At 41.3% G+C, this 65,128-nt stretch overlaps 1 protein-coding gene and 1 long non-coding RNA gene across 2 annotated transcripts; one reads left to right on the forward strand and one right to left on the reverse strand.

Moving 5' to 3' along the window:
• The first annotated feature begins 20,115 nt into the window (after window positions 1–20,115).
• Window positions 20,116–25,292, forward strand: CXCR4 (C-X-C motif chemokine receptor 4). The gene is made up of 2 exons (XM_020779663.3): window positions 20,116–20,282; window positions 23,622–25,292. The coding sequence occupies exons 1-2, from the start codon at window positions 20,265–20,267 to the stop codon at window positions 24,681–24,683; spliced, it is 1,080 nt and encodes a 359-aa protein (XP_020635322.3). The 5' UTR covers window positions 20,116–20,264; the 3' UTR covers window positions 24,684–25,292.
• Window positions 25,293–33,314: 8,022 nt separating this feature from the next.
• LOC144583386 (uncharacterized) lies at window positions 33,315–57,016 on the reverse strand. The gene is made up of 2 exons (XR_013537136.1): window positions 56,951–57,016; window positions 33,315–33,869 (listed from the first exon to the last, which is right to left on the reverse strand). It is a non-coding gene; the product is annotated as an uncharacterized LOC144583386 (long non-coding RNA).
• Window positions 57,017–65,128: the final 8,112 nt, after the last annotated feature.

Genomic DNA, 65,128 nt, shown 5'->3' on the forward strand with positions numbered 1-65,128 from the left:
AGGGAACAGAGGCACATTGCATTAACACACACACACAAGTAATCAGCTGGAAAGGGTTTACATTTTTAGTTGAGAGAGTTCAGGCTAAACCCACTTCCAGGTGAACACAGCACATATTGTACTAATTATTGTTAATTACTGTGTTTAGAGTCTGGGTCTTTATCCTCAGTTTTATGTCATTGGTTCAAACAGCTGAAAAGCCATTTACACCAGAAGATAATTAGCAGACAGATGGCTGCTCCGTACCTGCTATGAATGGAGCTCCTGCCTTCCTTCTAATTTCGGCTAGACAGTTGTCAACTTCCTGCAACCCCCATAGTCATAGTGGTCCATCTTACAAAGGTCACAGGGAGTAAACACTTCTCCTATGACAAGGACTGCATGTAAGGATATAAGGGACTGCCTGTCAGGGAGTGGTAAGCCAGTCAGGATTTTTCCAAGCGTTGCTAGAAAAATGAAAGGCAAAGTCCACCGCAACGCAGTGGCCAAAATTGAAAAGTACAGTGGTTGAAGTTTGACTGCTGTGTCCAAAATGTCCCACTTACAGGACCTTTTATGTACGCACCAATCAGCCCAGCTGCTTGAGAATGACAAGCTCTCTGGTTTTTGAAGTCCCAGCCAAAGTGACAAGCAGGAAGTTCACTTAGTCTCTAAGAATCCTCCATATATGACTGGTGAGCTGCATCCAGCTTCATAGGTCACACCTTGTACAGTCCTGCCTTCCGAGTACTGTATTCTCCTGCCGTACTGAGAGGGGAGCACAACCCCCTTTTCCCTACTCTTCCAGACTTTGTCCGGCTCCATTATGTGCAGCAACTGGAGCAGAGTTTGGGTGAACAGAGATCAGAAGTGCCAGAAGCAGCGGTCAGGGGCCCTTTCTTTTGTCTTCTCTCTCTCTCTATCTTTCTCTTTCTCTCTCTCTCTCTCTCACACACACACACACACACACACACACACACTTCAAAACCTTTCCATGCATTACAATATGAGTACACAGGGACAGAAAGTCACCTGGTGAGTAGGGTAAATCTACTTACAAGCCCCTACAGCCACTCTGGTTAGAAACATGAAATAGCACCTCAACATTTGATAAAAGTCTACAATGAACTGTATATCCTTTGTGTCTTTCCCTTTGTTTCTTCTTGTGGATGGAACCATTCCTAATCCTGACGTAATCCCCCTTTCCAATCCTTGCCCTTCAGTAGCCTTGTTGCTTTCTGGCCAACTTTTGTTTGCTTACCGGGCTATTTTTCTCCCTTGGCTATAATTCCCCTCTTTATTTTTTTTCCAGTTTTCCTTATTGTGTTCTCATTAAAGCCTCCTCAAGACACCCATAATGTTGCCTTCATTTCAAGGTGACATTTGCATTCAGAGCAATGCTGAGAGCTAGTCTTCATTCATTTTTAAACCCTTTCCCCATATTTCTTAAAACATCCTTTTCTGGAGAGGCAGACGCAAAAGGCAGAAGGGTTTTCCTGAGAGACCTTCATTATGGTGCTATGATTTAGAAGTCGCTGTACCAATTATAATGGCCTTTTGTTCACACCAGCACTGTAGGAGATATATTTTACTGGTTTCTTCAACTGCAGTGCCTCCAAATATATTGTCATCGATACCATCAGCAAGGAAGTTACCATATCTCAGTGGCAAAACGCATGCTTTGCAGACAGGAGAAGCTCTTTCATGGCTAGCGGCCATGAGCCCAAAGGAGTCTGGGAACATCAAAAATGTAACACTTTGTAAGTTCTGTCAAAAGCCTTAGGTTTAGTACCAGGAAGCGGCTAAAAAGAATGGAAGACGACTATATCTGAGACAGTGCAAACCAGATGGAGTAAGATGGTAGGAAGCTTGTGGCTGTGAAGGCCTGTGTCCCCTCGCTCCCAAGGCTAATCAGTCAGGGCCATTGAGGCAGGACAAGGTTCTTCTGCTGCCAAAAGCAGGACTCAAAGCAATGCCTCTTTCCTCTGAGTGCTGCCACAGAATCACAGAATTATAGATTCATAGAATCATAGAACAAAATAGTTGAAAGGGCCATCCTGTCCAACTCTCTGTTCAATGCACGAATTCAAATCAAAACAGAGCTGACAGATGATTGTCCAATTTTCTCTTGAATGCTTCCAGCACTGAAGGGCTCATCACCCCACAAGGTAATTGGCTCCACTGTCGTATTACTCTAATAGTTAAGAAGTTTTTTTCCTGATATTCCGTCTAAATCGGGCTTCCTGTAGCTTGAGCCCAGTATTCCATGCCCTGCATGCTGGTATGATCACACCCCTTCCACTGCACTCCTCTCGTGCAGCAACATATGGCAATAGCAGCAACAACAGCAATGATAATTGCAAGATGCTGGCACCACCACCTCCCCCCCCCCCCCGCAGCACTGAAAACAACAATGAGGGGAAAGAGGAACCACTGCCCTAAAGAGAAAATTACTCTGCTGCTCCACCACAAGGTCATTTCAGTAATATCTGGCTGTTATTCGACTCGAAGCCAAGACTCTGAGGGAAAGAAGGGTCAGACATTGACTGTATGGGTGTTCTTTTGTATTTGTGTTTGTTTTTGTTTTGCAATATTCCACCAGTGTGTTGGTTCCAAAGACTTCACAGACAGGCACTATTGAAATATCTAACTAAATAACCTCTCCTTACCAACTGCATGAAATTCAGCCAAGGGTTGCTTCTGGCTCTTGGGTTGCGGGTTGCCATCACATAGCTAGAGGTACAAAAAGCCAAACATAAGACACCTTCCTCATTAATGCTCAGAACGTTCAATGAAAAGAATGTCTTGAAATGCCCCCCCTGCTTCCTTTTCTATCTTCTTTTCCCTTTCCTTCCAAACTGTTCTTCTGATGTTAGAGATCAGGTCAGCTATAGCATATTAAATTTTCTCTGTACAAGTAAGTTTTCTCTGTACAAGTGAACTCGAATCTAAATTTCTTAGATAATGCTGACGTGAAACTGTTCACTTTTGATCTTTTGTACTTTTGTGGTACTACTTGAGGAAGTGCTTACTGTACCACATTTGTTTATGTCTACACCTAAGAGGTTTCACTATAGTATAGTGATGAAAGCAGTGAGATAGTGAGATACATACAGTAGACAGTGTGCTTGAGGTGGAATAGGGAGACCAAGGTTCAGATCCTTGATGAAGAGTACAGCTTGGGCCAAATACTTTAGGTCCTTTCAGGAACCGACCTCCATGCATCAAAGGGAGCTGTGAGGTCCTACGCCCGAATGTCCCATTGCATCCTTGCCCTTGCCACAGATATCTATGCATTAAGTGTGAACCTCTTAGCAGACTTCACTTTCCATGGGAACGCCCACAGAAGTCTACACACATAGGTTGTGGAGCTGATAAAGGCATGCAGTGTGGAGAGTGAGGCTAGCAGCATTGACCATGTTGTATCTCTCAATGTGTCGGTTCCCTTCATGGATATACTTCTTCAGAAGGTCTTATGTTGGAGGACTGTTTACAAGGCTGAAAAGAAGAAAGATGGGAGGAAACCACACATAATACTTTGAGCTCTGTGAAGGAACAGCACGATACAAATATTTATTGCAATGATGATTTCGTAGAATATAAAACTTGGCCACTCCTTTCTCTGTCTTCAACTATGTTCCTTTCTTTCTTTTCTCCATATTCTTTTCTCTCCCCTTATGTTTTTTAAAACTCTAAGATATTAAACCTGTAGAGCACCTTGAGTGATTCTGCAGCAAGGCGGTACAAGAAGTATAATGAATATATTGCTACTTATATAAACTGAAAATTGCATCACCTCTAACCACCCAAATAGAAGATCAGGAAGCGCCGTCTCTTTGGGACTCAGAGGTTATTTACAGCTTTTGCAAGCTTTTGGTGAGTTGCCGGCTCATTTTATCATGCACAGGTGTTCACAGCAAAATGAAATAGATTTTGTTACAGCACCAGATTGCCAAGGGTGTTGAGCTCAGAGAACAAAGGAGATGAAAGTTCTTCAGAACTCCCTAAGCTGCTATATGTTGCGTGTTTTCACAATATAAATTTATATATTGAACTATTAAGCACCTATAATAGCACATATGTGGTTTCTTGGCTTGATTTTGATTTTAAGGTATGCCACACTTAATCTCACCCTAGGGATATTTTTTGATGGCATAATAGTTATCTGAACAAATTTGTCTCTACCATGTTTTTTTTGTCTTTGACCACAAAAAAACCGTTGAAAAGATTACACCCATAATATATGATTACCTAATACCTAGCCCAGTGTGGTTTTGATCTGGGAGTTATGCCAACTTTATAGAGCGGAACCCAGAGCAACAAATGAGTGACTGTGTCCATGGTTACACTGCATTCAGCCACAACAGAGGATCTTTCTAGAAAGAAAATGTATAGGAGGTAGACCTATCTTCAGGGTCCTCAGATGCACTCATGTTTCTTCCTGTTTTGAAAAAGGCACCAGTGTTTTACAGCACACCATGTCCTGACCATGTTGTGTACTTGAGATATTTTTAGCATATCTTCTACCATTTTTTTCAAACTTTGGTTTGGTTCTTAACCAACCTCTTCAGAAATGTATCTTAAATGTAATGCAGACTGAAATTCTACGAGTATTTGGTGATGCTAAATGCTACTGTCTTGGCTTGTTTCTTTCTTCTCCATGAACACAGGTAGGATGGTCCTGAAAGCTATTTGCTGAAGACAAGCAATGGCTAGTAGGTCTTATGGAATCATCTAACATTTCACTGTTTTAAACAGCATTGTATACAAAGCAGAACTTGTGCCTGTCTAGCTGTAGGAGCATTAGTCAGAGCTGACTGTGTTCAACAGCATTTGATGGACTACAGTTTTCCTATTCCAAACTAGGGATCCTTCATCTGATCTAGAAAGGCTGTTTTAAACATCTTGTGTTAAGCTCCTAGATCTACTCTGCTTCCTCATTTTGATGTGGAGGCTCATTTGATGTGGTGGTTAAAGCACCACCATTCTGTGGCATGTTCTACTAAGGCAGTATAGTTTTGAATATGACCTCTGGGACAGACTACGGACAGTGTCCTCTTGAGCTTCTGCTAAGTGGGAAGTCCCACCAATATAGTCACATGGAATCACGCCACTTGGACAAGTGTTGCCACTGTGTAAGCAGAGGGTGAGTTTTCTTCATAGAGATCACAAGTTGTACAACAGCAAGATTTGCACAAGTGGCACCATCTCATGTTACTACACTGGAATGGCATTCCTCTCAGGAGATGCTCAACAGGATAGTGGCGGAATATGGCTAACTACCAAGAAAAACCCTTACCATCAGAAATTTGGCAGCAGCAACTATGAATACAAGACTAATGTCAGTGGAGGAACTATTTCCACCAATGAAATCTCTGATCTTTATGGTACTCTAGGTAACTTCTAGATGATTTACCATTATGGTAACCATTGTTCCTATATGATATAATGACCTTCTTCAATACATTTAGAATCAAAGTATGTGCATGTAGCACTAAATAAATGTCAAATTTTAGCTTTTAGATCAGGTCTTTCCAGCTTGTAATAGACCATTCAGAATGGAGAGTTTTCAGGATTTTTTTTTTAAAATCCACATCCAAAAATGCATTTATTATTATTTACTGGTAAAACACATATACCACTCCTTCATCCCAAAGAGAATTTTTATGGCAATGTACATAAAATTACAAATTTCATGGAATTAAACCACCTACAAATAGCTTAAAACCATAGGTGCCCATGGGGGTGGGGGGACGGAGGGTGCCTTCCCCTGGAATCGAAGATGTGTTTTTTTAAAGGTACACATGTACATTAAACAAACACACATACTCCAGCTACACAGAAGGAAATGTAAGTGGAATGATCACTGAGATCAATGAGATCAGCAATAGAATAGCAGGTTCCAGCCATAAGAGCAGGACCCCCTGCCTTGTTCTTGAAGACTGGGCAAGCAGGCAACTTAGTTCTGATCTAATTATTCTGTTCCTTCTACAAGATTTATAAAATCCAGGCACCCTATAAATCTGGTTGTAAAATAATACTGTAAAAACTACAGGTCAAAAATCCATCAGCATCATCAAGAGTCTGTACCCCACCCTCCAAATTATTCTTGCAGATATCCTTGTTTAAAACTCTGTCAACACATTTTAAAAATACAAGTTTAAATATACAATTCTAAAACATATATTCCTGTGAGAATTAAAGGTTTTGACGGTGCCAGAAGGAAGACAGTGTTAGTTTCAGGGTAACCCCCAAGGAAGCCAGAGAATAGGGTAGCTAGGTTTCTTGTTCAAGGTGAACTAATTATGTACTTCAGGTAACAGCCCTCTCCATGTTGCTGTGTCTTCCTAATCCTGATCTGATGGCAGTCCTGAACAAATCCTGGCAAAAGGCAGCCTACAGTGTGTTGCTATGTAATCCTTAGAGATAAAACTGTCAGCTTGTCATGATGCACAAACGGAGACATGTTTGCTGGAAGGATTAACTGAGTTGCTCCAAAACATCTTGTCAGGGTCGCTTCGGCCTAAACAAGCAGTAAATTATTTCATAGGCCAGAATATTTTGCCCCTACTATAGGAAAACACTGCCCAAGGGGACAAAGTAAAGTTTTAAGTCCTGTTTTTTCCTCCAAGTTCCCCTTGGAGTTTGGCGGCATCCCCATTTGGGACTTGACAACACAGCTCTGTCCAATTTCAATGCGATTTTCAGACTGCGTATTAGTTCACATAACAACGCTCTGGAGCACTTAAAATAGCATTACCCCGTTTTACAGATGGATGCATTAAGGCATGGGGTTGAATGCTTTGCTGGAGGCCACAGGGGGTGCTGGCCACAGAGAAAATGGAAGTTTTTTCTGCTAGACCACACAGCACACAGCATGCCTTACACTGCATACCTTTCTTACACTGGCTGTTAGACGTAGAAAGGGCAGATTCAGTAATACAGAAGGACTTAGGGGAGCAGAAGGGAAGAGTCCAATCAAAAAGTGGGTCATAATATTCATAGACAACAGTGGGGTAGAGAAAATGCTGCTCTCAGTGTAGTGCCAGAATTGGCACAGAGGTGTTATTTCTATTCCATCTGGCCACAGAAGAGGGAGAATGAAACAAGATTATCTGCTAATATTTCTGTCTGAAGCATTTATACTCTGCCCTTCACAGCATTTCTCCCAGGGCCACTCATTGGCCAAGACCAAAAGACCAAGTGCCTTTTTAGCTTTTCCTTTGCTTCAGCTGTCATATATAAAAGTCATTCCATCAGGTTGTAACACTGGGAGATATGAAACAGAAGGGCCTACTCCTTTGGTTCAGTAAGACCAGCTGCATTTGGTTCCTCTTTTCCCCCAGCTGTCATCTACTAGCAGCCATTCCATCTGCCTAGCCACAGATTGGACAGCAGGATGTGTCGCATTGGCTAAGCTGAGAGACAGCTACCTCCTGGCTTCTCTCCTCCCTGAACTGTTTCCCTCCAAGATGGTCCTTATAAGAAGTGAAATAGGATCTGAGTTTGTTTCTCCTGCCACCACCCCACCACTTCCTTTCTCTTTCATTTTTCATTTTTCTGCCCAAATATTTAGATTCTAAGAATGCATCTAGAGTGCACAGTTATTGTTGTTTGATTCCGCTTCAACCGCCCATGTTCTCATCTAATGGAATCCTGGGGTCTACAATTAGATGCAGTACTTAAAATTCTCTGCCAGAAAGTTCTCCTGTCTTCCTGCGAATGAGAATAGAGGACTTTAAGTCCCTCGCCTTTCTACAGATCCCAGGATTCCACAGAACAGAACAGGGGCAGTTAAAGCAACATCACACTGCTCTAATAGTGCAGAGCAGACACAAGTCATTGTCTATAGGGAGCTTTTTATTTTGACAATGTACTGTAGTTAGTAAATTTTAGACACTATAAAGGGACATTGGTAGTGGCAGCGGTGATGATGAGGACTATAGTTTTATTATGCTCTCATGTCTCATAGTATCCATCCGGTGCAGTCTTATTATTCTTTTCCTTTACTCCTCTTGTGAATATCCCCCTTTAGAAGCTCTCCTATTGCTTCTCTTATGAATACCGAAACAGAGCTTTTGAGTCATCCACCTGCTCAATAAGAAATTTAGGAGCTAGACCAATCAGTAAAAACTGGTTGTCTGCCCTTGGCTTATCCAGCAAAGAAGAGCCCATTCTCTCCCCCCTCCCCCAAGATAAATGGTTTTCCTTTCAAACTACTGTAGAATGGTGCAAGGCGAAGTATGCAGAAATATTCAGAACAGGTGTCAGCTCACCAAAACCTACTAAGAGAATATTTGGAATGGATAACTTTTTCAGTGACATAAATCAAGTACTATTCCAATTCCAAATTCTCCATCACTTTAACTTGGCTAAAGCTACATCTGCAGTGGTTATATTTTGCACAGGCTGGAGTCACATTACAAAATCCATCACTAGTCTCCCCAACTCTTTCCTACACCTTCACATCTAATAAATGTCTTTTTAGTGACCAACCTCACCACCGCTTTCACTGCCAGACCTCTAACTGACACTCTGTGGATGCAGCATTTCTGTTTTCTTTTGTAATACCTCGTAGAAATTGTGCAATTGGCTTTTACAAGAGTGTTGGGATCGTGATACAACTTTGAATCAGGCTCTCTACTGAGTCTTCTTCGCTTCTTACATTTTTGCCTGGAGCATCTATGACTCCTGCAGTAGATCAGCCAGAAAATCCTTCACACAGACCACACAGACATTTTGAAACAAAAGGCTCATAATTGAGTCCTCTAGGCTCAAGCCGGCCAACAACTTACCACGTTATGATAATTGTTATTCTATTATCTATCTCTTGTTCATGTCCCATTCTTCTCTTTTTCTCTAACCATTACCTCATTTGTTAGGTCATTATACACAGAGATACACATTGGAGATGCTTACATTGCACCAAAAAAAGGCTCCTTAAATATATTTGTACACTGAAAAATGAAAATTTAAATATGAGGCTATTTACTCCTAATAACATTGGCTGACATCAAGAAAACTTTTGCCCGCCAGATATGTTAGGAAGTGGTGCTGGGGGATTCCTGTTCAACACCCTAGGCACTAACCTGTGGGGTCCCTCAGAGTTCTGTTTTGTCTCCTATGTTATTCAACATCTATATGAAACCACTGGGAGAGATTGTCCAGAGTTTTGGGGTTCGGTGTCATCAGTATGCCGATGACACTCAACTCTCTCTCTTTGCCACCTAAATCTGAGGAAGGTGCTTCGGCTCTAAATCAGTGTTTGGTTTCAGTGATGGACCGGATGAGGGCGAATAAACTGAAATTTAATCCAGAGGAGACAGAGCTACTCCTGGCCAGTTGAAAAGCAAATCAAGGGATGGGTTGCTGCCTGTGTCGGATGAGGTTATATTCCCCCTGAAAGCTTGAGGCTACTCCTGGATTCATCTCTGAGCCTGGATGCCCAGGTTTCGGTGGTGGACAAGAGTGCATTTGCACAATTAAAACTAGTACGCCAGCTACGTCCATTTCTGGAGAGATCTGATCTGATCATGGTGACACATGCCCTAGTTACTTCCCAGCTGAATTACTGTAACTTGCTCTATGTGGGGCTGCCAATGGAAAGTGTCAGGAAAATTCAGTGGGTCCCAAAAGCAGCAGCCAGATTGCTAACTGGGGCTGGTTACAAGGATCACATAACCCCCTTTTTACAGCAGCTCCACTGGCTGCCACTCCGTTTCTGGGCACAATTCAAAGTAGTGGTTTTCACTTATAAAGTCCTAAATGGTCTGGGTCCAAGGTATCTCAAAGACCATATCTCCCACTATTAGCTGGCTCGGGTGTTAAGATCATCAAGGGAGGCTTTCCCTCGGTCCCATCACCTTCACATGTGTGTCTGATGGGGACAAAGGAGAGAGCCTTCTATGTCACTGCTGCCAGACTGGCCATATCTTTGCTATCCTTCCAAAAAAAAGGCAAATATCTTTCTCTTCAGGCAGGCTTTCCCTCAGTGACTTGCCTACATGAGTGACTGGTTACATGGCTGGTTACATGAGCAATTTTTAGGTGGTTTGTTATGCATTACTGCTCTGACCGGGTCCTTAGTATTATTTGTGCTTACCATCTGTCAGAGCAGTATTTGTTTGTTCCTTTTTAAGATTTGCATACTTACTGTTTTGACTTTGACATTGTCTTTTAATGATGCAAGCTGCCTTTTTATACTCATGTTTTCAGCTTCAAATATTGTCTTTCAAGGATGTAAGCTGCCTTGGGTCCTTTTTAAGGAGAAAGGTGGGGTAAAACTTTTTAAAATAAAATAAAATAAATGTGTTAGACTTCAGAGCTCTAGAAGCTCTATAGCCAGCATGGCCAATAGGATGGGCGCCTGGAGCTGGAGGTGAAAATGAACTAAAGGGCCAAAGGTACTTCATAGATCCTGAGTTGACCCTCTTCTAAGCTGCTTCTCTCCATAGAAGTGACTATATTCTAAAGAAGGTTTCCACTGGCAGAAGGGACAGTGGTGGTGATTTTTGCCAACCGCAAAATTTACTCCTACATGCTGCCTCCTGTGTGTTTTAATGTAGAGGGTTTCCTCACCAGAACTTGGAAACGTATATTTTTCAAACACAACTTCCAAAGCAGGGCTTTGGCTGTTTTTTTTTTTTTAATAAAGTTTTAATCCACAGGGTAACATTTCCAAGCACCGCTACATCTAGAACGATTTTAGAGAGAATTTCAGGGAAAACAGAAGTAACAAAAGTCCCTTTCCCTTTCTGCTAGTGGAAATAGCCTGCAAATGGCATTCTGTTCATGGGAACTTAGGATCCAAACCTCTTTTTGCTCATTATTACTCCTAAAGACATTTATGTTTGTAATAGCAGTGCCGGTGCTCTGTATAGAATGTGGGGTGAGTTTTCCAATACCGAAAACAATGCCTTGCCTTTGTACTGATATAAGCTGCTGGCACACTAGCTGGATAGCTCAGTGGTTTAGATATCTGGCTGCAGAGCCAGAGGTTGGGAGTTTGCTTCCCCCCAAGGAGAAAAGTCAACCTGGGTGGCCTTGGGGAAAATGCACAGTGCCAAGGCACCCCCAGAAGAAAGGAAAGGGAAACCACTTTTGAGTACTCTCCCTCCTTAGAAAACCATGAAAAGGGTCACTATAAGTCAGAATTGACTAGATAGCACATAATTGTTCTTATTGATGATGATGATGATGATGATGATGATGATGATGATGATGATGATGATGATGATGATGATGATGATGGTGGTGGTGGTGGTGGTGGTGGTGGTGGTGGTGGTGGTGGTGGTGATGATGATGGGATTTTTAAATAATTTAAATATGAAATTTTTGACCTTCTAGAACAAATATACAATTTGAGAATGAAATCATCCTCTTTGCTAAAGGATTAGAAGACAGCAAAGAAAACACTATGGTTCTGTGGTGTGTGGGGTTTTTTTGTATCCTTTTCAAACTGATCCAGAAAGTAGCCAAGGAATTACAGATCAGTCAAAATGTCTGCCCCAAGAAATTCAATAGAAATTATTATTTTTAATTCCTTCATAATAATAATTACCTTATTATTATATCACAATCATATCATCATCGTTACTATCACATCACTCCTTTTATTTCTCAGCATTGCTGGTACATAGCGGCAGACCAAAGGATCAAGCCTAAAAACTAAGAGTCAAGTCCTAAGAATTTGCAGGTGAGATGATAGGTTTGCAAAATCAGAATTTTTTTTAATTTCAGGAATCAATTTAGCAGTTGTTGACCACTGTTTTAAATTGCTAACCAAATATTTCAGAATGCCTTTAGCTGTTGAAATTAGTATAGGGAGGAGGATGACCTGTTCTTGTTTCCATATTCTTTTAATTTCGTGTCTTAATGTATTATAATTTGCAATTTTTGTACTTTCTGTAAAGTTGAGGTTGTTTGTTGATGGAACTCCAATTTCTATGAGGCATGTTTTTCTTTACTGCTTGCCCTGAAGTACAATATTGAGCTTATTAAAATCAACTGTTTTATCCATGGTAACTTGCTTATCCCAGGGTAATATTACAGTTTCATTTTCTAAAACTGGGAATAGCTGGAATTTATAATATAGAGTAAAAGACATGAATAATCCCTAAGATTTAGGCAACCACTGAAAAATCTTGTAATTTGGGTTATGCCAACACATATAATCTGTTGGTGCTAGTTTAGGGCACCCACCTAGGATATGATGAAGTGTTTCTTTAGATTCGTGACATGTACTACATATTGGCTTCAAACATATCATCACAGATTCTTTGGAGCTGATTCTTAATTTTTAGACTTGACCCTTTGGTCTGCCCCCAATGCTGAGAAATAAAAAGTGTGATGTTGGTGGTGTTCCAATAACAACAAAACAATTATTAGTAATTAATAAAATGTAATCTTGCTTCATAAATATTTTCACATTATGTCTACTACAGACAACTTGGTCTTGAACTATGCATATGAATCCCTCAGTTTCAGCCTGAAGTCAACCTAATTTAAGCCATGGGTCCAATTGTTGCTTATCAACATTATAATCCAGGTGGTGACTGGAGTGCTGCCCATGAATCCCTGTGCTGCAGGGCTTTCATTAACGTAGGTTGGGTCTTCCTTGCAAGTTGTGATACTGTTATCACCTAATGAAGTATAACTGTGCTTCCACAGAAGCAGTTGACCCATATAGAGATTATTGAGGTCAAAAAGCTCTTGCACCCAGTCTAGAGATGTCCAGTCTTGTAGGCCCCCAGATGTTTGGCTGTCTTTTGATAAGGACTTAATCAGTGCTGGGCCTTCAGATTTTATTGCAATTTACAACTGTAGAAATTCAGAAATGCAATAATACAGTATTGTATGAAACGGCCCTGATTTCAAGCAGATTCTAGGACAAGTATATGGAAGTACAATGTCCAAGGAATCAATGGTTGAAACCTGTCATATTTTTATATGTTCCTGAGAATCAACACATGTATCTATAGCTTTGCCATTTTTGCTGTCACTCTCTCTCTAACACACATACAAAACCCAAAGTAGGCACTAGAATTTAAAGCACAATTAATCAGTTAAAGAACTGAAACTTTTTTAAAAGAACAACATGCCCAATAACTTTGTGGAAATGCTCTTATGCACATTAAAAATTCAGTGGATCATGACCAAATATTTATTGTGAGGATGAGGATACCAATCATTATAATCACAATCCATTTCAGTGTTAGTATTTATATTGCTTTCTACTTCTTTATAATGAGAGGTTACAATCTTTTGAATATCAGCTTCTTTAAAATGTCTTCTACTCAGGGGTGCAGAAGTCACCCAATGTGCTCTGTACCCAATTAAAGGACAAACAGTTTGAGATTAAACCTCCCTGTACCCTTTAGGAGATATTCTGACTACTACACCCCTGGATCTGTGATATTATCTTTGAATGCCCAAATCTCTCTTTAAAAAAAAAAAAGAGAGAGAGAGAGAGAGAGAGAGAGAGAGAGCATTCCTGTGATGGGGGGCACAAACAGCTATGATCTGAGTGTAGCTATGTAGTTACCTACCCACTAAAGCTCACACAAATTCTTTTCACAACCGCAGGCCCACTCAAACCACATAGTGTAATTGTATATTGATAACATTTAGGAAAATGAGCTGTTCCGTTCTCTCAGGTAAAACAATATTCCAGAATGCAAAAAGGCTACCTAAACAATCATACAGGTCTTTCTTTTTACCTCACAGCTCTGAGAAATGGCTGGAAGAGCTGCTGCAAGGAGAGTTATATACTGCTTGGTGTCCTCACTGTGCGTCCTCCATAGTGCCTCAGTAGTTGGAGTTTCCAGAGGAGTTACTGGATTTTATTGAGGGCTTCGGCTGTTGCTTACCTTCTCTTTCAGTGCCAACAGCTCATCCCATTGTGTTACTTTTGCTTTTCCCTTTCCTGAATTCAAATCATCCACCATCTTTTAAACTCCAATAATGCCAAATGAGATAGGAAGGATCCGTTGTGGTGTTCTTCTGTTCCAGAGGCAAATGGTGGCTCCTTGCTCCACCCCATAATCTGCTTGAAACTAAGGCCCCAGAATCACATAAATACCCAATTTGGTTTTGCTCAGTTGACTAAGACTGTGCACCTGCCCATGACACTTCTTGCATATTGCCCATAACACCAACTAGCATGTAATTACCTCTTCTAGCATGTACAAGATCTACATGAATTTCATCATTCCTCCACCATGTGGAAACTTGTCGTATAAATACACAGAATGTTCTAGGTAAGGACGAAATCCAATGCTCCTGTGCTTATCTGCCTGTCTTTTGCTCTTCCTCTCTAAAATAGGAGATCTGTCCTCACAAAGACAAAGACTTGCAAGTCTCCTGTGTTGGCTTCATACAATTCCTGAGCAGAATAGCTTCTTTCCTGCATAGCATTCAAAGGAAAGCACACCAAACTGTACAGAATTCTTGTCAAAAACAATGAGCAAGCACTTGGTTGCTTCCTCTGACTGGAGGGGACAAGATGTAGACTGCAGGATCCAAAACTCTCCAGTTCATCAGACACAATCCCAGAATTAAACACAGCTCCAGTCCTGAAGCTGATATAGAGGAAGCTGTACTGTAGTTCTCTAGATATGGACATATCAACCTCCCTCCCTAACACAATGGCAAATGTTATTAAGGGCAAATGGCATTGCTGCAAGAACTTCAAGCCACCCACAAGTTCCCTAAACCTGATTGAAATCTATTCCCCTAAGAACAATGGGAGGCAAAGGGTTGTTTCTGTGTTTTTTATTGGCTACAAGTATCCAAGGGTAGGCAACATCCTGCACCTTCCAAGCTTCCAATGAAAGCTTACAAGGCAAAGAAAAAGACTGTCCTTCTGCTTTAACTTATCCTCTTCTCTCGTAAGACTGGTGTGCCTAAGCTGCAATCCTATGTACTTTCCTATAACAAAGCCATAGTGAACTCTGTAACGCTTAGTTTGAAGTATTGTTAGATTTGCATAGGACGGCATTCACAAGGCTTTTCAATTTCCTTTTCTGAGTTCAGCAGCTAGTTATCCATTTCTGTTTAAGTGTTACTGTGTTCCACAACAAGTATCGTAAACATTTGGTAATTATTCAACAACAGCATGTTAATGATTCATAAATACACAATGTAAAATTATAAAGATACTTAACATTTCACACCATAAATGTCACATTTTCTTTAAAATGTGTAACACATTACATTGGGTTCTAATTTTCACACTAATTTCCATGGTCACATAGCTTTTAATATAATACACAAACCGGAAAATGGCAGTTTTCTCCTTGCGGTTTGTAGCATACTCATACAATAAGACGGTTTGCTGGAACAGCAGCCTCTTTTATTGCTTTGGAAATCATTAACTGCCCATTCTTACCCTCTTTTCTCAGAAGAAGCTTTTCACAAGCCTTCTACCCTTATGTATGGCTTGGGCAACAAAAGAGAGTACAGAGTCGAAAAGTAAAGCAAAAGCCAACTGAATTGTCCAATATACCTATCTCATTTTGAGCCTGTTGATTTTCAAAGGTTTTGGCTCTCCAAAGAGCATAATCCTCAACTGGGGGAATTCCAGTTTAGTTAAGTCCAGAAAATCGGTCCAAGTGTGCAAGGCTAAGTATATTAACTGGCAAGCACAGCTTGCTTTTAAGATTTCATATTTTCTACATAGCAGCAACATAAAACACATGGAAACTCTACACAGGATTTGTACCTGCACTGTGATCATGACCATTCATGGTTCCATAACATGCATACCTGCATGGCTGCACTAAAAACAGTCATATAATGTAATTGGCATTGTGGGTTTCTGGTGATTGTTCTCCTTTCCCTCCATGAAAAGAACACATGTAGCTCCATCAAACTTAGCAGGACATGGCAACCAATAAAATAAGTGAAAAAACAAAAGTGCAAGAAGGAGAAGAAACGATTGGCTGAAAAACTTTTGAAGAGCAGTTTGGGTGCAAGATCTCATTGGCTAGAGCTGCCACATCCAAAGGTCCTATTGCCATGATGATGTCCAAGCTCTGGTAGGAAAGCAAATAGCAGGAGAAGGAGAAGAACACGCTAAATAAATCAATGTATAATTAAGCTTATACGTGTTTACTCTTATCTGAAAAACTCTGCTCTTGGGGATTTCTGCTTTCAGGAGCTTTTGATCTCATGGATCAAGGATCTTCTATGGGCAAATGAGCTTTCCCTGCTGAATCCATACATTTGGTGAACCAGCCAGTAAGCAGAATTAAGGGGCACAGTAACATCTGCACCTGTGACTTGACTCTATGTTGACCTTACAAGTAAACACACTAGTGGAGATACTAAGATTAAATAAATGAGGGCAGATATTGTTTACAGCTCAATGGTTTCTCTTCAGATCATAGAAACCTTTTGTCCAAGGATAAGCGGAAAGGGCAGGAAGTCCTATGCATTTCTCAATATGGCCATTTGCAAGAAAACTCTGTTCCATTTCTAAATAGAGTGGGGGAAGATTGTTTTACAGAAATTGTCTTATGCTCAAGAAAACCTGTTGATGAAATCATTCATTATCCCATCAGGTCTCTATTCGTCTAGCAAAAAATTTCTCCATCAGTCCAATTCACACCACTGACTGAAGTTTGATAAGCAACTGTTACAAAGAGATTCCCCAATTGCCCATGTTATCAACAGCTTTAGGGGCTAGGGTGTCAGACTGGGAAAAGTTTTTAAAAAGAGACAAGTTTAATGGTGGGGGAGGGAGCAGGGAGATACCTTTATTCCAGGGTGATACCTTTCCAGAATACCATGGAAGGCTTAAAATGGATTTTGGAAAGAAAGGCACCACAGAAAATTTTGACTTGTAACTGGTGGGAATGGACTTCCAAAAGAGCATTATTAGTAGTCTCATGGTTCTTTGAAGGCAGGGAACTGAAGGCCTGACAGACCATGATAATTACATCTATCTATGGTAGACATGCCTTTCTCCCTTTTCTCTCTTTCTTTCCCCATGGCACCAGGCAGGGCAGGCCTTTCGACAGGCGGAGGAACCAACTGTATCAGATGGCAGATTCAGCAGTGTAGCAATGGCAGCTCAGCGGTTTAAATATCTGGCTGCTGAGCCACAGGTTGAGAGTTTGATTCCCAACTGTGCCTTCTTGACAAGAGCTGGGCTTAATAGTCCATACGGTCCCTTCCAGCTCTGCAGTTCCAAGATTGTCTAATTTCCGAATCCCCTGGCCATTTCCCTTCTAGCGGACTGGAACCGTATGGGCTACATAGTCTGTCCTGCAGCCCTAAAACTGATCTGCAGTTCTCAGGTGTGTAGTGGATGATCCTTTCCCAGTGCCACAGCTGACATCGAGATTCTTCTGTACAGTATGTGCATCCAGGGCTTGTGTAACAAAAAATCTGACAAGTCACAATGCTGCTGCTCTACGCCTGGCCTTCCTTCAAATGACACAGTGGGTCATAAGTGCTAGTCTCTCCTAGCCTAGCTTTCTGTTGTGCAAGCACTCCTTCACTTGGGCTTATGAACCCTTGTGCCAATTGGAAATGATTATAGATGGATGCCCCAGGTTTTAAAGCCACTTCGCACACCAATATCCACATGTCTCCTCTTCCGGCACCACTTGCCCTGAGTTTTGTCTCCTCACCTGGAGACTGGAGAAGAACAGTAATTCTTTGAGATAATGACTGGTACTTGAGACCTGGCAACCTATCCCTGAAACAGGCATGAACACAGATCCTATGCAAAGAACGGCAGAAGATGGAGACAAGAGCAGGCAATGGGAGCCTCTTCCCTTAGAAAGGCTTATAGGGCTGAGAATCTGTACAGTGGACCCTCGACTTACAGAATTAATCCGTACTGGAACGGTGGCTGCAGGTCGAAATGTCTGTAGGTCGAGTCTCCATTTACCTACAATGCACTGAAAACCGATTAATTCGTAACCGGCCGTTTTTGTTCCATTTTGGTTTTTTGTTTTTTTCAGGTCTGTAGGTCGATTCTCCGGCTGCAAGTCAAACCTAAATTTTGCAGCCAGAGAAGTCTGTAACTCGAAAAGTCTGTAAGTGGAGCCGTCTGTAAGTCGGTCTACTGTAGTTTCAGGGAAAGACAAATTAAGGAACCATGGCAAAGACAGTTAATTACATCACAAAAGTATGAGCATAGTGGAAAGAGAGACCAGTTTCTCTCTGAAAGCACATACGTTTGATATATAATTAGTAAAAGAAAGTTCCCTTGAGGATCATTTTATTGAAAGGTGGGGTATAAATCTCATCAATTTTGGTTTCCAAAAACACTAGAAAACACCAGAACACGCAGCCATCTATTAAAAACCAGCCAGAAAACATTCAAAATAAAGTTAAAGCAGCATCATTCCACATTGCAGACAACTGTCTTATGAAATACTTTGTAACAACATATACAGCCATGGCTGCAGGAAGAAAAGAAGCATCATAAATTGCAACAAAACAAAACAGAAATGTATGGAGGCAAAGACAAACTTATGCAATGCCTGGCAAGTAGAAAGTTTTGCAAACAAATTCAAAAGGACTTAACCCTTCTCTACAAATCTGCAACCTGGGCAGTATGTATGACACACCAAACTATGCAACAATAAAGACAGCAATCCTAAATACTGTATAGAGAATTCTTCAATTGAATGATACAAAAAGGAACATCTCACCACAACCCCTGAACCAGACTAACTAATGAAGTCTGCAGAACAGTTTTATGGCAGTAGTTTACATTCTTCCCTGAACACTTTGAGTGAATACTGTTATCTTCCTTCCCCCTTTGTCTAGGATTATAATATAATATAGTATAATATAATATAATCTTAGAACTGCAGACCTGAAAGGGACCCAGTGGATCATCAAGTCCAGCCCCTGCCAAGGTGGCACAGTGGGGAATTGGACTCCCAACCTCATAATGATGGTGGTGACTGAATTTCAGCCCAGGACAAATAAGTCAGAAATAAGTCTCATTGACATCAGCAACCCAATCTAAAGAACATGTGCAGAGAACTATAGCTGTAGACACATTCACAGATGAACCATGGCTACTGGCCACAATAAAGCACAGCAGAACTTCCATGTTCAGAAGGAGAACAGCACTTTCTAGATACTGAGGATAAAGACCTCTGCATATCAGGGATGAGGCACCCTGTGGAGTGTAATGGATAGAGTAGTGGACTAGGACTCAAGAAATCTGGGTTTGATTCTGCCATAGAAATTCTCGGGGGGAGGGGGCAAGAACTGGTAAAACCACTCAACTCACCTTGAAAACCCTATTAGGCTTGCTGCAAGTCGATTTCAACTTGACAGCATATAACATATGGGGGATAGGGGATCTGTGGGCCTCCAGATGGTGGACAACAAGACCCATCGTCCCTGATCATTGATCATACTGGCTGAGGCTGATGAGAATCTGGTGAAACTTCTTCTGGAGGGGCGCACACATACTCCACGCATGTTATATGATTATTGCCGGGATGCCGGAACAGCATTTTTTTTTGTTTTGCTTTGTTTCAATTGGCTCTGATCTCACAAGGCACGGAACTCTGGACTGCAACTGTCCGAATCCCCAGGTTGGCACCAGGGGCCGGGGGGGGGGGGTCCCTCGGAATTGCAGTCCAGGAAGGCCACCCTTCCCAGGCTCTGGGTGGCGAGGCGCCACTTCTGGGCTGGCGTTCCCACGTGGTTGCCAGGACAACTCCGGTTTCTTTTGGGACCCGGCGCCTCATCTCTCTCTCTCTCTCCCTCCCTTTTTTTTCCCGCCCCTCCGCCTCGCGCCCTGTGCTGGAATGAGCCCGCTCCCTTCTGCCAGGCGCAGAGCCTCCGCGCGCGTGGTCCCGTGAGCCACCTGACGCTTGAGAAACTGAGGGGGAAACAACTTTTCGCCTCCTCCTCCTTCTCCGCCGCCCGCCCCGCCCGGCCCCGCAAGGCACGGGTCCTGTCCCGCCGCCTCTTTCTTGAGCAGCCGCCGCCTCGTGGGGCGCGTGCTCGGGGGAGGCGCCCGGGGGACCCTGGCTCGCTCCCTCGCCGCCCGCCCGCCCTCCTGCCCACCCTCGGCGGCAACTCCCCCTCCCCTCGGCGGCTTGGCCCCCGCCCCGTCCCCCTCGCCTCGGGGGGAGGAGCCACCTGCCGCCGGAGCAGGCCGGCTCCAAAGGGTGGGCGCCTTTATAATAAGAGGCGAGGGTGGTGCCGCGGGTGGCGGGAGAACTTGCTTGGGCGCTGGGCGCGGGTTAAGGTCAGAGGCTGAGCGGCCGGCGGAGCAGCGAGCGCGGAGGCAGGAGGGAGCCATGGAGCCCAGCGTGGATGTAAGTGAGGGGGCAGGAATGACTGGCTGAATGAATGAACCACCGAACCGGAGAGGGAGCGCGCCGGTGGTGGCGAGGCGGGACTCCCTCAAGCCGAGGCGGGGGATCCCGGCAGCCGGGTGGGGTGAGGCGGAGAAACCCAAACACACACACACACACGCCGTCCGCCGGGAGCTGTGGGTGCCTTGCGCTGCGGACTGGTAGCTTTGTTTGGGGGGGGGGGGGATGCCGGTTGCTTTCGGACCCTTCGCGTAGCAGATCAGTTCCTTTTGCGATCAATCACTTCCAGCGGCGCCCTAGAATAACCTTCGGACCTCGCTCGGAAATGGGGAGGGGGATTTCTGGGGTGCAGCTCATCCCTCTCTCTGTGTGTGTGTGTGTGTGTGTGTGTGTGTGTGAGAGAGAGAGAGAGAGAGAGAGAGAGAGAGAGAGAGAGAGAGAGAGAGTGCAAGCGGGAGCGCCTTGCCTTGGCCCCCGAGGAGAAAAGAAGAGCGGGACAGAGTTTTGCGCAGGAAAGTCATCCAACACTTTGCCCGTCCTGTCGCTTTCGGGGGGGGGGGGGGGAGAGCGGCTGCCGGCCGGGGAAGCCGCCTCGGAGAGGGGCAGGATGGCGTTCCCTTGGTCGGTGAGGGCGCTTCTTTCTGAGGATGGGGGGGGGGTGGGGTGCGTGGCGGCGCCGCGGACGCGATTGGCACCCTCGGCAAGGCTTTTTGAGCGGCCGAGGGGAGTTGGTGGCCGGAGAGGTCGCCGCGGGTGGCGGGAGAAGACCAAGTCGCCTCCTCGGCCCGCTTCTGTTTTCCTTCCGATCTCTTTAGCCGCTTGGGGAAACGGGTGAAGAAGCGAGGTGTAAATCACACAAATAAACACAAACGCGAGCTCTGGGGGAGGGGGGCAGATCTCGCCAGCTCTGCTCTGTTTACCTGCCTGTCACCTGCTTCTGTTGGCGTTGAAAGCCGCTTGTGGAGAGAAGCGGGGACCTTGGATTTCAGGAAGGCTCTCGCGGGATGCTGCAGAAAGTTGCGGGCGGTTAGCAGTGGTTACTACACTATAGGCGACGAGAAGCACGGAAACTTTAACTGGGGATGTGGAGAAAAGTTTAAAAGTGGCTGTCCTCCCTTTGGCTGTTCAATGAGCTTGCCTTCCCTTCGCTCCAACTTCTTCCCGACTTTCTTGCATTCTTAAAGAACCCAGAGTAGGATGCAGAACTCTGAAGTCCCATCAAAAAAAATTCTGAATAGATTTTGTTTGTTTGTTTCATTCTTGGGATATTAAATGGAGAAGCAATCCTTATGGATTGATCCTTGGGTGCTCTGTCCTCCTGTTTTCTGGGTTTCCCCACTGGAAACCTAATGTCTGGCCCGGAAGGTTCTTGTGTTTGCAAAAGTTCTGCAGCCCACCTTGATACAATCTGATTTCATTTGGCTTACAAGCCCATTTTTAATAGTTCTCTGAGTTGTGCTGACAAGGAGAGCATTTTTTTCAGCAAGGGATGGGAAGATCTCAGTGTCTCAAAGAATTGGGCAGTACCCATGTGGCCACTCCCTGCTTTGCTTTGCAGCCTGAATTTCAAACTGCTTGGTGGTTTCCTGAGATACCACTTCTCTCTTTTTCTTCGTCTTCTTTTTCTTCATCTTCTTCTTCTTCTTCTTTGTACTGGCGAGTACAAAAGTCTCCCCTCCTTCTCATGCTGTGCCCTGAGACAAGGCCATCCTGAGGAAACAGAGTTGGTTCAGTCTTAAGACTCCACAGCTGTGGGCCTTTGCATCTTGATCAACAATAACATTGCCACACCTTTTATTACTGTTGCTTCAAATCCTTCACTGCTTCAAACAAGGAGTAGCAACGAAACCATAAAGGTTGATGCTTAGCTGGTAATTATTTTGTTAGTTCTAATAAAGACATTATATCAATTTAGGATTATGTTTTAATGCTCCCCCCGGCCGCCCCGCAACCAACCAACATGCTGCCTGGTGTGTATATATCAGCCTTATAAATCAGTCTGCAGAGACTGAGGTGGAGAAAGTTACTCCCAAAGTTGTTCTTTGAAGTTAGGTTAGCTTTTCTAAATTCTACAAAAGAATTGCTAGCCTATTAAAAATCATTAGCCTGCTGGGGGACTGGAAAAGTTGGATTAGTGAGTACATTTTGATGCTGGGTATGGAGGAAGAGGCTCCCCTGGTGGGCCACTTGGTTCATGTGCTGTGTTTACTGCATCCTTCCTTAGCCAACCCTTCCAGTCCATGTGGTATTCTGTGCGGTTCCTCCTAGCAGCCTCTGGCGGATAGGCTAGTACATCATAACACAGGCTGTTCTTCAAGCTGAAGTTTGTGTTTGTTCACTATAACTCCATGGGGTGCTTTGGAGTTTCATCTCCTTGCCAGAGAAGTGATCATAATCCTTTTCTTATGATCCTGCTGATGATCTTATCCAGAACTGCATAGTAAAGCACACTGCTGAAAAGTTTACTGACCAGTGGCAGCTTTTCTAAGTATTGTATTTAAATCCTAATACCAAAGGGAGTATACTCAAGGCAATTTGCATGGCTGTAAGCATCATTGTATGTCTCAGAGTTTGTTTGTTTGTTTGTTTATTCTATTTATGCCCTGCCTATCTGGTCAGTTTAAGTTACTTTTGGAGTACAACTCCCATAATCTCCAGTTGCTGGAGTATGGAAGGTATATTTGGGAGGGGAAAAAATAACTTTGCCAGACTCTAGTCATCTGGAACAGAAAGACTCGATGGTGTATTGTGGGGACCTGCTGTGGCAAGAAGCACTTTCATACAGGAAAAGCCCTGCAGGCTGTGTGTGGAGTGCCCGTGTGTTGGCACACTGGAGAGCAGTGATTGGCCACAGGCATGTGCGCACTGAGTGCCTACTACATTCAACAGGTGCCCTTGTTACTTTTGCAGCTCTTTCTGAAAATGGTTTGCAAGCCTGAATTCCTTGCCTTTCAAGTGTGCTTTGGAAAGTTGAGGTGATGTGGCTGAAAACTGATTCGTTCTGCCTCTTCCTCCTCCTCCTTCTTTGGTCCTCCTGCCTGTGAGCCTGGTGAGCTCCAGCTTTTCCAGTTCACTGATGCTTACAAACTAGAAGATTTAATTTAGAAACAAAATCTCTACCCTGAAGTCTGCAGTAAGATTGTGAAATTGTTATGGATGCACAATGCAATGCAGTGGAATAAGTGATTGCTTTCATTTCTCTTTTGTCTCGTAAGAATTTTGTCCCAATGTTGTTTCTGGCATGCTCCTTTCCCTAAAGGAAAAGGTTGCTAGGGAATGGGTTTGGTCTTTTCTCTCCCTCCATTTTCTAATGACTTTTCTTTTGTTGTTTCATTACAGATGTCTTCTGAATTCTTTATTTTTATGTCCGATAATAGCACTGATGAACCAGGTTCTGGTGATGATGGGAATTACCAAGAGGTTTGCTTGCAAGAAGAGAACGCTGATTTCAACCGCATCTTCTTGCCCACCATCTTCTCTATCATCTTCTTGACAGGAATCATTGGCAATGGCCTGGTGATTGTCGTCATGGGCTATCAGAAGAAGTTGAGAAGCATGACGGACAAGTACAGGCTCCATCTCTCGGTGGCTGACCTGCTGTTTGTCATCACTCTACCTTTCTGGTCTGTGGATGCTGTGATCAGCTGGTATTTTGGAAGCTTCTTGTGCAAAGCGGTTCATGTCATTTATACTGTCAACTTGTACAGCAGCGTCCTCATCTTGGCCTTCATAAGCCTAGATCGGTATCTGGCAATTGTACACGCTACCAACAGCCAGCGACCCAGGAAGCTGTTGGCTGAAAGGATTGTCTATGTTGGTGTTTGGTTGCCAGCTGTGCTTTTGACGGTGCCTGATATAATCTTTGCCAGCACCAGTGAGGTTGGCGGGAAATATGTCTGCCAGCGATTTTACCCTCATGACAACTGGATGATTTCCTTCAGGTTTCAGCATATCTTAGTAGGTTTGGTCTTGCCTGGTCTTATAATACTGACTTGCTACTGCATTATCATTTCTAAGTTGTCCCACTCAAAAGGTCACCAGAAGCGCAAAGCCCTGAAGACTACCGTCATCCTTATTGTTGCCTTCTTTGCTTGCTGGCTGCCCTACCACATTGGCATCAGCATTGACACCTTTGTCCTCCTTGGATTCATCGACAACGGCTGTAACTTTGAGGCAGTCCTCCACAAATGGATCTCCATTACTGAAGCCCTGGCCTTTTTCCATTGTTGCCTCAATCCCATTCTATATGCTTTTCTAGGTGCCAAATTCAAGACCTCAGCCCAAAACGCTTTGACCTCTGTTAGCAGAGGATCAAGTCTTAAAATCCTGTCCAAAGGCAAGCGAGGCGGACATTCTTCTGTGTCGACAGAGTCTGAATCTTCCAGTTTCCATTCCAGCTAACAAAGGAGGTCTTCTATTTTCTGTCAATGTTTGTAAAAAGTGGAACTCTTGTACATAAACACACTCCACAGGATTTTGGAGGAAAGCATACTCTAAGATCATGGATATGATTATTCCCAGTTGGAATATTATATTTGTTTAGTTTTCTGTAGACTTATTTATAAAATATAAAACAAAAGCTGTACATGTTGATAAGAGAGTATCTAGGCAGGACCTGAGAATATGTGGTTGGTTGACAAGGTTCATTGTTTATCTGTCTAGTTGTACAACTGTTGGATCTTAACACTTAGAGCATAGCATATCTGATATGTGTGAGTTGTTTGTATATAAAAGAAGTATTTCCAATATACTTGTTGGCAAAAAGGCATACTCTTCTGTATTAAGGACTCTATCCCAAATTGCATAAGCAGTTACAGTTTACAGTAGTTTAACTCCACAAACTTACTAAAGGCAGTATCAAAATGAATTCAACTTGAATGCAGCTTGATTGCACCCAAGGGTGCTTACAACCAAAGTATCTTCTCACAACTTTTTTAAAATTTGGGAACAAATTGGTTTGCAAATGTCTGCCATTGTACAGTTGTAAATAAAAGTGTGTGACAAAGGGAACTACTTGAAATACTGTTTTTATTTTACCTCCTTTAACTCATTTTGAGTTTAATTCCTTTCATCTGATTTTGGCTTTCAGTTGCTAATGTATTTTCTCGTAGATGGAGATTCTGAACAAAAGAATGGACAGGACTAGACACTGGAAAACGTTCGCATAAACACACAACATTTAGCTATGACTAAATGTCAATATCCTGTTGCTAGCCCCATCTAGAGTAGACTTACTGGCTTATTGAGATTCACTTAAGCATTAAAGAGGGAGACAAGAAACAGAGAGAGAGAGAGAGAGAGAGAGAGAGAGAGATATGAGAAACTTACCTTCAACTTACTTGGCTAGAAAATGGAACATCTGGATGAATGCAAAAAACAAAACAAAAAAAACAGCCATCCAGAAATAGGCCATGCCCTAAATCTGAGGTCAAAACAGAGAAATAAAATAGTGAGAACTGGATAATTAGAACACTTTGTGTGCCTCTCCCAAGTCATTGTGATTAAACAATTTGCTCAGTATTATAAGATGGTCTCTTTTTTATCTGAGATCAACATAAATCTTTTTCTTCTCAAGGTCAGTTTCTGGGTATGTGCCCTGACTAATGAAACAAACTGTTCACACCAAACCCAAACTGCTCTGTGTGTGGTTTTCATGAGATGCCAGTGATTCACTTTATTGTTTGTACATCCTTGCAAAGTAGTACAAGCCCACCAGCTCCCCCTTTTGCCTTCTGCCCTTTCCCCCCTACTCCTCCTCTCTGTCTCAACAGTCTGTTGCTTCCCGATCAGCTTCCCCTAACAACCATTCTTTCTTTCTGGTAGAACCAGTTTAGAGAAAACACCACCAGTGTTCCTTCTCTAAGCCAAAAAAAAAAAGAGCGAGTACTGTGGTGTTACTTCAAATTATGGCATTCCTCTCCTCACCTTGAGGAGTGTTACAACAAGCAAGAGAATTAGAAAGTGCTTCTATTAGCTGGCAAATATTGAGCTAGAGTATCAGACTGGACTTGGGAGACTAAGGTTCAAGTCCTGTCTTAAGCCATGAAACTCACCAGGTGACCTTGGGCCAGATGCCTCACTGTCCTCCTGAAACAAGCTCACAGGGCTGTACTGAGAATAATATGCAGAAGGTACAGCATACGCATAATAAGCTGCTTTGTCTGAAGGACTGAGGTGTGAAATCCAGTCAACAGCTTCCTCGGCTGTAACTCAACACCACACCTCCAATGCAGCCTGCATCTTTCCTAGCTTACATCTAAGAGACATGTCTGGCAAAATCCCTCTGCCATGAACTACTGGGACTCTTCTTTACACTACCCACACCAACACAAGGCTCCTGGAGTTTCCACAAAAACTAGCAGATAGTATGATTTCTTTAGTAGTCTACAAACATATTGCCTTCTCCTGCATTTGTATGAGGAAGAAGGAAGCTAAGTATACATCCTCAGCTCATTCAGGGAAAAGCAGGATATAAGTTTTTTAAAAACCACAACAAAACCCAAATAATCTCTTGTGCTCACTGCTGGAACTTAACATTTGAACCACAAATGTGCAGCATTTACAGTAGCTGCCACAATGGCAGCATAATCCATTTTATCAGCCCTCTGAAACTAAATGGAGTAGAAAGTTGTCTGTATTTGTAATAAGCCTCCACTCAGGAAGAAAAAATCCCTTTAAGCCCCTTTGCTTACACAGTGATCATCTTCCTGGGAGGAGACTTTAACCAGCTTTGGGTGAGTACCCGCCCTCCCCTGAGTATTTCTGCAACCTCTGCCTAATAGCTGAGTGCAACCAATCGGACAGACAAGCCAGATTGTTTTGAAAGGGAGCTTTATAGTTATATGATTCTACAAGATGAGGACACAGGCATCATTTCTCCCTCTCCTATTTCAAAACTGCACAGGTCCAATGAAACATGATGGTGTAGGTTAAGGGAAAAGTAAATGCTACACACGCCAGAAACGTGCAGGATTTGTTACCACAAAGTGCTATGATGATGCAGTCATTCCCATAAAGGCTTTAAGAAAGGACCGAACAATTTCATGGAAAATTAAATGAAAAATCACACATGTATGCTGAGGGCAGATTTTGGAAACGTTCCTTTTTTGGACTGCAACTCTGCTGGTCTTTAATAAAAAGTGGGGCTACAACTCTCATCCCACCTCACCTGTGACTATGTGGATGGGCATTGCACTTAAAATGCTTAAAACATTGGTACTGTATATGTGTTCTTCCCATCTAAATCAAAGGAAGCTGTTTTAAGTTCCGAATTGAAGGACCAGATGAATGCAAAGTGACAGAACTTTAAAGCAGACACAACAGGGGTAACTCCTGATCTCTTGAAAGGAAGATTATACAATAGAGATTCAGCCTGTGTTGAAGGGGGCTGTGCTCCTTTTCGTAATGGCAGTTTGTAGTTTGGTTGTGGATTCTGGATTCAGCCGTCAACCTGGGTGCCCAGATGTTGACAGTGACAAGGAGTGCTTTTAGAAAATCAAAACTATTGTGTGAACCACTGTGGTGATTCCACATTAAATCCAAGTTACCACTGTTAATCACAACCCAGTCACTCACCGCCACACCTATGTCCAAGATATATATATATTGTAGATATAGATATACATAGATATAGATATCTATCTTGTGAATAGGCATGGTGGTGAGTGACTGAGTTGTGATTAACAGTGGCAACATGGATTTGTGCCTGAAGAGTCTGTTAAAACTGGCAAAAGAGGATAGAATGTGGGGTGATGAAACCGTGGGTTGATTGGTTGGTTGGTATACTACCAGGTGTACTAAGTATACATAGAGGTGCTGGTTGATATATAAGGAGAGAGAGAGAGTGCAGTTTAGCTTAGTTTAGAGATAGAGACAGTCAGAGTCTGAAAGGGATTGGAAGACATGAAGGATAAGAGTGAGAGCTGTGCGGTAATTAAGAGTTATGCTGAGGGTACCTGTTTTTGTGAAGAAGTTGTGGAAATATAGTGTGTTTTCATTGGAACTTGTGTAAAAGCAAGTATCCATCTAGTGTGTGTGTGTTCGTGAAGAATTCTCTGTGAAAAAGACAGTAGAAAGAGTAAAAAGTGAGATTTCAGCTATACTGACAGTAAGTTGACAGTTTATAATAATGTATCTCCTTATTATAGGCAAACTTACTTTTTGTTTTACAAATCCTGTTTATTATTTTTTTTGAAAATAACTGTCTTAAGATACTACATAACATATACCACGGGTCAATAATGGGACACATAGTCAAGGATAACGGAAGTTCTATATGCATTTCACCAAAAGAGTCCTTATTCTTTTTTAAACGGTAGTGAAAATTCAGACCTTACCTGTGGCAATGTTTAAGCAGCAGTGGAAAGGGAATATAGGTAGTTTGGCAGGGGAAGGAATCTATCTCACAAGTTAAACGGGAACCTCAAAGTTTGCAAAGGGGTTTGAGAATGGCTGTCATTTGATGGCAGCATGTACCAGCTAGAGCAGCGGTCCCCAACCTTGGGCCTCCAGATGTTCTTGGACTTCAACTCCCAGAAATCCTGGCCAGCAGAGGTGGTGGTGAAGGATTCTGGGGGGTGTAGTCCAAGAACATCTGGAGGCCCAAGGTTGGGGATCACTGAGCTAGAGGACAATGGGGAGTGAGACAACACAACTGTACCCATTCCTAGAGATTTATAATCTGGCCACAATGCTTTAGGTACAGTCTGCTTAGATTCTTGGAATGTACTCTACGTGGGGCTGCCTTTGAAAATGTCTGGAAACTTCAGCTGTTCCAGAATGCTAAAGCCAGATAACTGGCACAGGCCAGCATATGACTCCCCTGTTTAAACAGCTTTATTTGTTTGTGGGCCTAATTCAATGTGCTGCTGCTGCTGACCTATAAAGCCTATGTGGCTTAAGCCTATCTGAAAGACTATTCTCCCATACCAGCCTGTATGGGCTTTGTGATCTGCGGAGGAGACACTTTGTGTGTGATTGATTTAAAAGGACAGGACCCAGTGCTTAAAAGCACTATCCTCATGAGCCAGAAAGAGTACAGCAAGATAAAAGGCCTCTCCCTGCTAGTGAAAGGGCAACGGAAAGGAGTCCAGCCTAGCCTCTCTTGGAAGGGAATTCCGCAGCCCAGGTGCAACCATTGAGACATTTCCCTCTCAAATGGGTCTTTGAGGGTTTGACATAAACTAGATGTGGTATACCTGTTCCATCCTCTGCTGGTGCTCTGGGACTGTGCAGCTTGTGAAAGGCCGCAAAGGTGGCAGAGCACATAGCCTCACCATCTACACATGTTCCAGGTGATCTGAGCCCTCTCCCAGGAGACACAGTAGGAATCTGAACTCCTGGTTTTAGGTGCTCCAGCCCATTGAACTATACCAGCACCTTAGAGCAAAGGCAGGCTATAATCAAATAAATACATAAATCGTCATCATTTAGTCATTTAGTCGTGTCCGACTCTTCGTGACCCCATGGACCAGAGCACGCCAGGCCCTCCTGTCTTCCACTGCCTCCCTGAGTTGGGTCAAATTCATCTTGGTTGCTTCGATGACACTGTCCAGCCATCTCGTCCTCTGTCGTCCCCTTCTCCTCTTGCCGTCGCACTTTCCTAACATCAAGGTCTTTTCCAGGGAGTCTTCTCTTCTCATGAGATGGCCAAAGTATTGGAGCCTCAGCTTCAGGATCTGTCCTTCCAGTGAGCACTCAGGGTTGATTTCCTTTAGAATTGATAGGTTTGTTCTCCTTGCAGTCCAGGGGACTCTCAAGAGCCTCCTCCAGCAACACATACATAAATAAGATATTTCAAATTCCCTAAGCATGACCTAATACAGCTACCACTTTATAGAATGATATACAGGACGGTGAAAGTATTTTCATATTCCTATCTCCACAAATATATTTGTAGGTGACAAGTGTATATACAAGCCTTATCTCAGCTTGGCAGTGACATTGGCCGCATTACTTTCTTTCCCTATACTATCTTATAGGACTGTTGTCCATCCAGAAACAGCTTTCTGAGCTTCTAAAAGGGAATGGGGAATAAATAAAATACAGACATAATAAACATATCAATTGGCAATACATAATATAATGAATACATGTACAGTTCTGTCAATGTACCACTGAAATCCTTTTCCGTAGTCATGTTTGCAAAAGGTCAATGGCATAACATTCAGTAGCATCTGGCAGGCAATTAACAAATCACCACTGGAATTCTAGAGTTTGCACTAAGCCAATAAGTGCATGTCTCCCCAGTACTCCCAGCAGTAACTTGTTAATTGCCGGCAAAAAGCAACTGAATATTACGCCATTTGCCTTTCAGAGGCATAACAAAGCAATAGAATTTCAGTAGGTATGTGGTAAATAATATATCTGTCAAACGTTTAAAGCATGCTATAAAATAATATTTAAAGTAAATATGGCTGACAGAAGTGCTCTAATCTAATCTAATTTATTTCCCTTCAGAGAAAAGCAACAGTGCTATGCAGGTAACTCCATTTTAGAACGCCTTAATTCCCACAGCCCTTCTGTGCAGAATCTTGAACCAATTCAGAGTAGGAGGGTCAATGCTCTGAAGAAGAATTTAAACTCTATGTGCATTGACACTGAAATACTTTATTGTTACCATGCTCATGTTTAAAACATTTTATCTGAAGCAAGGTTGCTTAGAAGGTCAGAGCTGTGGGCTCCATTTGCATAGAGTCCAATACAAGTAGCCTAGATTAAATCATGGGCAGATTTCTAATAAGCCTGATTGTAATACATTCCAAAGGCTTTGCAAATGACCCTCTCATAGTTCCACCGGATTAGAATAACAAAAGCAAGGCTGACACTTTCAGTCATCTAAACTCATGGGTAGTTTTCTGTGGCTTACCAGTCCAAGAAGTAGTGACACTCCTTTTGAGTCTCCTCTAGCCACTGTATTTTTCTGCAATTTATTCATTTTTAACAGTTCAGCGAACACTAAGAAATAGCTGTATATTCAGCCATAAGAAACTGTGGAAACAACCAAATAGAGGAAGGTTGGAGGTAGGGGGAAGGATGGTTGGCTAAAGTTGGTTTCTTCAATGTTCTCTTTGAAGAGTTGTAAATGTATTCATGGATATCTTTCAGAATGTAATGGGCAGTTAAAAGCAGAAAGACAGAAAAACAGTGGCCAACCTTTTTACAAGGACGCCATGTAGTCATCTTCAGTGTAAGAGGCAAAGATGTCTTAGCATTCATTCCATTCTTGCTGAGTTCTTTGTTACCCTTCAATATTTTGAGCTGCAGTCAACAAGCCCTTTCCTGAAACTTAAAAGATTCAGTAACAGGAAGTATACAAACATACAAGGTCAGCTTCCTTGGGCCTCCCAAGCTATTGTGATACAGTTTGGCCATTCATAAGGTGGAAGAGACTTCCCTGACCCAGGGTTCCCATGTCAAGTTCACAAAGGGAAGACTAGCACCTTTTACAGAATGCAGATTCTGCTTCTCATACAGTAGATAAACTTTGCCTCCCTGAGAAAGTAGTAAAGTTGGCAGGTGCAAAGACTGGAGGGGGGGGGGAAATAGCTCACAACTGTAGCAAAAACAGGCTAAGCAGTCTCCGGGGAGTTCCATTTGCAGAACTTTGGTTAGTTGTTTTCTTGGATGACAGCTGCCCAAACCATGCAGCCATGCTCTCTGTTTTTGCTTCAGGATAGAGGCTCTCTCTCTCTCTCTCTCTCTCTCTCTCTCACACACACACACACACACACACACACACACACACAGAGAGAGAGAGAGAGAGAGAGAGAGAGAGAGAGAGAGAGAACTCAAAGTGTTCCCTTCAAACCAGCTAGGGATGAGGATTTGTACAGACTGAAGCAGACCTGTGGACTAATAACCATCTGCCACGAAGTAAATTCTGATTTATGGCCACCCTTTTCAGGTAGAGAATCCTAATGGTTTAATATTCTCTTCTTCTGGGGGAGCTGCTGGGACTGTGCAGCTTGCCCAAGGCCACACGGGGTGGCTCTACTCGAAGAAGGCATCATGGGGAGTCAAACTGGAACCTCTGGCTCTGCAGCCAGATACTTAAACCACTGAGAGACCCAGCCAGCTTGACCTGTGGACTACAAGGACATTAATAAGTGCTATAAGTGCATTCAAGCCACAAAAAACAAAAGCTGATCATCATTACATGTGCATTGCTTTTCCACATTAATCTGTACCCAATTAGAACAGAATTTCATAATAAATTAATAGTGCATAATAACCACAACTACATGTAACCCGACTAATCACAAAACACATCAACAAAATTTAATTAGACAAGGAATTGGGCTTTCCTGGTGTTGGCCCCTGTTCTCTGGAACAAGTTACCAGCGGATATACGGCAGGCTTCTACCCTCCTTATGTTCAATAAATTGTTAAAAACAGTACTATTCAAAACTACCTTTGGGAACTGAATCCTTCAGATACTATTAACATTAATATTTTATTTTTTACTTTATTTTTTTTCCTTTTAAAAAGATTTTTCAATTGCCACATTATATGTGTGTTTTATGAATTGCCATGTAGGGGTCTTCAAGATCTGTAAGTTTTAACCTATAAATCACCCAGAGTAATGCATGCACTAATGAGGCAGTATATAAATCAGATAAATAAATAGAAAACTATTTCAATCAGTATTCAGACTGGACAAATAACTATTTTAAAGATTATGCAGGCATGCCCCCTTGTTTATTGTGGCGCAGGTTTTCTTGGAGTGCCTAATACTCAGAGTTAGGTTTTAGAGTCTTCTTTTCCTTGCCATCAAGTCGCACCCAATTTGCAGCAACCCCTAATAGAATTATCAGGGTATCAGATATTCAAGGGTGGTTTGGTGAGTGTGGCTGAGCAAAGATCTGGACACAGGTTTTGTGAGTCACTCTGTTTACTACACCACACTAGCTCTCAGGACTAGCTTTTGGCCTACAGTTCCCAAAATCCCCCATGTTGACTGAGAGATCACTTGAGTTGTAATCCAACTCCCAAAACTTTATGAAGTCTTATCCTACTTTGCCAGTGAGCTGTGGTATTCCATGGTGGAAGGAGTACTCCACATCAATTGGAAATACATGGCTTCCATCCTTTCTCAACCATGAATATCACCGGGTGAAGTTCAGACAGTTCACTAACTTTCAGTCTAACCTATGTCTCCATGCTGTCTTGACATGATATTCTATTCTGTTTTGAACTAAAGGTGAAACCAGAGGTAACTCATGAAAAATACATGTGACCATACAATGATATTTCTTGTGAGAAAAGGAAACTCAGTATAATTTTTAATTTATTGTATATATACTTGTGGGAAGCTTCCAGAATATAAGAATAAAACAAAAACAAATGAACTATTTAGCTTGTAGAAAGCTTAGAGTAAAACAGCCTAGACAGAAGCTATTACTATGCAATGCAAGAATTGATATGTACGTTACGTAGCATAAGGACATGGGATAAGGAGGTGGTTTTAATCAGGGCTGTGGCTGAAAGAGTTGTCCTGATCATCTTGAAGGGGCCTTGAACCTGCTCCATTTACAGCATGGAAAGTCTTCATGCAGATTGAGGCACTTTAGCATGGACTGGTCAACGCTGGATGGAGGAGAGGATGTAAACATATAAAATATGTGATCAGTTTAGTGGTTTGACCTCCAAACAGGTATTTTACTTTGCACGTAAAACATCAGAGGAGATGCCCTGTGGGGACATTTTTTAAAAACACACACTTAAATGTGTGATATTGGTTGTAATCCTTTTCTGCAGGGCTAGCTAAATCACCGTATTTGCATCTGTGTCAGTTTCATAAGTCTGTTACATCCAGTTTCTACTACTTACAAAACAGCATCAAGGATAAAAACACAAACATATATTACAAAAAAAATTACTCTATTGTGTCCCTGTGTCATGGAGGTAGCCCTAAGCTCTCAAAGGCTGTATTGAGTTGCTCAGCTACTGGCAGACTCTACCAAGCTGGCAATGTGCAGGCATAATTTAGTAGATTAGAATGCCAGGCTCTGGAACCAGGGGCCGGGAGCACAAATCTCCACCAGCCAAGATCACCTGGAGCATGTGTGGCTGATGCCATTATGTGCTCCACCATCTGTGTGTCCTTGGGCAAACTTCACAGTCCCAGAGCATCTTATTAAGGCTTTGGCTATAGCCCCGGCAGCAGAGGGGAGCTGCCACTTGAGAACCAGTCTAGGTAAGAACAGGCTCAGCATCACCAAATGTTGGGTCACTGGATGATGTGTTTGATTCAGCAGCGATGAGCATCATGATAGTGCCAAGGAGGTCCAGTTTGTAGTGATGGAGGGACCAATCATACCAATGAAAGCTAGAACTTTTCAAGGTGTTAAAATATTTTTGAACATATTTTATTACAAAACATATTTTTCTAAAGACATTTTATCTAAATATATGCATTTTCAAGTGAAATTGTTAAATAAGCATTTTTAAAAAGTGCAAATTCGGTACAATTTTTTTACCTGCAAGCAGCCCCGCAAAAATTAGAGAGGTGGAAAATCCAAAATGTATTTTGATCTCCTCAGTTGCCTGGAGCTGCAGATCAGATCATTCCACAGTACAACTCACCAACTTATGGCAAGTCTATGAATGAGTGATCTCCAAAATGCCCTGTCCTCAACAGCCCTGTTCATCTCTTATAAATTCAAGATTGTGGTTTCCCTTAGGGGGTCAATTCATTCCTTACTTGGTCTTCCTGTTTTCCTGCTGCCTTCAACCTTTCCCAGCATTATTGTCTTCCAGCAAATCTTACCTTCTCATGATGTGCCCAAAGTAGGACAGCCCTAGTTTCAAACCTTGTGCCCCCAGAGATAGCTCAGATTTGATTTGCTCTATGACCCACTTGTTTGTCTTTCTGGCAATTCTGGGTAATCTGCAAAGCATCATATTTAAAAAGAATTTAAAAAAAATTCTGTCAGCTTTCTCTACTGTCCAGCTTCCCCACCCATACATAATCAGGAATAAAAGAGCATGGAGGAACTTAGTCTTGGTCTCCAGTGACACATCCTGCCACTTAATAATCTTTTATAACATTGCTGCCCTTCAGAGTCTCAATCTTCTGATTTCTTAGCTGCAATAATGAAGAGCAAGAAGAAAACAAGCTTTTAAAATAAAAGACAACAATGTATTACAACTGACAGCAACACAGCCTATCCCTGAGACTTAATCCGTGGAATACTCAAAACAATTTGGGAAGATACAAACTATTTTTCTTTTTTCTATCTTTTGATCTGTTTTAATTCATATCCAACATGGGACTAAACTGAAGCAATGAATTCCATGTGCTTATTTTGATTGGTATGAAGCAAATAGGCTATCAGCATATTGCCAGTTAGTTCTGGAAATATTCACAAGATCCCAGTGTTACCTTTGGCCATGGCTTTTAATAGCCAATCAACCATTATTTTTCACTGGAAACAAGAGAAGATGTAATGGCACAGAAACCCATAGGGTTTTATTTGAAGGGTAGCCTGTTACAAGAAAATCACATAAAGTATTTGTAAGCAAAACAGGGCAGTCATTTAAAATGTAAATGAATCCAAAAGTTTGAAATTTATTCTTATACTGTACAGATTATTGTTTGGTACATTTATTTCCTGGCTTTCCAGCAATAAGCTGAAGTTAGCACACATGGCTTTTCCCCTCTCAACGTCTTCAGCCTCACAGGTATCCTGTGAGGTAGGTCATTCACAGAACACAAAACCATACTTCCCCCACCAACCCCTGCGATTTAGAAAAGCAAGTCTTCAGGATCCAGTACATTTATAAGCAGTGGGAAGCTGCGAGCTTTCTTCCAGGAAAGAACCAATGAAAAAGAGACATATATTTCTTTGTTCGGAAAATTTGTGTCCCATCTTTTGATCTAATATTCTTTATAGGCGGCTACTGGCAGAAGCCATGGGTGCTTCCCTTCAGCCATATGGCCCCAAAGCACAATGTAATTAACATTTTGTTATATTGCCAAGGAAGCAATATAATATTGCAAGATGACTGAGATCCCACATGTCTCCAGAGGGACTGTCCTAAAAGCAAGTGCAGACCAGGAGTGCCACTGGTTTGTTCTATAGACAGCATGCTTCAGCACTAAATGAATAGCTAAAATGTAAGACAGATCCATTGTTTATGAAATGTCTCTGTTTCAGACACATATTCCCAAAATGTTTTTTTAAAAAGCTGATAAAATCCATGGAATGTTTGGATTTGTTCATTCAAATGGCTTTGTGCTTTCTCAGTATTCAGCTATTTAGGGCAGAGGTTCCTTTATGTTATGGTCCCTACATGTGGACCTTTCTCTGTCCACGGCATACAAACATTTTCAGCCATTTTTCTCTACTCATCTGTGTCAGGGAGTGGACTATGATCACAGCAGTCAATCCCCACCCTCTCCCAATGACCAGCATTCTCATGTATAGTATCGTGTTTCCGTGAAAATAAGACAGGGTCTTATATTAATTTTTGCTCCAAAAAAACATATTAGGGGTTATTTTCAGGGGATGTTTTATTTTACAGTCATCTTTTCCACTGAGGCACAATGGTGGAGGGTGGGGTTTCACTTAACTGGGGCTTATTTTTGGGGTAGGGTTTATATTACGAGCATCCTGAAAAATCATACTAGGGCTTATTTTCAGGATAGGTCTTATTTTTGGGAAAACAGGGTAAATAGCAAGCACATGTGGTACGGAGTAACACAATGGTCTCCTATAGGAATTGGCACATTGACGGACATGCCTCTCTGCATACATTCTTTTTCATTTAAAATGACAGTCTGTACAGGGGAGCTGTGTATATGATTTATTTATTTAGTACAATTTCATTCTAGTTCTTCTCCAGCTTGGTCAGGGTTATGTACATGGCTATTCTTCTTCCTCCACGGTAACAATAATCTGTATTATTTCTAATACTCCCTTAGTATTACATGGGATGTAATTGAGGAGTAACTCCAAACACTGGTGGTAAGATTTTCCTTGCACATATATATTCTGCAAGTCCCGCTGAATAATGTTTTTTTTCCTGCATTCATTTTTATTTCCTCATTAAATCCTAGAAATCTCCATTCTGTGTGTTCCATCAGCTGGCCAAATATCTGAATTGTGCTCACCAGAAGGAAGGCTAGAAGGTTTTATGGTCCAGGACATGCCATGCTCGGGCTTAGTTTGCTAACGTTACACCCACTGCCTGTTTCTGTTCTGCCACCAATGTTATGAGGTAAATTAGGGTGAGACAGAGCTTTGCACCACAGCTGGGAGTAGCATCTCCAAGTTCTGGACTAAAGGAACCCCTAACACGACTGGGCTCAGAGTTCCGTGGCTGAATGGGAATTTGTGTCCGTCAACTAGTACTGATTTGTCCTCAGAGTTCATTTAGCATGTCAGATTGGTCTCTCCAGCACCGGTCTAATACACTAGCTGCTACACTACATTTCTGGTGTGCAAGGTAGGTGTTTAACTGGAAAACAGAAACAGCTGGGCAAACACTGCTTTGTCCCCAGGCAAAAGAAACTTGAACTAGATATGCTACAAAGCAACTATCTGCCTTATGGAAATAACAATAGCACTCATAATGACAACTGTGCAGGAGAGAGAGAAAAAATAGATCAGTTGGTCATGAAACAATTAACTAGTTATGGGAAAAACTATCGATTAGGTATTTTTAAAAGTCAAAAGGGTTCATTCCGTGATGCCAGTGATGTTTGTCAAATCAATGAATGTTTGTCACAGTCGCCCTACTTTTTAAAAAAATGCAAAGAAATTGTCTGGGAAAGGAAGTACCATGAGGATGAAAGGAAGGATTTCCTCAGACCAGATGTACTGCTACGGCAGCACAACAATGGTCCATTCTTTCCATACCAACAAGCACGAAAACGTAGGGAATGTTTGTGCTTGAGTGACTTAAAGGACGCCACTCTCTTATGTTCAGTGTCCTACACGTTTATTAGGTCCCATGCTATGAAAACAGAAACGCAGCTGCCAGGCACTTGTTGACAGATAAATCAACCCAGTTTGAAATGACACCTGACTGTTCTGTGACTTAGCACTATGATTCCTTCCTGAAGAATGGGTTTTCTAGATTCATGCCAAGTCTGCCTCTGTAGAAAATGACATCTGCCATGCAGGCCTGTTTTGATAAATATACATGGCATGGGAATGTAAGACAGTATATAAACTGGGGTTCGTATATAAACATCAACAACATCACCAGCCTGTGAATCAGGCTATATTCAGTCTTGACTTCTCCTCACAATTCTGAACACCCTTCTGAACCCCAGGTGTTTTAGCTTGATGGAGAAGTAGTTTTACTTTCAATGGGATAATCTGGGGTCTGGGGAAACAGAAAACTTAAAGCCCAGATCTCTGATTTTATTTCAGAGAAGAATAACATTAACTAGGCTACAAACTATTTTGTTGTTTAGTCATTAAGTTGTATCCGACTCTTCGGGACCTCAGGGACCAGAGCATGCCAGGCCCTCCTGTCTTCCACTGCCTCCCGGAGTTGGGTCAAATTCATGTTGGTCGCTTCGATGGCACTGTCCAGCCATCTTGTCCTCTGTCGTCCCCTTCTCCTCTTGCATTCATACTCTCCCAACACCAGGGTCTTTTCCACAGAGTCTTCTCTTCTCATGAAAAGGCCAAAGTATTGGTGCCTCAGCTTCAGGATCTGTCCTTCCAGTGAGCACTCAGGGTTTATTTCCTTCAGAATGGATAGGTTTGATCTCCTCGCAGTCCAGGAGACTCTCAAGAGCCTCCTCCAGCAAGACAATTCAAAAGCATCAATTCTTCGGCGGTCTTCTTCCTTTATGGTCCAGCTCTCACTTCCATACATCACGACAGGAAAAACCATAGCTTTGACAATGTGGACCTCTGTCAGCAAGGTGATGACTCTGCTTTTTAAGATGCTGTCTAGGTTTCTCATCACTTTCCTCCCAAGAAGCAGGCATCTTTTAATTTCGTGGCTGCTGTCACCATCTGCAGTGATCATGGAGCCCAGGAAAGTAAAATCTGTCACTGTCTCCATATCTTCCCCTTCTTTTTGCCAGGAGGTGATGGGACCAGTGGCCATGATCTTAGTTTTTTTGATGTTGAGCTTCAGACCATTTTTTTGTGCTCTCCTCTTTCACCCACATTAAGAGGTTCTTTAATTCCTCCTCACTTACTGCCATCAGAGTGGTATCATCTGCATATCGGAGGTTGTTGATATTTCTTCCGACAGTCTTAATTCCAGTTTGGGATCACTCCAGTCCAGCCTTTCGCATGATGTATTCTGCATATAAGTTAAATAAACAGGGGGACAATATACAGCATTGCCGTACTCCTTTCCCAATTTGAACCAATCAGTGTTTCCATATCCAGTTCTAACTGTTGCTTCCTGTCCCACATATAGATTTCTCAGGAGATAGATAAGGTGGTCAGGCACTCCCATTTCTTTAAGAATTTGCCATAATTTGCATTGGTCGACACAGTCAAAGGCTTTTGCATAGTCAATGAAGCAGAAGTAGATATTTTTCTGGAACTCTCTGGCTTTCTCCATAATCCAGCGCAGGTTAGCAATTTGGTCTCTAGTTCCTCTGCCCCTTCCAAATCCAGCTTGTACTTCTGGGAGTTCTTGGTCCACATAACTGCTCAAGCCTACCTTGTAGGATTCTGAGCATAACCTTGCTAGTGTGTGAAATGAGTGCAATTGTATGGTAGTTGGAGCATTCTTTGGCACTGCCTTTCTTTGGGACTGGGATGAAGACTTCTCTTTTCCAATCCTCTGACCACTGCTGAGTTTTCCAAACTGACTGGCATATTGAGTGTACCATGTTAACAGTGTCATCTTTTAAGATTTCGAATAGTTCTATTGGAATGTCATCACCTCCACTGGCCTTGTTGTTAGCCAGGCTTTCTAAGGCCCACTTGACTTCACTCACCAGGATGTCTGGCTCAAAGTCAGCAACCACACTATCTGGGTTGTCTGGGACATCCAAATCTTTCTGGCATAATTCCTCTGTGTATTCTTGCCATCTCTTTTTCCTCATAACTGGCTGCCCAATAGAGGATTCTTAAGAACAGGGCTGTTGATTTAAAATAAATAAATAAATAAATAACACTGTAAAATTCTGAATACTGTTTGTTTTAATACTGTAAGCTATCTTGGGTCCCCTTGAAGGCAGGATATTCATATTTTAGATAAATCATAAATAGGTTCCAACTTCCATGAGCCTCAGCTGGTCTGAGGACTGATCGGAACAGTAGTTCAACACAAGGACACAGTTTCCTTCTTTTTGCTTGCACAGCAAAAAAAAAAAAAAAAAAAAATCCAGACCTTGGAGTAGTTCCTTTTAGGGACAACTCCCAGATTCCCCCAACCATGCTCGCTGGCATAGGTTTCTGGGAGTTATGGTGCAAAAAGCTAAATCTGCAAAGCTTTGCAAAAGTCACAAACTAAAAGCATGACTGAAAACAGCTCCCTCCCTCTGCAAAACATAGATCTTGATTGCAGTGTAATGGGCTCACTAATCTTATTTTCAACCAGTGGGTGGGTATCCATGACATGTTGAGCACACAGACCGACACAAAGGACAGAACATAAAAAAGAACATGCTCACAAGCCGCTCTGCCTCTGCTGCTCCCTGGCGTCTCCCCGCCTTTGAAGCTGGTTCCCACGGTTGTCTTTGTACCTCTTCTCCCATCCCATTCTTTGCACAGGGATTCCTTTTTCCTCTCCTAGAGTACCAGAAATCATTCCAGTCAATACCCTATTGAAAATACACTCCTTCTGGCAAGCATGTCACCATTAATCCACCACAGAAAGAAGTCTTGTTGCGATCAGGATTGCCATGCCAAAACTGTGCCCTCCGTTACTCTGGCCTGGGATGATTTCTGTATTAAAGGCCATGGATTTGGTACCCAAGGAAACTGCAAGCAAAATGCTGCTTATATTTGTTTTTTGCTTTGTTCAAATACCAGACAGAGAGATCTTGTGCACCTCCATATGCTAATTCAGTGGTCTGTGTTCTGGGACAGGAACCTGGATTCCTCTGTTAAAGAACAATGTTGTACCCTGCCTATCTGGTCAATATGACCACTCTAGACGGGTTCCAGACAGGTAAAAATACAAAAACATATACATATAACAAAACTGAAATATCCGGCAATAGATAGTAAACAATAAACAATGAACAATAAGCAATAAACAATATGCAGATTCTTCAAGATGGCGAGATGACAAAGGATAGATTAAGAAAGAAAAATTAAGTATTATCTGGAGGGAAGGCCTGCTTAAACATCCAAGTTTTTAGATGGGTCTTAAAAATATCCAGCGACGGGGCCGCACGAATCTCTGGAGGGAGATTGTTCCAGAGGCAAGGAGCCACCGCCGAGAAGGCCCAATTTCTTGTTTTTTTTCCTTTTGGGCCTCACTCGATGTCAGGCTCCTCAGCCTCACCTCCTGACTCGATCAAGTGATACGGGTAGATCTTGGTGGGAGAAGGCGTTCATTCAAATATCGAGGCCCTAAACCGTTTAGGGCTTTATACGTAAGCATCAACACTTTGAAGTCAATGTGGAACAGAATGGGCAGCCAGTGCAGTGCGGCCAGAATAGGAGAAATATGATGGTATTTTCTCACTCCACTAAGGAGTCTGGCCGCCGCATTCTGCACCACTTGGAGTTTCCGCATCAACCTCAAAGGTAGCCCCACGTAGAGTGCATTACAGTGGTCTAATCTTGAGATTACGAGCGCATGCACCAAGGTAGTGAGCATCCCCGTATCAAGATAGGGTTGCAGCCGGGCTATCTGCCGAAGGTGGAAAAAGGCGGTGCGGACCACCGACGCCACCTGAGTTTCCATAGTGAACGTCGGGTTCAGATGGATCCCCACTCTTGGCAGCAAGAGTCACACACACACCCCGAAAGAGAGAGAGTTTCCCAAACCACCTACTGTGGGGGAGCCCACCCTCAGAACCTCCATCTTCTCCAGGTTTTAATAAAGGGTCAAATCTGTTGGCTTTGAATGAGAATGAAACTTGAATGATAGCAAAGAAAATCTCACTGACAACAGAGGTTTGCAACAAAGTCATTTTTCTAAAAGGAAGCTGATTTCTGTTGGAAACATTCAAAAGATATTTTATATTCTTCTGGATATTTTACAATATGTAGAAAACTAAGACACTCCTTCCTGCTCCATGGTTAATGTTCTCTTCTTCTAGATATTTTCCAATATTGTAAAATATCTAGAAGAAAACACTAACCAAGGAGCAGGAAGGAGTGTCTAAGTTTTTTCCCCGCATATATTTTCTGAATGGTGCCACATACACATAAAGCCTGGCAAGTACAGCAGCCGCCGCCACTATCTGGTGTGTTAACACATGAGGCTGGACCGAGATTTCTACACACACAAGTGCACTGACCGAAGTAGATTTCCCTTCCCCTTTTTCCCCATGGCAACCACTCCAGCCTCCTTAAAATGCAACACAGAGGACAGAGCCCCCCTGATGAATAGAGTGAGCTGTGCAGTGTTGAGGTAGAAGGGACCCCTCCTCCCCCCCCCAAAAAAAAAACCAGGCAGAGGAACATTTCTGTTCGCAAAAGGCAGGACTGCTGCAAACAAGCACATATTCCATAAGATGAAAGACAGTGGAATACCTGCTGTCACCATTACCTCTGCTCTAGAGCATTTCCAGACAAAAAAACAAATAAAACTCTACAACTATTCCATCTTCTTGCCTTTCACAGATTTTTCCTGGTAAAGAAAAAGAGGAAGCAACAATGGAAGAATAAAGGAGGGTTCTGAGTAGAGGATATTGAAAGCCCCATAAAATTAGTGAACAAGGCACGCCAAGATGTCATAAAAACCTTGCCTGCAATCATTCTTATATGGCTTCCAGGTAGAAACATAAAACATCTTCACAGCCTCCTTTCTTACATACTTACACACACAGCTCAAAACATGGTCTTATTAAAAATTACTCCATATCAATAAGGATAACTACACAGAAGTTGGAAATGTTTTTAAAAAAGACTATAACTCTCAGAAGCACTCAGCCAGTATGGGCACTGGACATGCTGGCTGGCGGATTATAAGAACGTTACTCCAGAAAGCAATGTTTCCAAGTTTGGCTGCCACACAAGGCCACAAAATAGGTCTGCTTGCAACCTGCAAGCCTGGAAGCTCCACAACCAACAACTTTTTGCTGCTGTTACTAAAAGCATTGTGAAGGTAAAAGTCAATGGACAGTTGATGTTAACAAGCTCTGCAACCACGGTGACATTGTAATCCTGAATCAGCAAACCTTGGAAAGGCATCTCAGCTGCTGTAAATGAAATTACCTACTAAAGACTGGAGTTAATCTACCCAAAGGTCAGTCAGCTCAAGACATTAATAATATACCTCTATCTTCTTTCCCCCAATAACATCTATAGCTTACCTAGGAAGTCATGTCATGGCTAATGCCTCCCAGTTGTATGAAGGCAACCACAAGTCCCTTTTAAATCAAATTAGTGTTGATTATTGCATCACTAAATCATGGATAGGGCTCTCAAAGTGCTCTCACTGGAAAGGCTAATTTCATTTGGATTGCACTTCTTTTCAGATTTTAACCATCCTATTTGTCTCAGAGTTTGCCTGCAAATAACTAGCCAGAGATTCTAGGTAGTGAGATGGCAGAAGAGCTGTTAATGGCTTATCTCTTAAAATAGGTGGGTGCTTCTGATCCAGTACTTGGTTATAACTATTGTGTCTTGTGGTGTATTTTATTTGCTATTGCACAGTGCCATGTATGCAACATATTATGGTTTCTTTCTGTATGTAAATTAATTCTTTGAAAACTGAGATGAATCAAGAGCACAATGATAATGTTTGCTCAACAAAATCGGCTATGGGTTTTTTTCCTCCAGGTTAATGTACAAACCTTTTAGAAACAGCATGTAAAGAAAAGGTGGCTGGAAACAAAAGCTACATGCCCATCCTTGATATCAGTGTTCCCCAACTGTTAGCCTCATGAGATGTTTTGGCATTCAACCCCTTCCCCAATCTCTGACTATAGCCTACATTGGCTGACACTCCTGGGAGTTGAAAAACAGCTGACAGGCCAAAGATTAAGAACCTTTGCTAGACATTTTTATTTATAGCCATTCTAAGCTATGGCGGAACTCACTACTGATTGGATATGTTTAGGTTTGGATACCTACCATACTGTGATGGTCAGTAACCACTCCTGTCCATCACAATGGAACCCTGATTCAGGAGCCAATGGCTGTACAGAAAAGGCGGGACTAGGGATATATAAGAGAATGGATGACAGTTAAAGAGCAGTTTTGGTGTTAGAGTTTCAGTTAGGGATGAGTTAGGGTTATGAGTTGGAGAAAAGCAGTTTAGGCAGTTAGGACCAGCCTTGTGTTAGAGAAGAGTAATAGAGAGATAGGGAATAAGAAAAGAAAAGAATAAATACTTGAAGTAACATGATTCTATCTAAGCAAATATAAATGTTGTAAAAATACAATTGATTGCATGAATAAAATAAGACCATCCATGATTTACTTTACTTGATTTTCCTGTGAACACTTTAATAAACATTGTTTTATTGAATAACACTGATTGAAGAGTTATATTTGATATAGTGAGGAATATCTCATCTGGTGGCAAAGGAAAAAAGGGTTGAAAAATAAATGTCACACCCGAAAGTGAACCTGGGTTATGTGGAGAAACAAACAGGGGAATGGGTGTGTGACATAAAGTGGTGAGCAGCGAGTGGGATTTGAATGAAATCCAGTGAGCCATAATAAAGTGAAATTTATTAGGCTGGCCACAAATTAAAAAAAGCAAAGCAAAGCGTGCTGCTTATATACCGCCCCATAGCGCTTCAAGCACTCTCTGGGCGGTTTACAATTTAATTATGCAGGCTACACATTGCCCCCCCAGCGAGCTGGGTACTCATTTTACTGACCTCGGAAGGATGGAAGGCTGAGTCAACCTTGAGCCGGCTACCTGGGATTTGAACCCCAGGTCGTGAGCACAGTTTTAGCTGCAGTACAGTGGTTTAACCACTGCGCCACGAGGCTCCATAAAAAGAAATTCTCTTTTTATGAATTCTCTTTCATAAAAATTATGAATTCTCTTTCATAAAAAGAAATTCTCTGAGTCTAAGAGACCTGGTTGTCAATAGCCCAAGTGAAGGAGTAGGGAACCCTAAAGCTTAAGGTGAATAGCTTGATAGGCACCACCTGAAAGTGTGGAAAGACAAAGGCAGGAAAAGGACTCTGAGGAGATTTCTATACTGTGGTTAAAAGTTTACCTCAAGCTGAGAGTGTGATGACCAAGAAGGCTAGCTTTAGATCCCAAAGCTCTGAGAAAGGGAGCACTGAAGGGACCTAAAAGTGGAAGCCAAGGTCTAAAAGGAACAGCTGAGGTGAAGATAACTGAAGCTTACAAAAGAAAAATATTGCTTGGAAAATCTGGGTGTCTGTAGACCAAGAGATACAAAGTAACAGACACAAGGAACAGCGAGGCTGAAAGCCAAAGATACAACACAGCGATCTTAAGCTGCCAAAAGAAAGCTACATAGTTTAAATCTCTAACAGAGAAAAAAATGCCTTTTTAAACAGAAGCTTGTATATTGTAATTGGTGAGAAAGCAGCCTACCAATTTAATAATAAATATAAACTGTTAAGTTTGACTTCCAGGAGAGGGAAGAAGGCAGTTATGGAACTTGCTGAGAGTCAGACGTTACCTCAGGAAGGGGAAATTTCAGATCAAGAGGGCCAGGAATATGAGAGCCCAAGGGAACAGGAGGATGCCTCAGGGAGAGAATACTCCCTGGAGTTTATAAAGTGGAAATTTGAAAAAGAACAGGAATTTCAGTTAAGAAGATTGCAGCTGGAAATGAGAGAAAAGGCAGAGGCCAGAGAAAGGGAGATAGCCATGGCCATGGAACAAGAAAAGAGACAGCTGGAGACAAAAGAAAGGGCTGAGGCTCAAAAGAGACAGCTGGAACTGGAAATGAGGGAAAAAGAGATGCAACATCAACTAGAGATGAAAAAATTGGAAATGGCATCTCTAAACAGTAATAACAATAATAGTACAAATGAAGGGATCTCAAAAGTAGACCTTAAGAAATTCCCTCAATTTAAAAAAGGAGATTGCCCTGAATCTTTTCTAATTTCATTTGAGAGAGCCTGCTGGGACTATGGTGTGACAGAACAGGAACGTATGCTGATATTAAGGTCTTTAATTAGTACTGAAATGTCTGAAATTCATGCTAGTATGTCAGAAGACCAAGCTAGAAATTATGAGATCTTTAAGAAATTAGTTTTCTCAAGATTTGGAATAACCAGTGAAAAACTCAGATGTAAATTAGTTAAGTAAGAAGCCTGATGAGTCATATTCACAATTTGGGGCAAATCTGGTTAAATATTTACAGAAATGGCTGGAGCAATCTCAAGTGCAAACTTTAGAGGATATGCAGCACCTCATAGGATTGGAACAATTTTATTCAGCTTTGCCTGCTGAATTAAGATATTTAGTAAGAGATAAACAACCTAAAACAGTACAACAAACTAGTGAATCTGCAGATTTAATATCAGAGATTAGAAATTCAAAATATTCTGAAGTAAAATTGGACAGAAACTTTGAAGAAAGAAAAAGAGAACCTAGAAATTTCCACAAAACCAACAAATATACAGATGGAACCCATTTTAGAGAGAGACTCTCAGAGCAGTACCAATAGGGTAAAAGCTCTGAAAGAAAGGGAGACAGAACCACTTATAATGAACAAAGAAATTTAAAAACTTGTTTTGGTTGTGGAAAACCAGATCATTTTATTTCACATTATGAATTTATTAAAAACAAAGAAAGGGGTCAACAGAAAACAGGTGGAGTTGTACCTAAAAAGATGTACTGTATACAAAAAGAGGATTCTAAAGTAAGCCAAGATAGCAGTTTAACTGACGCAGTGAAGCAGGAGCAACTGCCTCCTCTAGCAGAAATAGTCCACTGCTATTACATTAAAACTAACAAGGAATTGATGAAGTCAACTGAAGAAAATATTTATATTAATAATATCAAATATCTAGCATTGAGAGATTCTTGTTCCCAGATAACTATATGCCATACAGATATTATTCCACAGGAAGATATCATTCCAAATGAGAAAATTTCAGTTAAAGGAATTGGGACAGAAGTGATTAAGCTACCAGCAGCTGAAGTACATATAAATTATCAAGGGTGGACTGGTAAATTTAAAAGAGCTGTTTCAGGTGAGATCCCTACCCCTTGTTTAATTGGTTTAGATTTAATTAATTATATCAAGACTGTTATGATCACCACACGCTCTCAGAGAGAAAAGATGAAGAATAGTGATGATGAGAATGAGGTTTATGAAGAAGAAATAAGTACTGATATACCAAATAAAATGGCAGAAATAGTAGATGTCACAAACCCTCAGAAAAAATTTCAAACAAGAACAAGAACAGGATTCCACTTTACAGTCATGTTTTAAGGCAGTCAGAGAGGAACCAGTAAATTCTGAATCACCGGAAACATTCTTTTTAGACAGGGATTTGCTATATAGGGAAGTTATGATAAACCCTAGAAGAAAAGGAGAAAGTTTACACCAAAAATTGATCCTCCCTATTAAATATAGAGAAAAGATAATAGAGAAAGGGCATTCAGATTCTTTTGCGGCACATTTGGGAATAGCACGCACAAAGCAAAGAGTAGCACAAAACTTTTATTGGCCTGGAATGGGCAAACAAATAAGGGATTATTGTAAAAGCTGTGATATATGTCAGAGGCAGGGGAATAATCAAGATAAAACCAGAGCTAAATTATGTCCTTTACCCATTATATCAACCCCATTTCAGCGTATAGGCATGGATATTATGGGACCCTTACCTAAAATGACTAGAAAAGGAAATAGGTTTATTTTAACTATAGTAGATTATGCTACAAAATATCCGGAAGCAGTACCAATGCGTAATATAGAGACCGAAACAGTAGCAAACACATTGTTAAGTTACATGTGTTGCATGGGGTTCACTTCAGAAATTGTTACTGATTTAGGAACATCTTTCACAATAGGGACGTGGTGGCGCTGTGGGCTAAACCGCAGAAGCCTGTGCTGCAGGGTCAGAAGACCAAGCAGTCGTAAGATCGAATCCACGCGACGGAGTGAGCGCCCGTTGCTTGTCCCAGCTCCCGCCAACCTAGCGGTTCGAAAGCATGCAAATGCGAGTAGATAAACAGGTACCATCTCGGTGGGAAGGTAAACAGCGTTCCGTGTCTAAATCACACTGGCCATGTGTCCACGGAAAGATTGTCTTCGGACAAACGCTGGCTCTATGGCTTGAAGAGCGGGATGAGCGCCGCCCCCTAGAGTCGGACACGACTGGACAAAAATTGTCAAGGGGAACCTTTACCTTTACCTTACCTTCACATCAAAATTGATGAAAAGGTTGTGGCAATTATGTGGGATAAAACATATTACTTCAACCCCATATCATCCGCAGACAAATGGTCTAACAGAAACATTTAATGCAACTTTGATTTATTTTATTTATTTATTATTTATTTATTTAATTTATATGCCGCCCACTCTACCCAAAGGTATGCGCATGATAAGAGTTTATATTGCAGAGAACCCCAATGATTGGGATTGTAAAATACAACATTTATTATATGCTTACTGGTCTTTGCCACAGGAAAGTACTGGGTTTAGTCCTTTTGAATTATTATTCGGAAGGAAAGTGAAAAGACCCTTAGATTTGCTCAAACAAAATTGGGAAGAAAGAAAGAAAGAAGATCCTGAAAATGTCATTAAATATATAGATAATCTAATGAATACATTACAGAAGTCTCTGAAATTAGCTTCAGAAAATTTACAACACCAACAGAATAAGCAAAAAGTTTGGTATGACAAAAAGGCTAGGGAAAGATCATTCAGTCTTGGAGAAGAAGTCCTAATGTTAAGACCAATAAAAGGAAATAAGTTACAGTTAAGTTGGGTAGGACCTTTTAGAATTATAGAAAAACTGAATCAAATAAATTATATAATTCAAGGAGAAGGAGAAGAGGGTAGGAGAGTAGTTTATGTTAATATGATAAAACCATATTATAGGAAAGAAAGAACAGTACTATATGCCATAAAGGAAGGCGACAAAGAAAAACAAGAAATACCATATTGGGAAGGAAGGGGAGAGACCCAATATAATCCAGAAGAAGTAAAAGTCTGTGAAAAGCTATCCCCAGAACGAAAATAAAAAATAAAAGCCTTGTTAAGTAAATATAAACAAGTGTTCTCCAATAAACCAGGAGTAGCAAGAGGAGTGATGCATAAAATTGATACTGGTGATGCACCTCCTCAAGCAGTAACCCCATATAGAGTGACAGGACCATATGTAGAAAAAGTTCAGAGGGAACTTGACGAAATGTTAAAGGAGAAAATTATTGTCCCATCATCTAGCCCGTGGTCTGCCCCGATAGTACTGGTAGATAAACCAGATGGTAGTATAAGATTTTGCATAGACTACCAGAAATTAAATCATGTTACTAAACCTGATGCATACCTAATGCCTAGATTAGATGATTTAATAGAAACAATTGGTAGATGTCAATTCATATCAAGCCTAGACTTAACGAAAGGGTTTTGGCAAATAAAATTAAACCCTAAAGACCAAGAAAAGACTGCTTTTTGTAGTCCTTTGAATTTCAAGTCTTGCCATTTGGATTAAGAAATTCGCCAGCAACATTTCAAAGATTGATGGATCAGACATTACAAGGGCTTAGAAGCTTCACAATAGCCTATATAGATGATATAGGGATTTACAGTCATACATGGACAGATCACCAACACCATATAGAGATAGTGTTACAAAGATTAAGTAAAGCTGGTTTAACTGTAAAGGCTAGTAAATGCCAGATAGAAAACTCAGAGATAAAGTATTTAGGCCATATTATAGGAGGAGGCATAATAAAACCGCTTACATCAAAGATAGAAGTAATCAACAATTGGCCTAGACCTACATCAAAGAAAAAAGTTAAATCGTTCTTGGGATTGGTTGGCTATTATAGAAGATTTATTCAAAACTTCAGTGAAATAGCAGCTCCTTTATCATACTTAACCCATAAGAAAAAAAATGATAAGATCTTATGGTCAAGTGAATGTGAGAAGGCCTTTGAAAGTTTGAAAACAGCGCTCATGACCGGACCTGTTTTGAAAGCACCAGACTTCCAACGAGTCTTCACCATCTACAAAGATGCTTCCAACATTGGAATCAGAGTGGTATTAAGCCAGGAAGATGACAACGGAGACCTTCATCCCATAATGTTCCTGAGCAAGAAGCTGCAAGCAGGAGAACGCAGCTATCTACCATAGAGTGTGAGTGCTTAGCAATAGTTTGGACATTGCAGAAAAGTAAACCATACATATAGGGGAGACATTTTATTCTTTGTACTGAGCATTCTCCATTGTTATGGTTATGGACTATTAAAGCGAATAATAATAAACTGATGTGGTGGGCGATGTTATTGCAAGACTTTGATTTTGAAATTAAAAGCGTCAAAGGGAGTCAAAATGCAGTGGCATATGCATTATCCAGAAGAACAGAAGATTGAGGAAACAACAAAAGAACTGTATTAAAATGTTACCTGAAGAATATGGAAAATGTCATAATTAAATGTTATTAAAACTGTAGTAGAATGAAAAATGGAAAAAAAATTAAAAATGTAAGTTATATAGTATAAGAAATGTTAAATATGTAATGATATAAGTAATAAAAATGGTGTTACTATACATATATTAAAATATATATATTAATATCTTTAAAAGAAGTAATAGAAAAAATGTATAAGGATAAAATGCATAACTGTTCAATGGTTAAAGGTTTGTATATTGAATAATTATATTCTGTCATACATTGTACATGAGGGTAAATCACTGTAGAGTTTACCCTCATGATACAAACTTTTCCAAGGGGGGAAGGTATGTGATGGACAGGTCAGTAACCACTCCTGTCCATCACAATGGAACCCTGATTCAGGAGCCAATGGCTGTACAGAAAAGGCAGGACTAGGGATATATAAGAGAATGGATGACAGTTAAAGAGCAGTTTAATAAACATTGTTTTATTGAACAACACTGATTGAAGAGTTATATTTGATATAGTGAGGAATATCTCATCTGGTGGCAGCGGAAAAAAGGGTTGAAAAATAAATGTCACACCCGAAAGTGAACCTGGGTTGTGTGGAGAAACAAACAGGGGAATGGGTGCATGACACATACAAATTTTCTTTATTAAATTAGCTATTAAGTATCCAGAGTTAAGGTCAAAACGTATGTTAAGAAAATTGTGTATTTCCTGCTCTTGTAATGATTTCTCTCTGGAGACCCATTTATTTCAAAGCATAATCAAACTTGCAAATAAAGCTCATGGTTACCCCTGATGACCAGTCCCAAAACAAAAGCAAGCTAATCTGCAAAATGCAGAGTGAGGCAAGAGCCTGCTAGGAAAAACAACTGGTTTTTTATTATTGTTCTTGTTATCGTCATAGTCGTCATCGTCATTGTCGTCGTCATCATCATCATCATTACAACAGGGAATTCAACATCTAAGGATATACCAACTGTTGTTTCTATTGGATAGTGCTACACAGATTGCTGGGGAACACTGCTAATAGGGTCAGCTGTGGAATGAGGGAAGGAGGTTCTTTGAAAATCAGGGGAGGCATGTCCAAATAGTAGATCTATCATCCATAAAAGGCAGATCCTGTATCCAAGCCACTCAGTTTAATGAGACCTATTCCACAGCATGTGTACATAGATCTTCTACTATCATAACCACCCAGATCAAGCGGGTTATCTGTATTTTTCCACAATATCAGGAAACACAGATTCTAAGAACAAATGATCCTGCCAAAGAAGCAGATCTTGGAAAACTTATTTTATTTTATTTTAGATTATATGGACAAAACCACTGGTCATGCTGGTTGAGGGATTCTGGAAGCTCAAGGTTTGCAGCTTTCTAGATACAAGAACAATAGCCTCAGAAGCACCACAGGATTGAGGTAATAATATTGGCTATAAGTATACCAAAAAAGATAAACTGATGTGGGGATAAATAAAATAGCCCAACACTTAAACAAGGACATTTGAACTTGTTTCCCACTATGAGGCAATAAACAAAAGCATTATGTTTCATTGCTTAAATTATGTAGAAATATATGTATGCCTACGAGAAAGAACCACAAAGAGCAGATCTCAGAGGGTTTTTATTTTAAAAAAATTAAAATTATTATAAGCTACACATATAGTGAGTAATCAGCAAAAGACAATCAAATGGCATGGTCTAAAAGATGTGTTCAAAGAATCACAGCCTTTGCACCTGAAGTTGAGGTGAAGGACCCTCAAGCAACCCGTGAAACAACAGAGAATGTAAATAAGACCATCTCTGAGCCCTCAAGCCAATGACAGATTTCTATAAGGTTCCCAAAGTGTTAAAACAAAGCAAATGTTTATCAGGGCTAAAGTGCAAATTCAATTCGGACAATGACCATATCTACTATTGTGGGCAAGAATCCCGTAGAAGAAATGGAGTAGCCCTCATAATCAACAAAAGAGTGGGAAAAGCTGTACTAGGAATGAAGTCAAGTGAGCCTTAAAAAGCATTGCTAACAAGAAGGCCAGTGGAGGTGATAACATTCCAGTTGAACTATTTAAAATCTTAAAAGATGATGCTGTTAAGGTGCTACACTCAATATGCCAGTGAGTTTGGAAAACTCAGCAGTGGCCAGAGGATTGGTAAAGTTCAGTCTACATCCCAGTCCCAAAGAAGGGCAGTGCCAAAGAATGCTCCAACTACCATACAATTGCACTCATTTCACATGTGGATTGAGAACTCTCAGAAGTACAAGCTGGATTTCGAAGGGGCAGAGGAACTAGAGACCAAATTGCTAGTATGCGCTGGGTTATGGAGAAAGTTCCAGAAAACATCAACTTCTGCTTCATTGCCTACACAAAAGCCTTTGACTGTGTGGACCACAACAAACTATGGCAAGTTCTTAAAGAAATGGGAGTGCCTGACCACCTTATCTATCTCCTGAGAAATCTATATGTGGGACAGGAAGCAATGGTTAGAACTGGATCTGGAACAACTGATTGGTTCAAAATTGGGAAAGGAGTACGACAAGGCTGTATATTGTCTCCCTGCTTCTTTAACATATACAGAATACATCATGCAAAAGGCTGGACTGGAGGAATCCCAAACCAGAATTAAGATTGCTGGAAGAAATATCAACCTCAGATATGCAGATGATATGCTGATGGCAGAAAGTGAGACAGAATTAAAGAACCTCGTAATGAGGGTGAAAGAGGAGAGTGCAAAATATGGTCTGAAACTCAACATCAAAAAAAACCCTAAGATCATGGCCACTGGTCCCATCTTCCTTGACAATTTGTCCAGTCGTGTCAGACTCTAGGCAGCGGTGCTCATCTCCGTTTCCAACTGATAGAGCTGGTGTTTGTCCGCAGACAATCCTCAGTGGTCACGTGGCCAACATGACGATACACGGAATGCCGTTTACCTTCCCACCGAGGTGGTACCTATTTATCCACTCACATTTTTGCATTTTGCGTGCTTTTGAACCACTAGGTTGGGGGGAGCTGGGGCAAGCGATGGGGGCTCACTCTTTTGCATGGATTCAGTCTTACGACTGCAGGTCTTCTGACCTTGCAGCATAGAGGCTTCAGCGGTTTAACCCGCAGTGCCACCACATCCCTTTTTTGGTCCCATCACCTCCTGGCAAATAGAAGGGGAAGATATGGAGGCAGTGACAGATTTTACTTTCTTGGGCTCCATGATCACTGCAGATGGGGACAGCAGCCATGAAATTAAAAGATGCCTGCTTCTTGGGAGGAAAGCAATGACAAACCTAGACAGCATCTTAAAAAGCAGAGCCATCACCTTTCAAACAAAGGTCTGCCTAGTCAAAGCTATGATTTTTTCCTGTAGTGATGTATGGAAGTGAGAGCTAGATGAATAAGAAAGGCTGACTGCAGAAGAATTGGTGCTTTTGAATTGTGGTGCTGGAGGAGACTCTTGAGAGTCCCCTGGACTGCAAGGAGAACAAACCTATCCATTTTAAAAGAAATCAATCCTGAGTGCTCACTGGAAGGACAGATCCTGAAGCTGAGGCTCCAATACTTTGGCCATCTCAGGAGAAGAGAAGACTCCCTGGAAAAGACCCTGATGTTGGGAAAGTGTGAAGGCAAAAGGAGAAGGGGACGACAGAGGATGAGATGGATGGACAGTGTCATCGAAGCTACCAACATGAATTTGACCAAACTGCAGGAGGCAGTGGAAGACGGGAGGGCCTGGCGTGCTCTGGTCCATGAGGTCACGAAGAATGACATGACATGACTTAATGACTAAACAACAAACAAAAGTACAAATGTTTGTTAAATCAAAGTGCAAATGTTTGTCAGTGCTAAAGCTGTAGCTCAAAAATATACACTGCTGTTCATGAAACAATGAACTAGTTAAGGCTAATACTTAGTTAATTTGTCTCCTAGACAAAAACCCAGCCTCACCATTGAATAGGTGTTAGGTAGGGTATTAGGAGGAGTAACAAACTGTTGGCTGTGTGTGTGTGTGTACACAAATGTATTCTTATTTACATTCACTAGATAGGTGGAAAGAGAGGGAGAGAGACAGAGTGTTACCTGCTGTCAAGTCCAAACTGACTTATAGTGACTCTGATAGGGTTTCCAAGGTAAGCGAGGTATTGAAGGAGTGGTTCTAATTATTTTGTATTTACAGTCAGAGACAATGGCATTTGTGGATTTTCATGCTTCAGGCACCAGCCTTGGCTGCATCTGCACTTGGAAGCAGGGAAGATAAATGCTTCCTGCATCTCAGGCAGCAAAATAGCTTGGTCAGGCTTTTTTCATAGTTTAAATAGAACGAAGTATGCATACCAGGGACACGCTTGTGCTTTCGAAAATTAGTCATTTTCTTTACTATATTTTCTCTTCCTCAGTTGACCATTCCCTCCTCCAACCCACAATAGATATGTACACTGGTCACTGAACTCCTTTGTTGCAATGGATATAGACATCTTTTCTAGATGTACATTGGGTATTTAGGTGCTCAAAGTGCCATATTCTTTTGATGAAAATTACCACTGCTTCCTCCTGCAATAGGTAGTGACATCCACAGCGTAGGCATTTGCCTTGTTCCAAAATCTTTTTCAGTCAGAGCAACCATGGACAAAGGAAATCATATATACACTAAGGCAAGCAAAGCATATTAAGCTTTCTTTCAAGCAACTGCCTTTCTCCAACTATATTTAAGATATGATTTTCATTCCTGCAAGAGCTGCTCTACTAGATTTAGGTGGTGGCTCTACCTGAGCAGGGTTGCTTTCCAGTGAGCTTAGCTGTCACTCCTTGCCACCTCTGTGTTCCTCCATTTTAAGATCACAGGTGCTTTTTATGTGCAAGCTGCCTGCTTCAAACAAGGAGATGGCATCCTCTTTCATTCACAAAGGCTCACTTCTGTCTTCTCACTATTGTGCCAGACTTTTTTCTTACCACTCAAAATCCTTTAAGAGTGAACTTGAATAGCTGCCTATTGCTGTTTTGATGGCTATCCCTAGAACCCTTCCATCCAGGCCTATCTAGTACTTTTACATATTGGAAAAGAAAGCAACTTTGTTCTGCTTGGGTTTGCTTGTTTGTTTTCTAATTTACATCATTCTTTCTAAGAAGCAGGGAACTGTTCAGGGCACCTGTTTTGTACAGTGCAATAACCAGATTTGTTTGCTTATTTGTTAGGGCGTCAACACACATTTCTCCACTATTATTCAAACAAACTCTTCTACATCTATATCACCCTTGTGTTACTGGGATATCATATGTGGCTACCACTGAAATCACAATATTTTGTGATCTAGTAAAATTCCTGCTTTCCTTCATATATAATCACCAAAGCATCCATACAATCATTTCACAATGTCGTCTGCCGGAAAAATAATATTTTGTACCATCTGAATAGGAAATTTGCACTGAGGGCCCATACAGTCATTAGGTGGTACAATGGTTTGTTGGCTGTCTTTTTTTCAATGTGGTGCATCATTTAAAACATAACCTCCAGGAAGTATTTATTCTTATATAAAATAATACATCTGTTAAGAGTGGTTTATGCAGAGCTCCTTTCACAACTGAAAATGAGCCCACCATCATTGGGAGCGCCATGATATGTACGCGTGAGTTGCTGGGAAGCCATAATAATAGTTATGAGCCATCAAGTCAATTCAAAATAATTGAGTTTTCCAGGTAGAGTATACTCAGAAGTGCTTTGCAATTCTCTTCTTCTGAGGGTGCCCTGGGACTGTACAACTGACCCAAGGCCACACGGGCTGGCTCTGCTCGCAGGACGCACAGTAGGGAATCAAACTCCCAATCTCTATCTAAGCCCCTGAGCTATCCATCCAGCTGGGTATATATACACTTGTAGAGATAAAGCCAGCACAAGGCTGACCTAAAATTAGAGCATTCTTGTTCAAAGGAACTTTACAGGTACTGAATGTCCCCCTGAACATTTCTCCTTCCCATGACATAAAGTGCTTTTATGACTGAAAACCTGCAAGAAGACAGAGAACAAGAAAAAAAAGTAATCACATACTGGACTCTGAAGATGCCGGCCACAGGGATTGGCGAAACGTTAGGAAGAACAACCTTCAGAACATGGCCAGAGAGCCTGAAAAAACCCACAACAAACATACTGGATTATCTGTGGTGACTTGCAGACTGTGGTACCACAGAAAACCATGCTTGTTTCAAATTTGCCTGAAAGCTCCTATTGCTTGAGGGACAGGCCTTTAAGGGCAGGGTGCGCATTTCCAAACATTTTCTGATAAAGCCTGGTGTGATTCTCACTTCCTCATTATTTACTAGGTCCTGTGAAAGGGACTCTTTCAGGCTTGGTGGTTTAGCCTAAGGAAATCCCCAGAGAACAATGTGTGAATCAAATGCTTGTAGTTTCCCATCTGGTTGCAAGACCTGTCAATACTGCTGGAGCCAAGTTAGGTCTTTCAGAAGCTGGTCACAATCCAGCACTTGGTCAGGAAGATTTAAACCTGCTCAGTCATTTTAAACACACCTAACTCTACTGCAGATGTCCTCTATATGCACAAGCCAAATCTAAATTATAACCAATTTTTGTGCTTCCTCCCTTTTGTCCTGTCACCTTCTAGGAATTTCATTTGCAGCCACTGACCAACAAAAAAGATACAGTTCTTTTATCCATGGCATGATCAAAAGTTTGTGGGAGACAACAGAAAGATTGCCTTAGGCACCGAGTCCCAGATTCAAAGAATAGCCAGTTCAGTACACTTCCCATTTTCGTTAATCTCTCTCAACATATCTACCTAACTAATTTTGATTTGTGCTGGTTTTCAGAATTCTGGACCTTTTCAGAAGACCCTCGTGGTATGGCACAATGATCTGATGTGAAGTATCCTGGCTAGGAAACTCCAAGCAGGGAGTAAATGAGAAAACTAATACTCTGAGCCAATCTACGCCTGGGGTTTTTTTTAGTGCAGAAGCTTTTGAACAGGATTGCTTACTTTTCAAATATTATTTATCCAGCCACTGTGACTTCAGAACCAACACGTCTCCTGCTAGCTGTCGTTAATCACACAAGCCAATATTTCTTCACGAGACGGACTTTTCTAAGCCCATCTTTGTTTTGATGCAATAGCCAAGCCATTTGTCCCAAGTTTACAAAAATGGCATCTGTATGTAATTTCCATGTGAACTTGGCACCACCACAACCTTTTGATGACAGACTGTACTGTTTCCTATTCTCCCTTCCACTCCCTCCAGCTGCAGGACCCAGATGTCAAGCTTAAGAGTGTAGGTTTCTTTCCCCTACCCCCACTCCCACCCCCACCCCTGACATTAGAAACAATATCTGGCTTGCTCTTTGCCTACTTTGGCTAATTGGGTGGTTGCCCCTAACATACACACTGAATAAAACAGTAAAGTGGAGACAAGCATTCTTCTTTTGATTGAAAATTTCTTTCCCAGATTACCTTTATCATGTGAGAAACATAGGTAAAGTAGTACCCTTTGTGGGGGGGGGGAGGATCTATGTTGTTTGTACACACCTTTCTGCTTGCCACAGTTCTGTTCAACTCCAAAAATATGTAAAATTTCCCATTTCTGATCCAAAGTTGAAATCTAACCCCTTATCTTCTCTTACAAACGAATATATCTATAAGGACTGGTTTATTCAGAGTGCAATTCACAAATGAGCTCACCATCATTGGGAACCCCATGATATGTCCATGTGAGTGGCATAGCCGTAAATCATCATGTAACATCAAGTCAGTTCTGACCTACGCTGACCTTTTTCAGAGTTTTCTAGATAGAGAATACTCAGAAGTGGTTTCCTGTTCCCTTCTTCTGGGGGAAACTTCTGGAACTGTGCAACTTGCCCGGGACCACACAGACTGGCTCTACTTACAGGAGGCAAGGGGGGGGATTGAACTCCCAACCTCTGGCTCCACAGCCAGACTCTTAAACCACTGAGCTATTCAGCCAGTTTAGAATTTATTAAATGAGGGACTAAATAGTGACCATCAAATCTTACCAACAAGGTCTGTTCAACACAATATCTTTTCCAAAAGAAGAGAGGGAGAAATGGAGTAAGAAAGAAACATTATCTAGAAGGATGCACCTGTCACCAAAATCCCGGATAAAAATGCTCTATTATATGCCCTTGAGGTTTTAAAAAATGTAACCCATGATCATTACTATTGTTCCCCAAGCAACACACGCATTTCCAGGCACTAATTTTTACACTTTTCCTACCAGTACATTTATGGGGATTAGGTGTTGTTTGAAGTATGTGATGAAAGTGGTGGAGACAATTGGTTTCATTATGAAAATGGAATCTGAGGGTAGGAATGGAACAAAGGAAGCATGCTCCTTAATTAACTGTTTAGCATATAAACGTTAGGTCACTGTCTCTTGCTAATACAGATGGGATTAGGGCATTAAGCACCCAGAAGCAGGGAGCTCAGAAGTCTCACAGGGAGATTATATACACTTTATTGAGAACATTCAGCCATTTTTTTCCAGTTACCAAAAATAAATAAATAAATAAATATGCAAATCCACACTTCACACCTTTTTCTAAATGCAGCTGTTGTTTATTTGAAGAGTTGATCCGCATACTCTTCTTATTAATCCATACACAAAACTGGTATCCTAAGAAAAATAATCTATGTAAATTTTCACCTCTTCCAATACCATGTGGATCACTTTGTAAATTGAATATAAACTATCTTAAAGGTGAAAAATGCAAACCAAACATCATAATTTGTATTCTATTTTAAAACTCCTTACTTTACTTCTCTGGTATTTTCACATCACTCAAGATGACCAACAGCAATTAAAACCAGTCATAAAATATGGTAAAATGAAGAATTCAATAAAATTACAACAATTGGTCACTGACTTCTTTATTATAGGTTGCAGGATTCATTCATTTTTATCAAAACACATATCAGATGAGGACAGTTTTGGTTTGGGTTTTTTTGCAAACTGGCGGTAGAAATCATTATAGCACAATCCTATGTCTACCTACTCAGAGGTCAGTCTCAATGGCTGAAATCCTATTGCTTAGCATACATTGCAACTAGTGTAGACATATAAAATCAATGGAATTTACAGAGGAGTTGATCCACCCAATTCCCACCGATTCAGTGGGTCCACGCTAACTGGGACTTAACTACGCTAAGCAACAGCATTTCAGTCAGTGAATGCAAATTGTCTTACTTGCAGGTAAGGGTGTAAACTAAAGTTATGATCCTGTACTTACTTGACAGAACATAAACCCCACTGTATTCAAAAGTCTTCATTTATTACAGTATTGTAAAAGGCTAATAGCTACAACTGAATTATCAGATATATTCCATAGACGCAAGCTACGATCATTCAGTGGCATAATTGTGAGTAAGCTTCATTGCACCTAATATCTCAGTTCATATATCACAGCGGCTTATGTTGGCGCATGCTGTCCAATTACTGCTGCTTACACTGTAGACAACTAAACAAACCCATCCTTGGCTGTGTCATCTGAACCCAGCAGGAACTGGCATGCTTGTTCTTCCTTCAGGAGCCAGGGAAACAATTGCCAGTTTGGCATGTTTCTCTGGCTCGTTGCAAGAGAAGAAACAAGCCAGAACACCTGACCTTCATAAGCAAATTGCAGACAGAATGATTTGCAAGCAGGATAATATTTGAGAATTCTTGCTGGTTGCAATATCTCAGTGTTCCCAATGGGGTTTAAAGTAGAAAAAATAAAGTGTGTTCCTTATGTACTGCTCCATAGCACTTAAAGCTTTCTCTGGGTGGTTTACAATGTTATTAAGTAGGCTGCACATTGCTTCCCTCCGCTGTGAACTGGGTACTCAGTTTACTGACCTTGGAAGCATGGAAAGCTGAGTCAACCTTGGACCAGCTACCAGAGCCCATCAAGATTGAACTCAGGTCACAAGGAGAGTCTTGACTGCAGTACTGCAGTTTAACAACTGCGCCAGGAGGCTCCTTATTTGAAGAGGATGACACTGTTTTGAAATTATCTGGATATAATATAGAATTCATGTTTGGCAATATAAAAAGAAGAGGAAAACTTACTCAGGCCTGTACAATTATGATAATGGCTCAGAAATAATGAAAAGGAAGCAGGGGCTTAGAATGCATAGTTTTTTAACAAGAAGATTCATTTATCAGTATTCAAAAGGATATTGTTGCCAAAACAAACAAGGAAAAAGCATACTTCAGACAAGTGTGTTGTCTTCAGGAAAGGCTTTACTGGCATTAGATCTATCCCACTCTACTTCTGAGATTCCACATAAACGATTTGTCCCTTTGGCTGTTTTTCAGATAATTTTGTTATGGAAAGTACAAGGAGAAAGGGATGAACGTTGCCCAACATTTTCTGAAACGGATAAGATAATAGGATCTTCAAAAAGAGTCAGAACTATCACGTTCCTTTCTTGGCCACTGCCCAATCAGAACTTGCACTGCAAAACAGTAAACAACATAATCAAAGTGAGTTGGTTCTTGCTCTGTTTGTTTGGTGGAGCAGTGGGAACCGAATCAGTAGCACAGGCAGATACAAGGCGAGGATAGGGAAGTACAAGCAGGGGACGTGTTAGAGCTAATGCCGTTTGTTTTCAATGGAACGGCTGGTTCAATTGGGGCTTTGCTATCTCTTGTCACTTGGTTAGAGACAATGCTATGCAAACTCTTTCAGTGGGCCCCAAGTCTTTTATCAACACAGCAAGACAAACTTGAGAAAATACTGAAGCAAAACAGACAAAGCTAACAAAGTCGCTTTGCATGCAAATGTTAAAAGGAAGTCATTAAAAGAACAGTAATCCATTTGAATGGAAATAAACTAGGCTCTTGGAGATCGTTCAAAGGGACTGAATGTGTTGTAGAATCAGTTAGTTATCGCCACAAAAAAGCCAAAACAAAAATGAATGATAAATGAAGCTTGCCTTTTGTTCATTATAAATCTGCATGAATTCTCATTGGTCAACACTGACAAAATACTGTTGACAAAAACTCACGAGAGCTAAGGAGGAGGGAGATCCACCCAGTCATCATGATGTATTAAAATTGACCCTGTGTGTCAGAAGCATGCAAAGGCTGGAGCAACATTTGCCAGATCAATGTGATCTTGACTCTAAAAGGGGGTTATACAGCCCTGGGGTTAACCCATGGGCAGAACCAGCAACTGTCTCCCCTCTCAATACCTGCTGGTTTCTCAATCCAGGTCTCATCTGGGGTGACAACTTTACTTTCATATCCACACATCTTTCCTCCTACTGTTGACTTATTTGATTGTCTCTTTATTCATATCAGTGTTGCACAATTTAAAATCATGTATATAAAATATAAATAAGATTCAAACATATTAAATTATTCAAATGATTATAATATTTTTGACCAGAAACAGGCTATTTCAATAGCATTATCTTGGCCATTTACTAGATCTTTTTGTAGACATGGCAGGGCATTAATTGCTTGCACATAGATGCTGCACTTATTAAATGTCTCCACATTGACAGAAAATTTGCTATGTATCAAATAGCCCAATTTTACTAAATTATTCTTTAATCTTTCTACAGTACTTCCTAACTTCTGGAAGTCATTCTATTAAGTGACTTCCAGATGGTCCAGCTAGAGTCTCCTCCTGGTGGGAGACACTCTTCAGCATTCATCCATTCGGCAAGATATGCTGTTTTTGTTCTCCATATGTTTAGCCAGCCTCTTCTAGTTTCCTAGTTAGTTTGAGATGTGTGCAGAAAACTTTTCCTTGATTTTAGCCATAGACACGAAGTGGATGGGCTTGTTGCTGTTGGACCTTACTTCATTCATTATTTGCTAGCACCTCACAATGTACTTCCAGAGGAGCAACACCAGCCAAATAATGGACTTATCGGTGGGGGTACATTTCAAGTAGCCAGTGATAATCCTGAATGATTCATTAAGAGCTACATCCACTTTTTTTGGCATATGCTGATTTATACCATATGGCAATAGCATATTCTGCTATAAAGCAGAGTGGTATATTAGATAGTTTGTAAATAGATGCTACTATGCACACAACCAGTCCAACCATCAACATTTATATGTTCTCCTCTTCATTATAGTCCTTTGAAAGGACTATAATATCTGGTCTTACCAAAACTGCATGTCCATATTGTTTAGGGGGCCTCTCAGTGACTAAACATCCCTGGAACTTATGGTTGACACTGATCAGTTCCCCCACAAATTTCTTGGATACAAAAGACATCACATTTGCATTGACAGTGAAGTGGAGCTAAGAGTTCTTTAGATAAAGATATATCCTCTGTATTCAGAAATTATTGTCATTTGTGGTCCTGAAAAGGACTTTTGAGTCATTTTGCTCATCAGCAAGTTTACAGTGCAACACTCCTGGAGCAGAAGGATTAGCAGGCTGCATGCCATTGTCCAGGGAATGCCTGAGTGTACTTGTGATACTTCCCATTTTTTGAGGAGGTTCCTTCTATGTCACTTGATGGGGAGTGCTCAGTATGGAAAGCTGGTTTTCATGATGTCAGGGCACTTGGCATTATATCACTCAAACACCGTGGGAGGTTGCTGATATCTGGTAACTCTCACCATCTCCCACCATCCGGGGTCCATCCAAGGGCCACTTTGCTGGAAGTGCCACTCCCTCCAACCTGGTGCTGATCATGGATGGAACAGAGGTAAACAGGAAACTGCCTTACACTGAATCCTATCATTGACCTATTTAAATTAGTTCTGTTGACAATGACTGGAAATGGCTCTCCGGGGTTCATAAGAGATTCGTGCCTAGCCCTACCTGAACATGACCAGGACTGAACGTGGGGCATCTTTTTGAAAAGGCACATGCTCTGCCTGTGGGCAACAATTCCTCCCTATGTACTTTGCAGGATGACATAGCTTTTTTCTGCAATGTTTCTTAAGTGTAAAAAAAATGTATGACAAGGAATAGCGGCTAAATGTATGCCTCAAAATAGTTGGGAAGAAGCTTGTCTCAAGAACACTATCACCTTGCCAAATCATTCCACAACTTGGGACCTTGTGGAGTATAAAAATGATCTAAATTTAATTTTCTATCCTCGCTGTAACTTCTCAACTAAACACATTTAGACAGACATGTTGTTTCAGATATTTAAATTTCCATTCCAGAACATCACAAACTTGGTGTAATTACTTAAAATTGATATGTTAAATGCCAGAAAGTGTTGAGGATCAAGAGAGCACCATGAAAAATAACCTGGGTATTTCCCCCATTCACTATTTCTCAGTTGATGTGAATTTCATTGTATGTGTATATACTTACAATGACAATAAATTATTATTATTATTATTATTATTATTATTATTATTATTATTATTATTATTATTATTATTATTATTCTTCCATCCCCAACTCTCACCCGTAAGCTTCTTTACGTCGTAATTAACCATCTAGGTGTCCAATCCACTTGCTCTAGAATGTATGCAATCGTAGTCCTGGAAGGAACACCAATGGTCATGTAGTCTAATCCTTAGGCAACATAGAGAATGCACAGTTAAAGCATCCCTAAGTGATGGACATCCAGTCTCTGACTGACAGCCTCAGAAGGAGAATCCATCAGCTTCTGAGCTAGTCACTCCTGCTGTCAAACAGCTCTATCTGGAAGTTCTTTCTTTTAAAAAAAGGGAAATGAAGTCTCATTAAACAGGTGTGCTAAAAAATAAAAGCCATAAAAATACCATTTAGCTTTAAAAGCATCTATCCATTGTGGTTATACCACTATAAATACCACTCCTATGAACTTGCCTATAATTTATTATAATCCTGAGAATCACCACATTGTTCAACAGCATCACCCTTGTAGAATTCCCTCCAGAAGTAGGTGAGATCAGCTCCTTTCTTCTGGTGTTTTAGATGGGTGGTAAAAACTGTACTCCTTTATTAGTCTTTTAATTCTGTAAAGTATTCTGACCTCCCCAATCTTAATGGCACTCACAATTCATTATTTCGTGGGGGTTCTTCTTTATTGTTAAGGATCTGTGTCTTCTTTATTGTTAAGAATCTGCGTCTGTGTTCCTTGTGTTTTGTGGGTTTATGAGAAATGTTAGTTAGAGGGTCTATCACCGCGGGTGGCTGATGGGAGGGTGAAACAATAATGCATTCAGTGAACAAGCAAATAACGTGAACAGATCAATGTTTTGAGACACTGTTGCAGAACATTTGACAATTGGGCCCTGAACGATACAAAAT

The sequence above is a fragment of the Pogona vitticeps genome, chromosome 1 (assembly GCF_051106095.1).
Source record: "Pogona vitticeps strain Pit_001003342236 chromosome 1, PviZW2.1, whole genome shotgun sequence".
Lineage (NCBI taxonomy): Eukaryota > Metazoa > Chordata > Lepidosauria > Squamata > Agamidae > Pogona > Pogona vitticeps.